We start from the raw sequence: 72089 nt of genomic DNA on the forward strand, positions 1-72089 counted from the left end.
AATAAAAACACAACATTGCATTGCCACCTTTGTAAAAAATCAATTGACCAGGTATGGGTGGTTCTGTTTCTGACCTCTCTGTCTTCTTTCATGGATATACCTTTACGTATCCTTGTACAAACTTATACTGTCTTAATTACTATTGCTTCATAACAAGTCATGATATCTGATAGTATGATTTCTCTGGCATTTGTTTTTCTTCAAGATTATCTTGGCTGTTCTTGTTCTTTGCATGTTCATATAAAATTTAGGATAAATTTGTCCATTTACATAAATATACAAACAAATCTATTGTAATTTTGATTGTGGTTTTATTGAATTTATATGTCAATGTGGGGAAAATTGATATGTTTATCTTATTGAATTTTCTAAATCCATAGACATGGTACAGCACCTCCCACCCCACCCCTCACCCCCGACCTTTTCTAACTCTTGCAGTGTTTTGCAATTTTCAATGTGCGTGTTTCACGTATCTTCCCTTAGACTTAGTCTTAGGAACTTGATGGTACTCGTAAGACATACTATTTATAAAATTACATTTTCTCCTTGAGCAGAAAACCCTTAATAAATGCTTGCTTTCATCGTCAGCATCAGTGTGAATGAATAACTGCAGAAGTGCAGGCTGCAGAGTCATTTAAACAACGCAGCTCTTGAACACAACATCTTTAACTCCTAGAATTAAGATCTTAGTCAAGTTCGCTAACTCATGAAAGCCTCTATCTCCTCATCTGAAATGGAGTTAAGTAGATGCTGTGCACTCAGGACTGCCGTGTAGACTAAAACCTGCTTAGTCATGGAGAGTATCCAGTAGGGTACCTGGTCATAGTAGGTGGTCAACAAATTGTAGCTGTCATTATTATTTACTGGGTGTTTAAGTTTGTCAAAATATGACACGCCAGAAATGGTTTGGCTGTTACAATGGGGATTTACTAATTTACAAGTCTATGGTTTTACAGTTCCTGAGGCCATGAAAATGTCCAAATCAAGCCATCAACAGGCGATGCTGTTACCTGTAGACTGGCTCCCGGAGATCCTCAAGGCTCATGTTACGTCTACCGGTTTCTCCCTCCTCTCCCTGGTTTCCTTTCTTCCAGCTTCTGGCTTTAGTAGCTTCCTCTCTTCCCTTCTCTCTCATCTTCTCTGGCTTTTCTCTCTCAGCTTCTCTGTGTTCTTTCCTGAATTTCTTCACTTATAAAGGATTCCAGTAAGAGGATTAAAACCCACCCAGGGCAGCCTCAGCTGAAATAATCTAACCAAAAGGCCCCACCCACAGCAGCTCTACACCCACTGGAGTGCATTGGGTTTCAGAATATGATCCTTTCTAGGGTGCATACAGCTTCAAACCGTCACTCTAGGACTGTCATAAGTCTCTATGCTCCTTTCATATCAGCTTGTTCTGTCTCTCCTTTATCCCAAATTCTGTCCCGCTTCAAAGCCTTTGAACTGCCATCCCCCTGGAAAGCCTGTTTGCCACATAGCTGCTGGCTTCTCATCAGTTTTCAATTCAAATGTCATACATTCCGAGAAGCCTCTCCTGACCACACCACATAAAGCAGCCCCATCCCCATCTACTCTACTGCATCATTTGATGCGAATGTAGTATTATCAAACATGTTTGTTAAGGCACAAGGAAATAGATGATTGTAGGGCAAATATTAGGAAATGTTTTTTTCCATAGATAAATCCCTTCTGCAGACAATTTTGATGGCTAGGTGACTTCTTAGTATATTGCTTTAGCTTCTTAGAAACTCATATCTACCTTATCATTGACAATGCCATCCACTTCTGAAAGTTTCCCAGAAAACATTAGCTGGAATTTAGTTTTTTTAATGTACTTTAATTTTTAGAGAATTTTAGCTTTACAGAAAAATTTTGGAGAGAATACAGAAATTTCCCACACATATTTTCTCCCCTCCCTGCAGTTTTTATCTGAGCAAGTCTTTATTTCTCTCTTTCTTCTGTAGGTTAAATTCTTTGGATATGGAATTCTAGGTTGGTGGGTTGTTTTGTTTGTTTGTTCTTTTCTTTCATCACCTTAGATGTCCCTCTCTTCTGGCTTGCAGAGCTTCCGAAGAGAATTCTGATGTAATTCTATAGTTCCTCTGCAGGTAAGATTTCCTCCCCTCTGGATTCTTGCAAGGTTTTCTCTTTGTTTTTGGTATTCTTCAAAGACATGATATGCCAAAGACTCCCCCACCCTATGGAGTTTTTATCTCTTAAACCAGTCCATGCTGAGCCTCCAGCAACTAGTCAATGACTGTTTAAATATCCCCACCAGTACTGGCTCGGGTGGCATGTGCCCGCTTCGGGGCTTCACAGGTAAGCTGGCATGCTCCATTGTCACCTCGGACCCCTGATTTGGGGGAAGCAGCTTGCACTGTGACCTCAATTCTCTGATGTATCTAAAAATACTTGTTTTTATTTCTTCTTCATTTGTTCATCTTTTTTTTTTCTTCTTGTTAGAGTATGCTCTTTACATGTTGGAGTGAAACAGGAAGCCTCCTTTTCTTTTATTCCAACAGAACATTCATGCCTCATTGTGTGCCTCTGTTTGTCCTTTCTTCGGGGGATTGTCCCACGAGACATTGCGTTCCCATGGCCTCCTCCACCCTGGCACTTATCACCAAGTGTGGCGGAGCAAGTTCTCATGGAGGCCTCTGGAACTGAAATAGTAGCACAGCCACGGCCATTTAAGGCGCAGAGTGAAGTAACATGGAAACCATTTACTGACCCTTACTGTCTATAAGAAGTTCCTCATAAAAATCATATTAGGTAGTGATCATTTTCCTCCTCGCATAGTTGAGGAAACTGAGCCCAAAGGATTTGAGAAAACACATTAGAAGTAGTGCAATTCAACGTAGTATTGTGAGATGTGAACTCAGGTTTGGGTGACTCTAAAGCTTCCATGCCTTTCTATGTGACATTGATACAGTCTCTTGGTGATGGGAAAGTAATTACTCATAAACTATATTTTTAAATAACTTTGGAAGAATTGCATTCCAGTATGTTAAATAATAAATAACAGGTTGATGAATATATTATACTGGAGTAGGAAATGAGTGCTATTTTATTACTAATACTTATTATTTAAACTGTCTAATTTAATAAGCACATATCACATTTGTTCCTTATTGCTTTATATAATATTTTATATTATAACCATAACTTTATCATAACTCAGCCTTGCTAAATCCTGACAAGCTCTAGCTGCTCTAGTTAGTTTTTCCAGTACTTATTTGAGTATTCCATCTTTTTCTCAATTTATAACAATTTATAATAACCTTCCACAGGGAGAAACAGTGCCTTTTTTAGCACCTGGGCAAGACCTTACAATTGTTCAATCAATACAGTGTTTCTTAATTAATACAGGAAGTGAAAGTCTCCAACCACAAGTTTGGGGGAAGTAGGAAGTGTCTGTTCTCTGTAGATGAGATTTTATGAACTAAAGTGCAACACCTGGTGCAGGAATCAGGAATCGGACAGCAGTGACCTCAATTGCTTTATTCTAGTGCAGCTCTCCCTTCATCTGAAGCTGAAGGTGTTGCTTTCTGGTGCTGTCTTCCCTTTTTGCCTTCCATTATCCTTACATGTGTGTCCTGAAGAGCACAGCACGGAGGAGGTTGACTTATGTGGAATAACTTCAGCTCTTCGAACTGCTGAGGCTCTGATCTCAGGCAGAAGAGGTCAATGCTGAGCCTCAGTAGCCTCATGACATAGACTGGAGTTTCTATGTGAACCGAAAAGTTAAATGTGTTTTTGTGTATTTCTGGAAAATTATAATAATTCCCATATTCTCCACTAATTTGTACATCAATTGATGGTGAAAACTGTGACTTATCCATCCTTTACCTTTGTGCCATCCACAATGACTATTGTGGCAAAAGAAAATAAATATGTTTAGAAAGAGAAGTTTAATCAAAATGAGTTAACTGTAATAGATTGATTTGCGCCACACATCGCATCCCCAAGAGCACCTTAAATAAATTGTAGCCATTCTTCAAAATGCAAAGATGAAGCTATCTGCATCCATAGACTCCAATTACACAAAGGGATACAATGCTGATAAAAGTAACATATCTCTTTACTGCTCTGCTGGGATAGATTTATTTCCCAAGCATTTTACTATACATTTCAGTGTATCATTTATTTTCCTGCTTCATTTAAACTCTTTGAATTTAGGATCATATGCTACAGTCTTAGCCTCGGTCCCCTACTGGTTGAGGGCAGCCCCTGGTACGTTAATCCTGTTAGACTTTCAGTGGAGCCTTGTGACCTTACAGACAGTTCCCGTGGATGGTTCATGGCATAACTTCAAAGAGGTCCTGGAGCGAAAGAGCAAGGTCAGGGCTCTCGGCAATCGAATCTGTGGGTCGATGGCTTTCATTGTCTCAGAAAATTCCAGTCAGTATCTCATCACATATAATTCAAACACCAAAATCGTCCTCCTCAGCCTCCGGAGGCTCTCTGTATTAGCCCCTTGGAGTGGGACTTGACTCTACTACCGATTTTGTTTTCACTTTTTTCCTTGGTTCCTCCATGTAATATATTCTCCTGAACTATCTTCAAGTTTATGCAGTCCAACTATGTCCAATCTACTGATAAATCCATTCAATATTTTAATTTCAGATCTTAATATTTTCAAGTCTAGAATGCCTTTTTCTTTAAGCGATTCATTTTTCTATTGGAATTATCCATCTTTTGGTCCATTTTCCTTCTCCTTTTTTTTACAGTCAAATATTTTAAAGTCCTTATCCAAGTCCTTCCCTTTTGGAAGGCAAAAAGGGAAGACAGCACCAGAAAGCAACACCTTCAGCTTCAGATGAAGGGAGAGCTGCACTAGAATAAAGCAATGAGGTCACTGCTGTCCGATTCCTGATTCCTGCACCAGGATTTTCTCTTGGTTTGATTCTGTGGTTTATTTGTCTTTTCGGGGGGACATCTTTCACATATTCCTGCCTCCTCACCTATTCAGTAATTTTTGTTGTCTGTGAGACAATTTGTCTAAAAGAACCACAAGGCAACTAAATGGGATTTTCCAATCTATAGGGTTTCTCTTTCTTCTGTTAGTTGATACAATAAGAGGCAGATCTCCTCAATACTATTAGGAATTGATCTGGGGTAGTGGTTTTACATTTTCAGTAAGATTCGGTCTACTTCTGATTCACTTTTCCTCCTCAAGTGATGCCTCCTTGAATTTTTTACTGTGAGTCTGGCTGATCTCTGTGTCCTGAGCCCTGAAAGTTCTGCCTTAAGGAGGTTTAACCTGTCTGTTTAAGATACTGCCCCACATCTTCAAAATCTAGCAAATGTCTTGAGCAGGGCACCACGAGAGTTAAGGAAACATCAATCTACCTCTCTGGCTCAGTCTCTTGGCTTCCTGTAACACTCCAGAATTCAGCAAATGTCCTAAAGAGGGAAAGTAGACTCGGGTTTAAGGATGCAGTAGCATCGTCTGCTTGGACCAAGCCAGATTCTCAGTCTGAACTCAGCATACACGAGTGCCTCTAGAGGAAATGCCGATGCCTGGAGATAACCAGATATCTAGGAAGGGTGTTTCCTTCGCTTGGATTTATTTATTTATTTATTTTTAATTTGGGGCTTACAAAAGAGATGCAAAATTAGTGTAGAGAATTCCCACATACCCATCATATACACACACATAGAATATTCATCAAAACTAAGAAAGTAACAGTAGCCTTGGTGTGATACTTTTCACTAAAACAGAGAATGTTGAGGCTTTTTCTACTCTTCCTCTAATGTCTTTTTTTTTCTTTCAGGATCCAATCCAGGATCACAGTCCATTCAGTGGTCGTGATGGCTTAAAATTCTTAGTCTTTTTTGTCTTTCATTGCTTTGACATTTTGAAGAGTACTGGTCTGGAATTTTGTAGCATGTTTGTCTGTTCTGTTGTTTTCTCATGATTCTTCTGGCTTTATGGGCTTGGGGAAGAATACCTCAGTGGGGCAGTTCTCTTCTCATCACATCATAGCAGGGTTGGAGGGGCACATGGTATCGACATGAGTTTTCACTGGTGAGGCTAGCCTTGTTCATGTGGTTGGGATTGTGTCAGCTAGGACATAGTTGGGGAATATTAGGATGTGCACCAGCTCACACACACACACACACACACACACACACACATTCTTATCTATCTACTCACTTACATATAAAAAGAAACAAGTCCACATTGATACTCGGATTTAAATCCAGCACCTCAAGCTTCTTTTAGTTTTCTCCCTTGTGTATTTCTAACTTGTTATTCTGACAACAGAAATCTTGACTTCTATTACTTAAAATTTATTTGCTTATTTGTTTAAACCTTGCATGCCTGTTCCATAGTTTCAGAATCCCTGATACATATCTCTGTGACAAATTTACTAACTAAGGTACAATGTTTACAAAAAATTATTATTGCCTCTAACCTTACAATTTCCAGGGAAAATATTATTTTCCAAAGTGATAAGTCAGCTTGTGTCTTTCCATACCTTTCAGTGTGGTTATGAGATTCATTTGCAATATAGATAGATTCAGTTGTTACAGCCTACATCCCGTCCATAACCCTGTGAACTGGTGGCATTTTGTTTTGATTTAGAATAAAATTCAATTTTATTGGGTTGTACATGCCACTAAGATGGGTGCTAATGCTGCCTGCCTCCTGGTATCCAGTCCCTTTGGCAAGCTCTTCTCCTTGAATGTGGGTTGGACTTACTGGCACTCTTCTGAAGAATATCCCAGGAAAGTCATGGAATGCCACTTCAGAGATTGGGTTACCAGAAAGCTGTGGCTTCCACCTTGGGTGACCCCTCTCATCCTCTTTCAGAGCCTCTCTTGGGGAAACTGAGCCCTCCCTATGGAGAACCCATAGAACAAACACTTCTGTCTCCAGTCAATAGCCCATGAGGTCCTGAGGCTCATCCAGGGCCACGTGAGAGAGCCGAGGAGTTGCGTCCTTTGAGACACTCCATCCCACGACCATCACCTCTCCTTGTAGAAAATAGATGCTGGAGACCAGGAAATAGTGAGCATGATGATCTGGCATCACACCATCCTAAAAGCAGGTACCTGGACATGCTCTCAAAGTGCTGCCTGTGGCATATTGTGATCTCAGTGGTGACTTGCCACCTGAAGCAAGATGGGCAGGCTATTAAGAGCAACAAACAGCAAAGTCCGTTCACTCCCCACCAATTTGTTCAATCTCCAAGTAATCGCACAACAGCTTTCAACCTCAGTCATTTCCATTAACTGGACACAACAAGACCACTTCATATTACCTTTAGATAACATGTGATTGCTGTGAGGATCAAATGGGGTGAAGGTATGTATGTGAAATACTTAACATGTGTTCAGAGCACATGGAGACTTGATAAATATCAGATATCATGATTCACATTTTTATGAACTCAACAGCTAGGTACCAGGTGCTAAGATAAGTCTGTTGATACATGGAGAGATCTATATGGTGGGTTGAATTATGTACTCAGGAAAAAATGTTTGTAATCTTAATCCCAATCTTGCGGTGTGAATCCATTATAAACAGGAGCTCTTAGGGATGCTGGTTTTAGCCGGGGCGTGGCTATTTGATCAGGCTGGGCCTTAACCCTACTGCAGGCATCTTACAAAGAGAAAGTCCTGGAAGCCAAGCCAGGAGTCAACCGAGCCAGGAGGACAAACGAAGGTCACACCTTATGACTTGAGGCAAGGAAACAAGCCTAGGGACCTCAAGGAATCTGGCAACCGGCACGAGCATGTTACAGATGTTGAGGAGAAAGTGCACCTTGCTTTTCCTACCCTCAAAACCATGAACCAAGAAATTCCCATTATTTAAGCCAAACCAATGTGGGATGTTTATCATAGAGGCCTGAAAATTAAGATAAACTGGAAGTGGATTGATAATTCTGCTGTTATGTCCTAAATGTCTAGTTTGGGAGCTAGAAATTAAACAAGTAATCACCCCCAAATTGTGGTGATTTGATAAATGAAATACAGGCTGTTATCAAAAGATGCCTTGCATTAAGTGGTTATTTGCCAACCATTTGTACATTTCAAGAAAAGCAGCACTCATCTGGTGACGGATAGTGAACAGGGGCCAAGTTGTCCCTGTTAGTGGTCCTTGTGTCCGAGCTGTGCTCTAAGAAGAAGGTGCTCTCTACCCTCTGAGATGGTGAGAATCCACGTGCTGTGTGCACACAGATGGCTGAGACGAGGCCCGCACTGGTGCGGAGCCCAGAATTTGCAGGGAGAGATGAAAGAGCACCGTGCAACTAGGAAGTTGGACAGCATGCTTATCATAAATAATATGAGATCAAAATGAGGAGAACTTTAGTCCAGTAAGTTTGGGAATGATTCCTATTCAAGTAAAGGAATCACAGGACATCCCTTTTTAATGTTCAACTTGCAACTTAAAGGAAATGCTTATTGTATCCTCTTTAATAAGGAATGGAGATTTCTGAATATTTACTTAAAATACTTAAAGTTACAAAAAGAAACTTTGCTACTTAAGGTGGGAAAACTTCAGCTGTTCCACTTCAGGAACTACATATTCTCTGAAAAATAAATTGCTCCACAATTACGGTAAGCAGCTCATCCCGATTTGCCCAGGTCTGTCCTGGTTTTAAACTGAAAGTCCTGCATTCTGTGAACCGCCTCCATCTCAAGCAAACCAGAGCTATTGCTTGCTCCACTTCATAGCACTTTTAGGTGTATTTGGAAAGTCTGAAGTAAGGAATTCTATATATTTGAAAATGACATGTATGGAGAGATTCTTTCTAGTTGGAAAAAAAAAGACTCCCATAAGTATTTCTGTAGTTCAAGACCTCTGGGGCTAGATAAACTCACCCACCAGAACAAAATCTCATTGTCCAGAGATTACCAAATCATTCTGAAAATTGACAAATTCCCTCGAGAAAATCTCTGCAGTGGAGAAATGCATAGCCTCTAACAACTTCCCCTCTGAAACATAGAGCAAAATTTCTTATTTCTAAGACAGCATGCATTCCATCATTCTCTAACATAAAAATTATCTATTTAAAAGAGAATGCTTTAAAATTTGCTTGGCTAATGATTTTATCTTTCCCCCTCATTTGTCTTTCTGTGACTGTGATTTAATTCAGTATCTGCCCAATAATAAATACACAATAAACAAGGAAACAATTTTTTTTTTAAATATAAATGATTGAATAAGTAAATGCATTCTATGAGCTGCTAGGTTTACTATGACAGTTTCCAGCTTGACAAGAATGGATTTGTAAACTGGCAGAGAAACTGATATATGCAGGCTATTTGGCTTATTCTGAACAAAATTTTCCATACATTTGCAAGTCATGTGAAAATTCTTTGACGTTAAAATTGCGTCTCTATAGGATGGAAATCTTTGCACATATTAGGAAGAACAGTTTTTAGGAATGAGAGCTTATCAATGTTTTGACTGCAGTTATGCCAGTTGGTTAAAAAGTTCTGTTGATTAGGCCAAGATCAGGACATTATCTGAAGGACTGAACAGTTTCCTTGTTCTGTGTGACAGCTAGAAATTCTATCCTTGCCCCGGACATAATGCAAATATGTACCACACCTTCTCACCCCTCATTTGATTTACAATGCCTCTTTATTGTGATCCTGTGAAAAGGGAATTCTGTTACTATGTATTAGCTGAGTGATCTTAGGGAAGTTAGCCTTCTCTCTGAGTCTCAGTACGCTGAAGGGAAAAGAGGATAATAATATGCATTTCTCAGGCTTGCTCGAGGTTTAACAAAATATTGTCCATTTATAAATACTAAACCCTGTGATTTTAGTTTTTAAGTATGCAACAAAAATAAGCAAATTAATGGTTGAAGATTTTAATTGTTGCAACTGTCATTCCTAATTTCCAGTTTTTTTCTTTTAACTCTGAAGATCCTCATTATATTATATTTAAAAAAATAAATGTTAAAATTTTGAGTTACAAAATAAATGTGCATTAATGTGTAATATATGTGAAACCACCTTAGTTTCTGCACATATTAAGAAGTTCTTAACAGTGACTTTATTATTTTCCCCTTACAGCTCTTCTTTCTTGCTTCTGCTCCTCCAGTCTTTCTCCTGTGTCTCCCCTTCTCTTTATGTCCCGCTATCATCCTATCTTAGTTTTCCATGCTGCTATGACAGATAGCACACAGTGGGTTGTCTTAAACTACAAATTTTGATTGTCCAAAGTTTTAGAGGCTTGAAGCCAAAATCAAGGTCTTGGCAAGAACTTGATTTCTCTCCAAAGTCCGTAGGTGTCTGGGGCTGTCTTCCCTCCATCCTGGGGTTCCCTAGCTCCCCTCTGCCTCTGGGGCCTGCCATCTCTAGCCCCTCGTGTCTCCTCTCTGGCTTCTGATGACCTCTGGCTCCTTCCTGTGCCCTTCTTGGACTTCTGGCTTTGATTTCTTCTGCTTACATCAGACCCCAGTCAGGCCCTGTCTTCTTCAGTCAGCCACAGCTTAACTAAAATTAATGTCTCCACAAGGTCCTGTTCACACATGAGCTCACACCTGCAGGAATGCAGATTAAGATGAAGAAGATGCCTTATGTTGGGGCACATAATCCAACCTAGCACAGATCCTTCCTCTTTTCTCTTGTGTTCACTGTGCACTTTGTGCCACAGTAGATTTAAAGATGATAAGAAATGTATTTTACTTTCAAGGAGGTGACAATTTAATATCTGTGCATAAACATGTACATATCAGGCTTTATTTCTCAGGAGAAGTGACATACAGCACATGCGGATATAGTACTGTAGGAATTCAGAGGAAGGAGGGGCTTCTCCAGCCACAGAAATAAGAAAAATGTTATTGGGATGGAAATATCTAAAAGGCAGTTAAAAACGGATTGTAGAGTGTTGAGAGAGAATATTCCACACAAAATGAAAACAATGAACAAATTTATAAGTGAGAAAACCTGGACCAATTTTGAAAAATAATAGACAGCTAAATGTGATTGAGAATAAACACACTGAAACCTAGCCATGCTCCCTGGTGGCAGGCAGAGAAAGGACTGACCCCCCCAGTGGTCTTGGAAGGACAGTTGGCTTGGTTGGTTTCATTTGATAAGGTCACTGCAGATGGGATCCTGTCTCTCTCCTCCCGTCTTGCAAGCATGAAGACAACGGCATTGTGGTCCTGGCTTCCCAAAGACAGAGAGCTCAAAGGAAGCTAATCCCCTGGCCAAAGGGATGGCTGGTGAATAGGTGCTGCTAACGATACCAGCCATGAGGATTGGCTCTTACCTTACTATGAGTGAGCATCAGAACGAAGTTCAGTGTGAACTAGCTGGAGTGAGGGGAGGACGCGTAATCTAGGAAAACTACCCAACAACAAAATAAAATACAACCGGGGCAGGATGAATGTCCACAAGAGGCTACTGCTCATGCCCAAGTGTGCCACCCACTCTTGAACCACCAGACTAAGGGGCGGGGGCGGGAGGCGGTTTTTGAAAAGGGTCATAAGGGATGGTATCTTACTGCTGTGATGTTTGTGGTCTCCTTCTATTGCCATTTGAAAGTTGAAGAGGTCATTGAGAATGTGTGCAGGCCAAGGCGATATTTTAAATAAGATGTCTCAAATTCCTAGGGGAAGAATTGGGAAAGATAGAGTAGGTGAACAAGAGATGAAGTGTCAAGAGCTTTTAGATCTCGGGGGTTGGGTAGCCTTTTTGACTTAGTACTGCCTATTCTGTAGGTCAGACCAAGCCAATGATGCAAACAATGTTGGCCAAGTAAAGACATAAACATCTTAATTCCCAAGCCCTCCCAAGACTGCACAAATGTGTCATCTAGAGAGGGCCCTGGCATCAACAGATACAATAGTACAGTTACCTGGCTATTTTGAATAATTTATTTCATTTGTACCTCACAATAACTCATTGAGAGTAAACACATTAATACTTTTTTTTAATGCCTAGAAAACTGTATTCCTCAATCCTGTGCTTTCTTCTAAGTTCACTTCTGTGAACTAACTTCCCTTACAATGCAACTTAAGTTGACTGCGACCTCTCAAGATGGAAAGAGATGCCCTTGTCACATGTTTTTAGAACACATCAAATTTCTCACTTATTGCCCTCATTCCAATTTAAATAACCTGCAGTTTGCAATTTTTAAATTAAGAATATGTCTCTTACTAGACCATCAGCTATAACAAAAGCAGGGACTGCATTTGTTTTGTTCGTTTTTGCATATTTAGTGCCTATGGCAGGGCTTGCACTCTAAAATATTATTCTAGAATAAATAAATGAATCACAAATGAATTAAATTTACAATAAAAGAATATTGATTACTTATCTAAAAGGACAGTCAGAAGAAAGAGAAGCAACACTCGCACACAACTGGACACTGATTATAGTGCATTACCTAATACCCTATTTGCTTTTTAAAAATAAAGTAGAAACGAATGGGAAAAAAGAAATATAGGTAACATATATTAAGATTTCAGAGGACTGAATAAAGTTTCAAGTCATGTAGGCCTATGACTATCTAAAATTTTGAAACTCCCAAGTTCAATTTCCTCTAATTCTTGAACCAAGATTCACAAAAGTAATTATCACATAATTTGTTGATCTCTTCCCAAGTGAATGTTTGCCAAATATTCCCCATCTAAAATTTCATATGCATTAAATATTTATGCTCAAGCTGTTCCCTAGAAAACTTGAGTATAGACTCTGCTTTTAGAATTAATTTATTTCTAATTTTTTAATGCAATGTAATTAGCTGAATTGCTCTTAGAATATAATCCCTTGTTATATATTTGAATAAGTTAATCATGGCTTTGTACAAATGTGACTGGTTTATAATCATCTAGGAGCCTGTGACGACCTCCTTAGCTAAAAAAAACTATGATCAGACTCAGTGGCCACCTAAATGGTATCCCATTAAGTGTGGCTTTTTGCAAAGAGTCACTCCTGAAAAATCTGCTTTTATTCCTGTTTTCTTCAATCAAAAAGGAAAAGGAAAAGGTGCACTGGTGGTTCAATGGTAGAGAGCCCGCCTTCCATGCAAGACACCTGTATTTGATTCCTGGACCATGCACACACACACACACACACACACACACACACACACAAAGTGGGGGAGAGTTTTGAAGGCAGTGCCTCAGTGCTGGCCACATGTGTGATGGATGCAGTGTGACTGTGAATTGCACACTGACTGTGAGACAAACGTGTGGGTCAACCTGCTCAAGGTCGCTGCATGGTCCAGTCAAGGTCTCCGCAGGCTGCAAGTGCCTGCATTGGATGAGGAGCCCCCAAAGGACCTCCTGAGGGTGCCACACATCCTGTGACCTTTAAAAAGTAGACCAGGTACTTCAGGCAGGCTAGTGTTGGATCTGTTCATATTTGTGCAAAGTTGGATAGTTTTCGAACTAGATACACATAGTGCTTTCTTACTAGATTTTCAGAAGTCCAAAAGGAATAATGTCAAAATTCTAAATTCATAGGTTAGGAAAAAATTGAGGCTTAAAAAAAATCAGTGTCCTGATGGTTGACATTTCCAAACAGCCCTCTACATGGCCATTGCCACATGTCTACTCCCATCGTCTCATCTCTCTACTCCCATCATCTTTCTACTCCTATCGCCTTGCTGATAGCATTCAAGGTCGGACTTTATCTTTATTAAACTAGATGGTTTGTGACATATTTTCCCTTCAAGTTCTGTCCACTGAGCGATCCTTTATACTCTCAAGTTCAGCCAGGAGTTTGGGCTGGGTTGACCGGCATGCCATCACTGGCCTTCTTGAGATTCAAGATGTGCAGAGCGGGGAAGGGGCCAAGGACACTGAATTTTGGTTCTGGGGATGCCTTTAACCTGGAGTCAGCCGTGTGTCCACTTACACTGGACCGCTCAGTCAAACTGAGAATGAGTGAAGGAGCCCAGGGTGGAAAAGTTTCACTAACAACATAGTATTTGCTGCCCCATTCATAGTGGAGCTAATACTAAATAAAGCAATGGAATTGTTGATGTGGCCTCAAATCTGTCACTGTTCAGTTATTATGTCCTAGAGAATTTATCTGTTCAATCATCAAATAAATTACCACACATAATGATGAAAGGACTTATAAAAATACCTACTACTTATAATCGGCTATGTATAAAACAATGTTTAGTTTTATGTCCACCATCCCATTTAAGTCTTCAGAAAGGATCTTCTATCAAAAAGGATCATGTATCAATGTCATGGATGGAAACACAGTCCAAGACTAAGACAAGTTTCTGTAACTGGTCAGCTTTCGTGCCAGAGGGCAGTGTTGTATATTTGACTGCTCATTAGAATCACTTCGGAAACTTGAACATAAATGCAAGATTCTCATTGTAAGAGCTTCTGACTGGATTAGCTGGGCTGTAGGCCACACCTTGCACACATCACACACATCAACACTCATTTATTTTTTACTTGGACACACACTGAGAATCAAACCTGGGTCTCTGGCCTGGCAGGCGAAAACTCTGCTACTGTGCCCCCATCGCACCCCTGACATTCATTTTTAACACACCTTCCATCACACAGTTGATGGAAGAACAAGTACATCTTTGCTGGCTGGGCAAAGATGAAAGGGACCAGCTTCAAAGTGTCATCAGACTTACAGAGGCAAACACCATTTAAACCACAAGAATTCCAGTAGAATATGAAAAACTCGATAATAACAACATAAATGTAGATCACTGGAGGCAGAGTGAGTTTTTATTTCACTCACCTGTGAATAGGGATGATGCTTTCTGCCTCTCAAGATGGTAGGAAGATTAAAGGGGAGGCTCTATGCTGAAGGTTCTCGACACTGCACTTGACACAAGAATCCATAAAAATGGGTTCTCCCTTTTCCATATGGACACCATGGGGTCTCCCAGCTCTCTACTTGCAAAGCAGTGATGACCGTACCCACTTCAGTTTTTTCTGAGCATAAAACAAGACTGTACATATGAAGTCTTTTGCAAAATTCACCAAACAAACCCAAACTATTCTAAACATTCTAAATACTTAGGCTGACAGGCGTACGGTAGCCTTCTCCATGAGTCAAGTTCTCTCTCTGCATGGCTTGTCTTGAGGTGCATTGCTGGATTTATTTTTTAAAAAATATTCTCTTTGAGCTCTCCAAAACCATGTGCATGCACTTGGCTTTTGGTCCTGAAATATCTGTCCACAGCCGAGGTAAAGAACGGCTAGCAGGGCCTGCTGACCATCTCTTAGAGATGAATTCATTCTGAACCTGGGGAATTCTCCCTCATATTTGTCTCAGCAGCTTTCTTGTCACATTCAATTATCTTTCCTTTTCCACTTGAGGAAAAGGCAACTGAAGGCCAGGGGTCTGCTGACTTTCTCTTTTAATTCTGTAGAGCTGCAGCTCTATATTCTGGGGGAGCTGACATGAGCCAATGACCCACTGAGGTTTCATTCCATCATCTTTTCTGAACTTTCCCTGACTGTGGGGAGGAAGAAAAAAACTACCATCCACAAAGAAAGCTGGCATGATTCTTCAGAAAAGCTTTTGTAACTTGGTGGCTGGCATCTAAATTGCATGGTGGAGTGGTGGGAGCTGGGTCTGCACAAGGGGCCTTGAGTGTCGTTCTTGCTTCTGGTCCTTGGGAGGGCGGTCCTGATGAAAGCAGCTGTGTGGAGGCCTGTGGAAAGCAGGAATATGGAGGCCCAATGAAAGCAGAAACATGGAGGCCCAATGAAAGCAGAAGCATGGAGGCCCGATGGAAGCAGGAGCATGGAGGCCCCATGAAAGCAGGAATATGGCAGCTTGATGGAAGCAGGAGCATGGAGGCCCAATGAAAGCAGGAACATGGAGGTCTGATGAAAGCAGGTCACAGGACACGAGATGCCAGAGGAGCCAGCGAGGGCAGACACTGCCCTTTGGCCATGCCTGCAGCAGGCCTGGCCCTGGGCCTGACCACAGATCGCTCAGGGGCAATTTCCTTAACTAGGCAATGGACTGGACAGGTTTAGACCAGGAGAGGAGGGTCATGAGGCTTCTCTGGCTCTGATGATCTAATCCTGCCCTGAAGAGCCGGCAGGGTTCTGCCATTCCCTCTGGGAAAGCGCTCAGAGGTATTTCGATAAAAAATGTGTCCTAGTCTGTTTCCTAGACACACAACTAGTCAAACTTGGAGTTTGCTTGCCTTTGTAAAAGTAGTCATGAAACTGGGTAGCCTGGTTTCCTACTCTTTGAAACCTGAATCCTTTCATAGTTACATATTTTATTACTATTTCGAAGTCTTCTCTGTTACTTGTTACACAATCACTTACACAGCTGAGGAGGAAGCGAAGTATAAACAGTCCCAAACCCAAGAGTTACTTCTACATAGCAGGACATATTAATTTAAAGGACACATTTCTAAATGTCTCTTGTCTCTCCGTGCCTTTCTCTCCTAAATAATCCTCTTTCGCCCACACCTGAGGGTGCAGCCCTGGGCATCCTCCTCACGGTCCCACCCCTCTCTCCTTCTACCCTCTCTGGGTCTGCACAGACTGCACCATTCCTGGGGTATTTTGCATATGTGAGTCAGTGAAAGGGAGGAAATTTCATAAATCTCATCCTAACCAGGGATTTTTCCAGTTTATTAACTAGTTTTCAGAAAAGTGGGTTGGGGTAGGAATCATTCAGGAACCCACTATTCACTTTGAGAAAGGTGAGCACGATGGTCTCCAATGGCCTCAGCTGCAAGCCACAACTAAACAGACAAAAACAACAAATAAATGAATGGGCATTTTTCATCCGTAGAGCCTAGCTCAGCTATTTCAGAAGGTGCTTTGCCACTGATCTTTCTAGAAGAACCAGATTAAATCCTAAATACATTTTCTGTTGGCACTTGAAGCCAGTTCCAGACGGTGGAGGTGGTCCCAGCGTTGTCCATCATGCCTCCACCAGTGTCCAGCTCATCCCCCACGCAGGGGACGGGAACCTGTCCCCAGGCTGCCCAGTGCCTACCTGGATGCTCTGAGTGACCGCTGAGAAAATGGGGATGGATGGGCACCAACAATACAGCTGCATGAGTGACTGAGAGACAGAGACAGAAGCTACCTGTGGGAGGGCCAAAAGGTGCTGCTCACCTTTATTGGTGACACCAGTGACACGCTCCTGACTTCCAAAATCAGCCCCAAGGTGCAGCGCGAACCAGAAGGCAATGACCTAGAGTTCCCACCCTCTTGAGGCACTTGGAGGGTCCCAGAACTCAGTGAGATGGGCGCCTCACCTCGAGCTCATTTATCGCATTTCTCTCTGGGGAAAAGGTCCCCTGATCAAATGGGAAATAGGGGCAGGTGGGTCCTTCAGGTAAATTAATCCAGGGTAAATCAAAGAGGCTAGCAGCAATTTAATAATTGCAATGTACTTATTGAATGATATAACATAAATAATGTAATTACAAATTAATAATTCCATCTTTGAATTGTACTTTCCAAGGCTATGAATTCCTTGAATATTACACATCCCAAAATGGAGATGTCAGTGGAAAGCATGGTCAGAAAACAAAGATATTACACTATCACGCCTTTGTCATTTTTGAGTCAGGTCTCCTTCCATGGATGCAGAAAAAAGTTAGTAAGCTTATTGATGGTAATAATTTTTATTATAAACATTATAGTAGCTTCCATTTGTTTATTATGTATGATGTAGTTTTCCATATATTTCATGTCAAATATGTCCATTCATTTTTTGCTAAGTAGTTTTCCATCTATTATTTTATATAGTCTCCAACACAATCCTGCTTATTTTGAAAGTGAGGAAGCCATTCAAACTGTCCAGAGTCACCCACTCAACAGTGTAAACTAGGGATTTGGGATGCAGCTTTCTCATTGTCAGAGCATTTTCTACACTCAGAAGTAACCAGAGACAAATATACAACACTGCCCCTTCCCTATGAAGGCCTTCTGTGACAGTAGCAGGTGCCATTTGTTGGGGCACAGCTCACAAGTTCCCATGCCCTCGCCTCTCCTCACCATTTACCTTTATCTGGGGAAGAACACATATTGCCTAAGCTGCTGTTGCTTGTCTTTGTTTGGAAAGTCCTGGCTGGAGAGCCTGTTGGGCTTATGCACAAGGCTGGCTGTACGTGCCAGAGTTAGAGTAAAGCCCCCTGTGAAGTAGAGCCCTCATCCAAGGGCACGTGGGGACCTGTAGATGGATAGGCCAGCGTCCTATTCTGAGTGAGGAATGCCCTGAGCTGTGCTGTGCAGTCTCTGGGCTCCTCAGTGGAGCAGTGGACGGACAGGCCAGCGACCCCCTGAGCTGCGCTGTGCAGTGTCTCCGGGCTCCTTGGTAGCATTCTGCTTCAGTCGCCCGCAGTAGCTACTGGCTGACACCACAGACCTGATCGGTCACCTTTCCTTCCTTGTTTCAGTTTCCCACAGCCCTGCTGCAGATTCTTGAGATAAGCTCTCAAATAAAAGACTGCCCCTGAAATACATGTCTCATGGCCTGCTCCTGGAATTCCCAAACTGAGAACTCTCGATATTTATTTTTTGAAATTTTAAAAAATTTCCATATGCTTTTAATGATGACAGATTGATTCAACTCACCAATGCTTCTGCATTGTCCATTTAAACACTTTCTACCATTGTCGTTTCTGTTCTTGAAGCTGGGACAGGAAGGAAGGTCCACCAGTAATTGATACATATTACTACTACACCTGGGGAAGTGTGGTCTGAGGCAATATTTGCTTATTTATCTACTCTGCAGACTTGTAAAACCATGCCCTTTCATTAAACAGCCTCAGGGTGCATGTACAACAAAGGATTCTGTTAATTAAAATGCATCAGCCACATTAATAAAACATTGGATGAAGACTGCAGAAAACACAGCTGTTTGACAATCCCTCTCCTTTGTTAGGTCAGGATTTTGCTTTACGTTTTTTCTCCTTCTGCCTTTAATAGGCCTTTAGCACTCTGAGGTATTTAAAACAGACTGAGGATTGTGAGTGCCTGAACCCCAAGTGAGGATTGTGAGTGCCCGAACCCCAAGTGAGGATTGTGAGTGCCTGAACCCCGAGTGAGGACTGTGAGTGCCCGAACCCCAAGTGAGGATTGTGACTGCCTGAACCCCGAGTGAGGACTGTGAGTGCCCGAACCCCAAGTGAGGATTGTGACTGCCTGAACCCCGAGTGAGGACTGTGAGTGCCCGAACCCCAAGTGAGGATTGTGACTGCCTGAACCCCGAGTGAGGACTGTGAGTGCCCGAACCCCAAGTGAGGATTGTGACTGCCTGAACCCCGAGTGAGGACTGTGAGTGCCCGAACCCCAAGTGAGAATTGTGACTGCCTGAACCCTGAGTGAGGTCACTGACTCAGAGGCGCTAAAGAAAGCTCTTACAGAAACATCCTGATGGAATTTCGGGGTGTGAAAAGGAGACCCCAAAGAAAATCAGTTGGAAGCATTTCTTGTTTGGTTCTTCTCACTTTGCCAGGCCACTCCCTTCTTCAACCTTTATTTTGTCTCTCCGCCATGCAAAAGCAGCACCTTTATATTTCATTAAAACAAGCAGCTCTTTTCTGCTTTCCTAATCCATGAATGCAGACCTTATGTTCCTGTCACCTTGAATTACCCTGCCTGGGTCTCCACTCTCCCATCTCCAGAATGAGGATTGTGCTGGGTTGTTGTACTCTTTCCACTCTTTGCTTTTTTCTCTTCTGTACGTGTGGAAGTCGCTCTGTGACTATCTTAAAATGCGAATAACCAAATCCTAGAATCACAGCTATGCAGAGGGCAGGCCACGTTCCAAGCCAGCTCCCATTACACTCCTGCTTCCCTGCGTGGGGACGCTGCTGTCTCACCTACTTGGGACAATAATACTCGTAATCACAGATGAATAACTAGGACTCTTTCAGAAATGATTAATATTTCCTAGACATTTCCTAAGTTGTCTTGGCTGCATGCATTTTCATTTACTCTCCACAATATATCAATAAGGCCATTCTGTTATTAGTTCTATTTTATCGTTAAACAGATGTATGTTTCTTAAGTTCTTTCTCCACATAAATGTTGGAAAAAATCTCGCATTCTTAAAAAATACTCTATACCTCAATTGTATACTCTATGCCCTAGCTACTGGCTACGTGTGAATATGCAAAACTACATTTGAATTAATTAAAATTCAACAAAATTAAAATTCAGTTCCTGAGTCATATTAGCTACATCTCACTGCTCAGTGGCCACATGTGACTAGAAGTTATAATTTGGACAGCATTGATTTCTCATCATCACCCAAAGCCTTATTGAATAGCGCTCCTCTTTACTGCTGGTATTTGAATTGTTTACTCCTGCCTTTTGTTGTTTTAATTTAATTTTGTTTGTTCTATTTTATAGTTTTGACATTACTTATTCTAATTTGAATCATGTTTTCCATTTATTAAAAAAATGTAAGCTTTTTAACCTGACCTTAAATCCTCATCCTATTTTGTCTGATTCAGTAAAAAATATATTCTAATACCTAATATAATCTAGCTATCCAGGTTATACTTTTTCTTATAACTTTACTGTAAAGAGGGTCTCTGTAGTAAAGTGTTTTCACTGGGACTGCTTGAGGACATGTCTGTTCAAGACACCTGCCACCCCCCCCCGATGGGGCACATCTGAGGGGCTTCCACACGATTGTGTGTGTCTCGTGTCGTTTTGTTTCTTCTTTTAACCCAAGAGAAGGTTGGTCACAGAAGGAACGTGGGGAAGTGTATTTGCCAGGAGCATTGCTTTGGTGGCACAGCCTCCCTGAAACAGACCTCTCTGCCCTGCTCTTTCCTGCTTTCCTTATCCATGGAATGCAGACCTTGTGCTCCTGTCTGCCACTGCATATTTTTAGCATGCGTTTTGTTGTTGCTGTTCTCATAATTCAGTCTCACTCTGCAGCCTTGGGCAAGATGCTTTCCCTCCTTTAACACAATTCTTGGAACAGACAAGGAGTCCAATACTATAATTTGTTTCTTTTGAAACACAACATGCCCTGCTTTCTTTCCAGCTTTGTACTATTTGGAAACTGTCTCACACCCTTCCCTCTCCAGAAACACCCTAAACGTGAGCCAGCCCTAGAGGAGGATGCCTCTGAGTGCCTTGCTCTAATTAGGCAGCACCCTGAGACACTTTGTTCCATCAGACAATCTCTCCATTTACTGCATGTTCCTGGACTTTCAGACTCCCGTCTTCTGTGATGTTTGCCACCGGAAGCTTCACACTGGCTCCCTGGGTCCCATGACTTTCTCGTTGTCCTGGCTGGGCTCCCTTTCCCCGGCCGGTGGGGTCTGTACACTGCCACTCTAAGTCACAGACTCAGCTTGGGTCCTGTACACCAACCCCAGTCCACACCACAAGCCCTATTAGCCCCATGAATTTATATGGCACCTACCCAAGAGAATTTCCCAAGGTCTTCTCCCACCATTTTCATGTCCATTTATTGAGATACTTTTATAAGTCATTAATTTTATTTCCATAGAAAATATAACAGTAGGATTCCATCTGTAGACAAGAAGTTTGCTCTGCACAGAAATATGTTTTTTTTAGAAAAAGGGAATATTCACTATAAATCTGTCCCATAAAAGTGATTTCATATTTCTGTCTTAACTTGGATGCATCTGAAGAAGAAATATTATCTTTCTACTATGTATGGTGTTCTCTAAATATCCTGTTTGTATGTTTAATGAATATGTTCAATGGCAAAGCTAAGAAAGGAATGTCATGTGGGTGAACAGAAGGCTGTATAAACTATACTATATACTAGTATAAAAAGAATATATATTTATCATATTATATATAATATAATAAACCTTAATATTCATACATGCACGCTTATCATATATATACAGAGGAAGATGATGTCATTCTCTATATATGTACATACATGTATGTCTAGTATATATGTGCATCTATATAAAGATATATATATATATATATATATATATATATAGAGAGAGAGAGAGAGAGAGAGAGAGAGAGAGAGAGTAAATCCCAGGGTTTTGAATATTTAACAGTATCTTCAGATCGTCAGAATCCAACCACTGTTTTGCTTTCTACTCTGCCATCAGATGCATCACATACACTACCAAAAATATCTTTGCCTCAACCTCTCTCATTTCTCCTAACTTTCCTTCTACTGGGGATGCAAATTAATTTTTTCTCAAATATGGCTGTAGTCTGGCACTTCTTCTGCTTTAGTATCTACTAAAATCCTGTTTCTCCTTCCATACAGCTGTACTTAAATAGCTTCAGCCTAATAGAATTCTGGAGAAAGTCAAAGAAGACAAAATCTAGCCTGGTTGCCAGAGGCTTAAGATTATCATACAATCAAAAAATATTTTATATTTTGTGGTCAAGGGGTTATTGACTAAATATTCCCTGGTATCCTCCCCTCAAACACAAAGTACTGAATATTTAAATCATAAGGATCCCTCATGTTTTTTTTTAATAGCATTGACTTCTCTATGGCCCTCTTCCCCAGTTGCCTGGCAATCACTAATCTGCCTTTCAATTCTACAATTTCATCATTTCAAAAATGTTGAAAAAATGGAAACATACCTGTTAAGATCAGCTTTCTTCACTGAAAATAATTCCTTGGAAATTCATCAAATGCATCAACTGGGCCTTTTAATTGCTGAGTAGTATTCCATGTTATTGCTTACCACAGTTTGTCTAAGCATTCATGGGCTGAAAATATTTAGACTGATTACAGATTTTTGGCTATTACAAATAATGATACTATGGATGTCTGTGTGTGGGTTTTCTGTGAACATGTTTTCATTTCTCTGAAATAAATGCTGCGCAACTGCTGGATCATATTTTAGTTGTGCATTTAGTTTTTAAGGAAACTGTCAAATTGTTTTCCATCATGCTTCTACCATTTTATATTCTTACCAGCAATGTAAGAGCAATCCAATCCAGTTTCTTTCCATCCTTGTCAGCAATTGCTTTTGTCACCATGTTTCCTCTTAGCCATTCTGATTAGCATGTAGTGAGATCTCACTGTAGGTTTAACATTCATTTTTCCAGTGGGTTATGATATTGAACTCATTTTCAACTCCTTCCTTATCTTCCACCTTAAATTCCCATTGGTGAAAATATCTGTTGACGTCTTTTTCTCACTTTCTAATTATGTTGCTTGTTTTCGAATTGTTGATATTTGAGAGCAATTTATACATTCTAGAATGTGATTAGCAAGTTTTTTTCCCAGCCTGTAGCTTGTCTTTTCATATTTACATGAGCTTTCATAGAGAAAAACTTTTTTTCTTTTTTTTCATTTTGATGAGATCCAATTTGTCAGTTTTTCCTTTTATGGATTGTGATTTTGGTGCCAGTCTAATGATTCTTTATCTAGATCTTGATCCTTAAGATTTCATCTTGTGTCTATTGTTAAAAGTTGTATGTTATTTTTTTCATTTTACATATAAGTCCATCATCAATTTTGACTTAATTCTTGGGTGAGGTTTGTGTTTTGGTTGAGGATTTTTTCTCCTAAGACAGTCCAGTTGTTTCAGGTTACTCTTCTCCATTGAATTGGGATATGCGCCTTTCTCAAAAATCAACTGAATATATTTGTGTGGATCTGTTAGTAGGCCTTATTTTCTGTTCCATTCAACTGTGAGTCAATCTGCCAATACCACATTTGAGTATTGAGTACTCAGTAAGTCTTAATATTAAATAGAGTAATTCCTCCCACTTTATGTTTCTTTGTCAAGGTTGTTTTAGTAATTCTAGGTCTTGTGCCTTTTGTTCCATATAAATTCTAGAATAGTTTTATCTAGGTCTGAAATTTTGTTAGGTATTCCATTAAATCTGTAGATAATTTAGTAGAGAACAGCAATATTTTTATGCTGTTTTTCAACTGATGAATGGATTATGTATCTCCATTTATTTATTTAATCAGTGTTTTGCAGTTTTCACCATACATGTTTTGTTAATTATATGTTTATGTACTTAATTTTTTTGAGTGATTGTGGATATTATTGTATTATTAATTTTGGTTTCTGCATGTTCATTGCCAGAATATAAAAATGTGATTGAATTTTTGTGATGCATTTTGTATTCAGTGGCCTTGACAAACTTACTAATTAGTTCCAGGAGTGTTTTGTAGATTTCTTAGAATTTTCTCCATACTTAATCATGCCATCTACAAATAAGGACACTCTTACTTCTTCTTTTTCAATCTGTGTGTTCTTATTTCCTTTTCGTTCCTTATTGCACTGGCTAGAAATATTTTCCTGCACTGTTTTGGTGAAGACAGGTGAGAATGAACATCCTCGCCTTGTTCCCAATTATCAGAGAACATAATCCCCAACCGGATTCATTAAATATAATGTTAGATATAGGCTTTCTGTGCAGAGGTTCTTTATCATTCTTCATCAAGTTGAAGCAATTCCACTCTATTCTTAACTTCCTGATATATACATATTCCTAAATACGTGTGTGTGCATATGTGTGTGTGTGTATATATATATGTATATACAGTATTGAATCTATATATATAAAGTCAGGAATAGGTACTGGATTTTGTTAAATGATTTTGACATCAGTTATTACAATCCTATGACTTTTCATATGATGTATCACATTGATCAATATTCCAGTGCTGAGCCATCTTTTTGGTTTCTGGCATAAATCCCACTGGATTATGATGTGTAATTCTCTGAATATATTGTTGCATTCACTTTATTAATATTTTGTGGAGGATTTTCATATCTAAATTCATGAGAAATATAGGTAATAGTGTATGGTTTTGTTTTGTACTGTTTGCCTGATTTTGGCATCAGAGTCATACTAGCCTCATAAAATTATTGGGGAAGTATTACAACCTCTTGTATTTTCTGGAAGAGATCATGTAAAACTGGTGATAATTTTTCTTAAAATACAGTTGGTACAATTCGTCAGGGAAAATATCAGATTCTGGAGGTTTTTGTTTTTGGAGATATTTAAATTACAAATTCAATTCCTTCGATACATATAGGACAAGTCAAATTATGTGTTTCATGTTGGTTGAGTTTAAGTAGCTTATAGATTTTGAAAACTTGTTCTGTAACTTCTAAGTTCAGGGTGTTTCTATACATTAATTAATGGCTTTAAGAGGTATGGTGATATCCATTATTTTGTTCCTATAATTGGTGATTTGTGTCTTCTCTCTTATTTTATTAATCTTGCTGGTGGATTATCATATTTTTTAAAACTGTTTCCCCCAAAACCAGCTTTTTGATTCATTAGTATCTCAATTATTTCCCTACTTTCAATTTCATTACTTTTTGTTCCTATCATTTTTATTTCCCTCCTTCTGATTGTTTGAATTTATTTTTCTATTTTTAATCAAGTTGATTGAGGTAGGCACTTAGGTTACTGATTTGAGACCTTTCCTTATCTCCAGCATAAGCTTTGCATGCTATAAATTTCCCTCTAAGCACTGCTTTATCTGTGTCCCACTCATTTTGATATGTTACATTTTTATTTCATTCAATTATATTTTTTAAAAAATAAATTTCTTTTGAGACTTGTTCTTTGACCAATGGGCTATTTAGAACTGGGGTGTTTAAGACTCAAGTGTTTACAGATGCTCCTGCGGTCTTTCTGTCACACAGTCTAATTGGATTCAGTTATTGTGAGAAACATACATTGTATCATTTCAGTTACTTCAAATTTGCTGAAGCTTGTTTTATGGCTGAGAGTATGGTCTGTTCTGGTTAATCTCCCATATTTGGAAAAAGATGCACATTCTGCTCTTATTGGGTGGTGCATTCTATATGTGTTAAAAGATACTGTCGGTTGACGGTGTTGTTCAGATTTGTATCTTTGCTGAGTTTCCATCTAGTAGTTTTGTCAGTGGTTGAGAGAGGATGTTAAAGCCCCAACTATAATTTCAGATTTATCTATTTCTCCTACCAGTTCTATTAGTCTTTATTTCACATATATTTATCCCTTGTTTTCTATGCACACAATTAAGATTATGGACTTCTCTGAGTTTATGCTGTCTGTGGTTTCTTCACCTTCTTGGATCTGGATACTTGTCCATTTCACCAAATTTGTGAAGTTTTCACTCATTAGCTTTTCAAATACACTCCTGCACCCTTTCCCTTTCACTTCTCCTTCTACGACTCTGATGATATAAACGTTGGGTTTTGTCTTATAGTCCTAAAGATTTCTAAGATTTTGTTCTTTTTGTTTGATTGTTTCAGTATATACTCTCTGTGATGTTTAGATTGATTTAATTGCATTGCGTTTCTTCAGGATTATTGGCCAATTCCTTTCTCAACTTCACTCTATAATTGAGCACATATGGAGATGTTTAGTTTTCCTTTTTTTAAATTGTTTTCTTTGTTTTAATTATTTTATTTTCAATTCAATAATTTCTATTATTTTTTTTGTATGCTGTATGGCAAAATCACATTTCATTATTTATTTCCATGTGAGTATTCTGTTATTGCAGCAACATATTGTTGAATTTTTTAATTTGTTTTTGTTTTTCGGGAAATACATAGACTGGGAATCGAACCTGGGTTTCCCCCATGGCAGGAGAGAATTCTACCACTGAGCTACCCTTACACCCCCTCAATTATTTCTTAAACTTCTACTTCTTTCCTGATAATTGTCGTTTTTTAAAATTTCTTTCTAGAGAATTTATAATCAATTACTGAAATAATTTTATGGTGGCTCCTTTAAACACTTTGTTAAATAACTCCAACATCTGATTCATCTAAATTTTGACATCGGTTGATTGGCTTTTTTCATTCAAGTTGAGACTGAGTATCCTGGTTCTTAGGGTAATTAGTTATTTTTTATTGCATGGTGGACATTTTGTCTATCATATCAGGAGAATCTGTGTCTATTTATATATTTATTTTAGCAGGGAGGCACTCCTGTTAAGTTTCTTTTTTGTTTGTTTTTGTTTTTGTTTTTGTTTTGTTTTGTGTGCATGTGCAGGTTTCAGGAATCAAACCCGGATCTCTGGCATGGCAGGAGAGAACTCTGCCACTATGCCACCACTGCCCGCCCCGCTCTTGCTAAATTTTAAGATTAAGGTTCAACTTGTGGGGCTTGGCCAAATTTTGTGGGCTGCTGTTCCAACAGCCCTTTAATTTTCAGACTTTGTGGTGATATTTTGGTCTGCTTGGTTCATCTGGTGCTACTATTGGGATGGCCAATGACCCCCGCTCATGCTGCCCAGGCCAGGCCCCCAGCCTCCCTCAGTGAGAGACGGTCAGTGGGATGCCCCTCCTGGTGGCAGCTACCCTGTGACTCTGGGTGGTAGAGAAGTATCCCAGGCTTGGGGGGAGAGAAGCCTGGCCCCACCGAGATGGGGCCCCATATTCCTGTTCCATCTGTCAGACTTCGGGTCTCTTGGCAGAAAAGGGAAATCTCAGACTGACCAAGGAAAGTGAGTGTCTCCTTTGCCCACTTTTTCCTGATCAGGTTCTCAACCATTCACCCGACCCATGGCGCCAGACTCACCTGCTGCTGTCAGAGGGACCTGGGTTCCATTTGGTACAGCCCCTTCTGTTTCTAGGCTGTGGGTCCAGAAACAATGGGCCTGGGGCTGTCCTTTTTGGAGGCAGGGGATGGAAGATACCCTCTATTGTGCTGCTCTTTCAGTCCTGGGGTCTCAGGTAAGTTCACCTTCTTCCTTCTACCTTTCAGAAATCTCCTGTACTTTCCATACGTGTCATTTCCAGGTTTTACATATGTGCTTAGCATGGAGGAGGAAGGAAAAACTGGTCTGTGCTAAGAAGTCCAGACCAGAAGATTGGAGTCAGGTTTTAATATGGTTCTAATCTCTAAAAAAATTTTATCTCTGGGGGGAAGAATGAAATTTACAGCCTAATATTATGTGCTAATTTCTATTGGTTATGTTTGGCAAACCGTTACAGGAAAAACATGAATTGACAAAATAATTAACCTATCATGAACCATGAAAAAATGAAAAGAGAATGGAAATAGACCAGGAAGCCAGGGACTTGCAGGATTGAAGTGGTAACTGCATCTCTACAAGAACAGTAAAATAGAAATCTGAGAAAAGGCTTTGCTGAGAATTACAACAGTACACAGCTCTCGCGCCTACTGATTAAATACCTGAAGGGAGCGACAAGGAACAGAATCATGTTTTCATTTTGCTTTCCTTTTCCTCCCACTTTTTTCTTGGAACATTTAAAACCGTTAGCGTTGTTTGTTACTTTAGTATGAATCAACTTATTTTGATTGATATGCCATTGATGAAATGATGGCTTGGAAAAATATACCATGGAAACTAGAATTCGAAAATCTTCACTTCATTAAAGGTTTTGATCATTTCACACTCTACCTTTATCCTGCCCTTATGTGGTGTAAAACCCATCATGTACACTCAGTTTGGGGGAACAAATGCTTTCCAGAGACACGCAAGGAATGATTTCAAAGAAATGAACTTTGTCTTCAATTCAGGTACTTATGTTTCTCTAGGCTTTCTTTGTGATCTTTTTATATTCCTTGGATTCCAGGTTAACTTATTGATAACTTCATCATCCTTTCTCCATGATCAGCATTAATTTATCAGATGATTATTCACATAGGTAGATTATATGTATACACTTAAAACCAAGAGTGAGTTCAGCTTTACTTTTCAAAAGAGATAAAAACATTTAGTTTTTTTAAATTAATGTCCAGGAGAACATTATTAACTTAGTTATGTTTACTCCAAACCTTCTGTAACAAATTCCTTCCCCAGTAGGTTCAATACGCTCATGGACCTTCATTCTCACTCACCAACCAATGCTCAGGCTCTCCTGGATCTCCATCCTTCTTTCTTAAGCCCAAGCTTAAAGTATGTCAGTTCCCCACACTTCAGTCTTGGAAGGAGTTTGGAATAAGAACCTCACGATTAGGACAGGACAGTCAGGCCACTGGTTCTGCCCCCAGTGAGAGATTCAGGTGGCAGCAAAGTCACTGTTCCCCCATGATAACGGCAAAGGGCACAGAGGGTGTCCCGTGGGCAGCCTCGGTGTAAGAGACCCCAAAGCTGGGACCAGTAGACTTCGGTTTGATACCATCCGTTTACTGATAGGTTTGTCTGTAATCATACATAAGTTACTCCAAATCGGTCATAAGCTGTGGGGAGTTTGACTTTGCAGTTAAGGATCCTGAACATGCAGTTAGTTAGGTAAAAATCCTAGCTATGCCACCTGAAAACGAGTAATTTGAATTAGATTGTCCTCTCAGGAATTCAAAACTTCATGAAATGAAATATTTATTTTGTCTTTTTTTATTTAAAAATATTTACCCTGTGACAGATTCTGTACTAGGATTAGGAGCAACTCTATGGACATAGAAACAATGATGGGCTTCTTTTCATAGATCTTCCATTTATTAAAGAGATGGATATTAATAAAAAACCACCAACACAGTTATTTAAATACAGAACATAGCTGACACTACAAGTCATGTGTTTTTCGTCATGTAGTCATAAATCATCCCTGCAGATTAGTAATTCAGTCTTTTTCAATCCTTGTTCAAAAATAATAATTAGATTATCCAGTTTAAGCATGTTAAATAACACTGATTTTAGGAAAAGCCATCAAAGTAATGACTTTCTACAAATTGACAAATAATAAAATTAAGGTATTGGATTTCAAAATGTACTTGGTTCACAGATTTTGACAAGGGTAGCTAGGATGTAATTATTTATTTTGTTTCTTCTTTCATTATTATGAGTTTTCAACCAGGGAATGAATCTTAATAAGGCAGCATAATGAGCCATTCGGTGTGCATCTGAGCTGCTTCCTTCCTGCCTGATGAGTCAGGCACTTGTCGGGGCTGTTTCAGACTTGGGAAGCTATAGGTAGTCAAGAGCATATGTTGAGAACAATGCAAAGATTCCTTCAAAATTCATTCCCCCCTGCTGGAATTCTCTCTCATCAAAGTCTACATGTAGACAAATGCACACTTTTCAGTTGTGAGCAGTTTTTTACTGATACTGATTTTCTCTCTTAGCCTTGGAAATACCCTTCATTATGTGATGCCCCTCAGACCTCCATCGTGCTGTCAGAACAAACTGACAACACCCCCAAGGCAGAACCATCTGCCCACCCCACCAGATCACCGCTGTTCCTCAGCTTAAGGCCAGTTTCCTCTCTCCTCCTCAGGTCTCAGTGTCATCAGAAAACTCATTTGAAAGTCTACATTTCATTGAAACATTTGTCACTCCAAAATAAGGAAGCAGGATGGTTTTGCACCAAGAACGCAAGACCAAGCAACTTGACAAGCGTGGCCTTAATTGTTTGTTCCATGTATCTAATTCCTTCTCATCTTTTAAGGTCCTTTTCCATACATGATGCAGCCATAAGTGGCACATGCACAGTCTTAGTGTTTTAAGGGTTCAAACCAGGAATTATGCTATTGGACATGTTTTCTAATTATAGTCAAACAAAAGCAGCTTTTGATTGAGTGATGGGCACAAGGAAAAAAAATTATCCAGAATTATGTGTCTTTATTTGTTCATTTATTTATCTTCTAATCATATAATCTTAGTATCCAGTGGGTTAAATATCTAGTGAAGTTCTATCTCAGGTCGTGATAAAGATTTTTTTTTGCATTAAAGTAAATTTTAATTTCTGTCATTAACATAAACCCTTTGTAATAAAATTTTAAAGTCACCAAATCTTAAAATAAAAACATTGCATTTTGCAATAATTACCCTTTCATCATCAATAAAGTTTTGACTTTCAATAGGACTAACCCAAGAAGATACTTCCAAAAGTTGGAATCGATGTTGCATTGGCTGAGCACTTTATAATAACATAAGTACATTTTATTGGGTGTGTACAATGTGCCAGATCCCCTTCTAAGCATTTACATGTATTAATTCATTCTCAAATACCCATGGACACGGTGTCATTATTAGTCATATTTTACAGATGAGAAAGCTAAGATAATGAAAGTTCAAATAACCTTCTCAAGGTCACTATGCCAAAGAGTGTTAGAGATGGGATTTGAATCTACAATCTTATTCAAGCTAAGATATGCCTCATTTCCCTGTATTGGTAACAAAGACACAGACAAATAAAACGATAGCCTTGGGAAATCAATCATTACCACTTATTGCTGGAACCAACCTGGCCTTGGGCCTAAACATTGGGAAACCTCTGGGAAATGGATCACATGTCTGACGACACATCACACATCTGAGAACGGATCACACATCTGAGAACGGATCACACTTCTGAGAACAGATCACATCTCTGGAGGATGGATCACATGTCTGAGGATGGATCACATGTCTGGAGGATGGATCACATGTCTGAGGACGGATCACATGTCTCAGGATGGATCACACTTCTGAGAACAGATCACATCTCTGGAGGATGGATCACATGTCTGAGGACAGATCACAGGTCTGAGGACAGATCACAGGTCTGAGGGCAGATCACACATCTGGAGGATGGATCACATGTCTGAGGATGGATCACACGTCTGATGACAGATCACATGTCTCAGGACATATCACATGTCTGAGGATGGATCACATGTCTGAGGACAGACCACACATCTGAGGAAGGATCACAGGTCTACATAGCATGCAGAAATCTTTCATCAAAACCTTCCTGTTACTTCCTCTCTCTGCTATGTTCTTCCCACACAGAATTTTCAACTGGGAACTGTTCCTTACATCTCTCCCAGGTTAAAAGAAGGGTAATAATTTTTATTTCAACTTCACATTTTGTTCCAAAAAACAGATTTCTTGAAAGATTCCTATTTTCATTCTTCAACTCAAATCTGACTCCTCTGTCACTTCCTCCATGAAGGCAGCTTCTGGTGGGGTGGGCAACGGTTCATTTAACTAGAGTCAAAGAGCACGTTTCAAACTTCATCTGTTTTGATTTCTCAGCAATATTTAACGCTTCATTATTGCCTGAATTTTGAAATACTTTAACCCTTGTTATACTACCAATTTTACCCACACCTAATTTACTTTATTGTTATAAAATTATAACATAAATTTTGTCATTTAAACCATTTTAAGTGTAGAATTCAGTTGCTATGCAACCATCACCATCTGTTTCCAAAGCTTCTTCATCATCCCACCAAAAACCTCTGTACCTGTTAAATGCTGACTTTCCATTCCCTCCTCACCCCAGCACCAGCCCTTGGCATTCTCTAATCTTCTTTCTGTCTCTACAAATCCGGTTATTCTAGATATTTCATATAAGTGTGCTCATGCAATATCTGTCCTCATCTGGCTCATTTTACTTAGCATTATGTTTTCAATGTTCATCCATGTTATACGTAAATCAGAACTTTATTCATATTTATAACTGAATAATATCCCACTGCATTTGTATGACTTATCTTTATAGGAAATATTTCATAGTAGACAGCTATTATGCTTTAACTATATGTTCACTTAGCCTTAGACAGATAAACTGCTACCATAAGCAATGACTCTGTGTATTTCTCATAAATGTTGTGTAACGGACTGATGTGGATTTTCAGTAATAGACATGCAGGAGTGAAAGTGCTGGTTTACAGAGCAAAGGCACACCTGATTTCACTAAATGTGCTTCATCCGTAGCCAGAAAAGCTGCATGTGATAATTTCCCTGGAAATTCCTGTCTCCCTATGGCTTCATCAACACTTAGTTTTATCTTTCTTTCTAGTGCTTACTTATGTTATAATTTTCCTTTTTTTTAATGACAAGGGATGTGAACATATTTGAACTTATCTCTTTCAGTATGTCCCAGTCACATTCATTGCTCATTATCCTATAGGCTTTTCTTTTTACTTTTTCCATCTCCTGGGTTGTCTCATCAGTGCCAACACTTTCAAGACCTCTCTCTTTTCTGACGACATTAAATTTATATCACTATCTCAGATCTGTTCTCTGAGCTCAGTTCCCAAATCCATACTTGACCACTTCACACGGACAACCCAATGGCATCACAGGCTCAGAATAACCAAGACTGACCCAGGTCCCCACACCCTCCTCTGCACTAATCTGCTGCTTTTGGTCTCTGAATGTCACCCAGTCCACCGACCTGTGTGACTCGGGAATTGTCTCCACCGTGCCCCTCTTCTTTCCTGCTCACATTCATTCTTTCACCAAGAGCTGTTGATTTTATTGTGTCTAATTATTTCTACCACAACCCCATTTGTTCTAGATAATGAGCTGTCTCTTTTGGACTAGTAAAATTTGGTCTCTTCATCCATTCTTCACCGCCTCCAGGATAATTTCCACACCAAATCCACATGGTACTGCATGTTTCTTCTCTCCCGAGAATGGTCCAGTGGCTGACTCTGCTCTGCGTCCGTAAGCTTGTGGCTTAACGTTGTTGGCAGAATCCGCCTCCCCAGCTCCTGCCTGCTGCCTGGCCCCATCCTGTACCACATTTCAGCTTTCACTGCCCTGCCCTTCCTATAGCATAAGCATCCTCTTCTTCAGATGCCACTTCAAAATTTCATTTCTCAGTAAAGATTTCTTGACACCCTGAGTCAAATTTCTTTGTTATATGTTATCAGAATAATGAGTGAATTCCCTGCATGTTGATCATCTTTTTTCAATTTGCATCTATTTGGGTAAATACTTACTTAATATTCACCTTCAGCTCCTATCTAAGGGCTCCCATAGTGTTGATCTCTGTGTTCCCAAGCACCGTGCCTGATACACAGTACATAATCAATAACCAATAATCATGATATACTTTTCCTTATAAATATGTGTGTGCTTTTGATTATGTTTTTATGGGTTTGGGTATATGCATATCTAAAGTTTAGAATAGGATATATTCAATTATTAATAGTGGTTATAAGTATTAAGATTCAGGATTTAAAAAAAATTACAGTTAATTTATTTTTCTAAGCCTGTATAATGTGAGTTAAAATAAGCGAAAAATGCTTCAAAAGACTAGTTCTCAGAATTCATTTGTTGAAGCCCTCTTTTCTGCATTTTCATTTACTTTAAAAATGTAAATTCCCTTGCCTTCTTCTCTTGTTGCTTCTGTAATTCATCAAAGGCTATAAATCCACATTTTCATGGAGCTCAAGGGAGCCACATCGGAGAAGCATTGGCTAGTGAGCTAATTAACTGGTTACGTGTTACTTGCACTGACTAATTGCTTAAAATCAATTAGCCAATTGTGAAAAAAGAATCAATGATTTCACTGAAAGAGCCATAAGGGAATAATAGCATACTCTTTTCTTCGATAAATTACTAGCTATTTTTTTAAGGGAGTTGTTAAAGAATCAAATTATTTTTAGGCAAAATTAATAAGGAATTTAACATTTTTGTTCAAAATAATATTAAGGACACATTTCAGATGAAAGAAGCTTTTCTTTTGATGCATTTAAGCCTTTTTTTTTTTTTTAGGAAAGGGAAGGCCAATTTTATTTTCCTTATATCTCTCAGGTTATCTGATTAACTTAGCCTCTCATGATAAAATTTAAGTACAGAAAGGATAATTATTCAGGTCTTCTGACTCCCAGACCAGTCTTTTATTGTACTTGTTATTTCAATATCTAGGAGGCCTTATTCCCTAGAAATCCAAACTCTTGCTTTAGGCTGATGCACCGGGTCCGGCATTCAGGGCTGATGTGGGCCTGGAGGCGTCAGGCAGGGAGTCGCCCGCCTCCCTAACAGCCGCACATCCAGCCCATCTCCACGGGAGGGTCTTGTCATACAGCCCTGCGACCCTCTCAGGCAGACAGCCTTGTTCTTCTCTCACCAGATGAGGAAACTGGCTCTCAAAGACCTCAGACACTTTAACCGAATTTTCACAGATAGTAAATGGAAAAAAATAGGACGCAAACAAATGCCTTTTACACTTTCGGCCCAACCAGAGAGGTTGGATGTTCCCCCCAGCATGAAAGTTGGGTAATGGACCAAGCTAGGGCCCTTAGCTCCAAAGATGAAGAGAAGTGTCCCAATTCAACAAATGCCTTTCAGCAAACATTGCTGACACCACGGAATGTCAGCCCTTCGTGAAGCAGCATTCAAAGGCAAGGTGGGTGACAGGGCAACCCGTAGAAGTGCAATAATGCAGTTTCTTAGAAAATGGGGAAAAAATGTAGTCTGTAGGAAAGGTTTACAGGGAGAGTAAAAGAAGGTCAGAATAAAGAGATATGTTGGGGCAGACTGTTAAGTCTACTTTCATTTTCTTTCCAGATCATCTAAACTCCTGGACGCCTGGTCTACTAGGGGCTGATGTGACTGTTTTAGTTTCCAGGCTGCTTAATGCAGATACACGAAATGGGTTGGCTTGAACAATGGATATTTATTACCTTACAGTGTGAGGCCAGAAAATGGCCACAGCAAAGCACCATCCAGGCGATGCTTTCTTCCTGAAGCCCGGCTGCCGGCTGTCCTGGCTCCTCTGCCACGTGGCAGGGCACACAGCGGTGCCTGCTGCTCCCCCCCTTCTCTTCTGACTTCCATGCTCTCAGCTGCTGTCCGTTGTGGCTTTCCCTCATTCTCTCTTTTTGAATCAAATCCTTTTCTACAGGATTCCAGTGAGAGGGCTAAGACCCCTCTTGACTGAGCTGGGCCACACCTTAACTGAAGTAGCCTCATCAGACGGCCCTACTTACAGTGGGCCCACACCACACAGGCGGACTAGGTTTAAGAACACCTAGTTCCTGGGGTCCATACGGCTGCACACTACCACGGTCACCCCTCCACAGAAGGTGATACTCGCCCGACATAGGCTGGTGTTTTCCCATGCAGAACGTTGTTGCTACTCATGGAGAATGTGGACCTTTGCCTGAAACCTATGCTCCTGAAAAGCAGCCACAGTCAAGAAAACCCTCCAAGCTTGTGTGTGAGAAACAATACAATGCATCCACCCTTCCCCATAGGACTAGGCAGACAGGCGGAGGGCGCTCAGTTTCTCCAGGTCAGGGCAGACTCAGACCCCAGGTTCCCATTCTTTGCTCTTAAATGATCAGCTAAACGGGATCACTGGATCAGTGTGGCCAAAGCATCTGTTCACTGGGCTTGACTGCACTCGAGTCCAGCTTTAATCCTTCCCCCAGGCCTCTGAGTGTTGACACACCTGGAGTGTAAGAAACCCTGGGGGGTGTTCTAGTTTGCTAGTTGCTGGAATGCAATATACCAGAAATGGAATGGCTTTTAACAAGGGGAATTTAATGAGTTGCTAGTTTACAGTTCTAAGGCTGAGAAAATGTCCCAATTAAAACAAGCCTATAGAAGTGTCCAATCTAAGGCATCCAGGGAAAGAACCTTGGTTCAAGGAGGCCGATGAAGTTCAGGGTTTCTTTCTCAACTAGAAAGGCACATGGCGAACATGGCTGCTGGCTTTCATGTGGCTCTACCGAAAAGGGACTCTCTCCAAAATGTTCTTCTCTTTCAAAGGACTCCAACAAGCAACTCCACCTTCAGTGGGTGGAGTCACAGCTCCACGGAAATCATCTAATCAAAAGTTACCACCCACAACTGGGTGGGTCACATCTTCATGGAAACGATCAAAATGCTCCCACCCAGCAAGATTGAGTGAGGATCAAAGGGCGTGGCTTTTCCCGGGTCCACCACAGATTCAGACCAGCACAGCAGGCATGAGCACTGGCGTGTGAACCCGCTCCCCTTCAAGGCCTTCCTCCTCAGCCTCAGCCCTTCCTCTCCTTCCAGTGTTGCTTTTGCTTCCATATAAAAGAAAAGTCCTTTCTGCCTGACTTCAAGATGCTTCTAGATCTTGTAGCTGCAGTGTCTTTTTTCCTTCTTGCAATAGTCTTTCCAAATGGTCTCTCTTTACCTCAGTTCAGATTTATTTTTTATTTGACATTACCCAGCAGGGACAATTGATACTTGTTTCCAGAAGGCTGTTTTTGTACTGAGCCATCTTGGCCTACTTTTCCTAGCATCTCACAGGCTTCAGTTATAACCCAAATATGTCAGAGTTAGACCAATGAGTTAAACTGATAAAGTGGCTTCTCCTGGTTTGTGTTTGTAAAATGTCATTCTTCCATAATCCCTTTGTCCCTCCACTAAACCAAGAAGCATTCTTAATTACCACAAATTATCTTCCCCAGCAGGCAAAATTGAGAAGGCCATATCCTTCATCAGAATGTACCTAAACCTACTTGAGCTACCTAAAAGAATATTTAATATTGGGAATTAGTGATGCTCCATTGAAGGAGTATTTCCAGGGGATGCTACAATTTGTGAATATTTGCATTAACTTTAAAAAGATAGTTTCATCTTCAAACGGAGAAATTACATGAAAATCCCCACCAAGGATCCCGTATTCTTCATGAAATTGGATTACCATTATTTCTGAGAGTAGAATTTGACTGTTGTGATAAAAGGAGAGAAATCATTAAATCTAGCAGCTGGTAAATCTGAGAATTAATCCCCAGTTGGCATACTACCAGCTATGTAACCTTGGGAAAATAATTTCAATTGTTTGAGTCTTTGTTGTCTCCACTAATAAAGTATGTCACTATAATTAGATGATGTTGGAAAATTCTCTGGGGAGCTGAAGATTCCAAGGAACAACTCAAAAACTGAATTTACATCCCTCTCGACTTTAGCATGCTAACTTGGCTCTCTGTGAAGGGGTGCTCGCTGACAGGGGGTTCTGACCTCTTCACACACTTTCTCACTCCATGGTGTTTGTAAACATCTAGAGGGCTGGAGTGATATTTTCATCCACTTTTGCCTCTAATAACAGAGTAACTGGTCCAGGGTAGGGACTCATTATAAGTCTATTCATTTGGTGATTGATTAGACATGACATACCAAAAATGAGCTACAGAAAGTTTAAGTTTATCATTTGGGAATTTTTCCTAGATTGGAAACTGTCTTGACTGCTTAATAATCTCATTATGTGTAGAGAGAAACATTACCAAGGATTTAGCTATTTAAGTTCCCCCAGGGCAACCGAAGATATGCCAGCCTTTTACAGCATGCATTTCTGTTTGAATTGAAACAAAGATCAATTTGAGGTGCTCTGGTAATTGTGCACTGAAAAAATGTGTGTCCATTTCTTTTCCCAGCTGTTGTCTTAATAGGGACAGCAACAACGGTGCCTCTCATTTACAATGCATATTAGGGGGGGAAACACTGTGAGCAGGGAAGCCAGGTGTATAAGCCATGGTTCTCAAGACAAGCAGGAGGCGTTTCTTCATGTGTGTTCTAGTTTGCTAGCTGCCGGATTGCAATATATCAGGAAGAGAGCAGCTTTAAAAAAGGGGAATTTAATAAGTTGCTAGTTTACAGTTCTAAGGCTGAGATAATTTCCCAATCAAAGCAAGTCTATAGAAATGTCCAATCAAAGGCATCCAGGGAATGATAACCTCATTCAAGAAGGCTGATGAAGTTCAGGGTTTCTCTCTCACATGGAAGGGTACATGGTGAACACAGCGTCATCTGCTAGCTTCTTCTTCTGGCTTCCTGTTTCAGGAAGCTCCCTGAGAGACAATTTCCTTCTTCATCTTGGCTGGTGGACTCTGCTTCTCGTGCCTATGTCATTCTGCTCTGCTCTCTCTGAATCTCCATTCTCCAAAATGTTTCTTCTTTTGTAGGATTCCAGAAACTTATCAAGACCCACCCAAATGGGTGGAGACATGTCATCACCTAATCTAGCCGAACAAGCACTCTTGATTTAATCAGTTCTCCAGGGAGATGATCTGATTACAGTTTCAAACATACAGTATTGAATAGGGATTATTCTGTGTTTACAGAATGGGATTTAGATTTAAACATGGCTTTTCTAGGGTCCATACATCCTTTCAGACCAGCACAATGTGTGTGTGTGTAAAGAGATTTACAACAAGGAATTGGCTTGTAGGACCTTGAGGACTGACAAGTCAGCACTCTTCAGGGCAGGCACAAGCTGGAAACCCCAAAAGAGGTGATGCTGAGAGTCCCTTAGTTTGAAGATCCCAGGGAACATGGCTGGCTGGAAACCCCATTAAGAGCCAAGGATATTAGTTCATAATCCATTATTAGTGTACCCCCAAAACAACACTAAAGGTCTAGTCATTGCTTACACATTATATTTAGTTGCTACAGTTTTTGAGGTTTTTGTTAATTCAGAATAGTTCCATCACTTTTTGTTTCCTTGCTTTTTTTTATGTTTTTGACTTTTTGATCATCTCCATCTGTCTTTGTCCCTCTGGCTGTATCTCTCTTTCCCTTTACAATACATTTTCATTTAATTCTGGTACAATTCTCACACGTTAACATAAACACACTGTAGATGTAGCTTAAAATTTGCTGTGTTTTGATGTGTCTTGCAACCATTTAACAACCATCCAACAATTTATAGCGTATGTAGGACACCTCCATCTCTGCAGAATGTCTGTTTGTGCTCCCTTCCAACCAGGGCAACTGCTGTTGTAATTTCTTTAACCAAGCACTTGTTTTGCCTGATGCAGAACTTCACATTGGTTTAATTTATCATAAGCATTCATGCTTCTTTAACCCAACAAAATATGTTTTAGGCTTACCCATTTTATTTTATATTTGAGATTTTTCTCTTTTCTTGCTGAGTTGTATTTCTTTGTATAAATATACCACATTCTGTTTACCATTTACCTGCGGATGGAAATTTGTATTTATTCCAACTTTGGCCTATCCTAAATAAAGGTACTATAAGCATTCCCATTTTGCAGTGTTTCTACCATGAATGTGTTCAATTATAGCACATGATTTTTTTCGTCTTTTGAGATAATCATATTATCTTTTCATCTCTAAATATGGTAAATAACACTGATCAATTTTTGAGTGTTGTACTGAATTGTTACCCCTGGGCTGAGCTCACTTGATCATCATTGGTGGTGTTGATTTAATATTGCTAGACTGATTAACAGCCTATGGTTTCCTTAAGGTCCTTTTTTACTGTATTTGACATTAACATCATGCTGGCACCATAAAATAATTTGGGGCATGTATCCTCATCCGCTGATTCTTAAAATCGTGCAGGTAGGATTGATGTTATTTCTTCTTTTAATGTTTGATAGCCGCAACCAGTGAAGCCATCTGGCTTTGTGGGATGGTTTTCAGCTACCTTTATAGTAAATATAAGGCTGTTTTTTATGTAAGTGTCATAATATGTGTCTTTCAAGAAAATTTTCTATTTTGTACATTGTATCAAATGCAAAAGTTGTTGCAGCTTCTCTAGTGATAACCAACTTTCATTCCTGATATTAACAATCTGAGTCTTTTGTTTGTGTGTTTTGTCTGTTTAGATAATTTATCAGTCTTATTGAATTTTTTACTGAACGTGCTTTTGCTTTCATTGGTTTTCTGTTTTGTTCTCCCATTGGTATCCTTTTATTATTTCCTTCTTACATTTTTCTTGCTTGAGATAATTTTTCTTCTATTTTTTTATCTGTTTGAAGCATATGTAACTCACTTTAGTTTTATTTCATTTCTAATATAAACATTCAAAATTAAAAATTTCATTTGAAGTAGAGTATTGGTCAGGTCACACAAATTTTGGTGTATTTGCTTCCATAATAATTTAGTTTAAAACATTTTCTAATTTCCTATGCAATTTCCTCTTTAGCCCACGTGTTATTTACAGGTAGAAAGTTTAATTTCCCAATACTTGAACAATTTCCAAATGTATTTCTGGTATTCATTTTTTATTTTGATTCTGTTTTAATCAAGATCATACTCAATATGATTCCAATTCTTTTAACTATATTATGACTTAGTTTAGGGCCCGTTCTATGGTCTAACTTCCTGAGTCTACCTTGCTGAATGACGAATATTCATATCTCTTTTTGATTTGAATACTCTAAATATGTCTGGTTTATCTGCGTGGCAGTATTTTTCAAGAGTCTATATTCATATGAATAATTTAATTTAATTATTCCAGCAATGATTGCAATATTAGCATATAAATATTCATATTTATTAAGTGAATTTTTTTCCTTTTCAGTTCTATATTTTGGAGTTTTCTTTTTAGGTACATAGAGACGTAGGGTTGTTTTTCTTTTTAGATGAATTAACAACTGTATCATTATGAAATGTCGCGCTTCATTATTTATGCCAGTTAGCATTTCTTGTTTGAAGCCTCTCTTTTTTGATGTTGTTTTCTTTTTATTGCTATTTTCTTGGTATTGGTCTTCCCATACTTGCACTTTTGAGCTGATAATATTTTTATATTTAACATGGGTCTACTATAAGCAATATTCACAGTATGTAGTTGAATTTTTCATTTTCATTCAATTGGACAAACTGTCTTTTAATTAGAATGTTTAGACCATAATTAATATAATTATTTATATGGCTGAGTTTAAATCTACCTTCATATTTTCTTTCTATCTGATTTTTATTGTTTTCTTTCTGATTGAGTATGTTTTTTGTATTCTATTTTATTTCTACTATTTGTATATCAGCTACAACTTTTTGTTCTATTTTTAATGATTACTCTGATATGTATAATACACATCTTTAAATTACTACAAACCACATCAAAGAACATTCTAACACTCATGTATATATAGAAACTTACAACAGTATATTTCTATTGCCTCTGTGCTTTTGTATTCATACATTTCACTTTGACATGTTATATGCACCAAAATAAATTGCTGAGTTTGTTTTGTATAAACGATTTTCATTTTAAAATTTATAAGTAACAAAAATTATCCCTTATTTATGCATTTTATATATTTATATATTTTATTATATTTACCATTTCCTATTCTTTGGGGGGGATCCAAATTTCTTCCTGGTATCATTTCCTTTAGATGGAAAATTTTTAAAAAGATTTCTAGTGGTACATATCTACTGGTGGTAGATTCTCTCCACATTAATTTTTCTGAAATGGTTTTATTTCACCGTCATTTTCAGAAAGTAACCTTATTCGATTTTTTCCCTTTAGAGTTGCTTTTCTTTGTTCATCCTGTATATTCACACTTTCTTAATTTATCAAGCCAGATCCAGAACTGAATGCTAATTTGTTCTGGGATGATCTTATTTCCTTCAAACTTCTCTTGCCTCCATTATGTCATGTGCTCCTCTGGTCAACCCTGTAAGTCATCGGCTGCCCCTGCTTTCTGGAGAAGACACTGACATGAAAGAACTCTGAGACACAGAGCTGGATGGAGAAGCTCAATCCTGAAGAACACGTTTCGCACTCCAAGCCTCAACTTTCCCCATGAGCCCAAGGCTCCCTTAGCTGTCCGTTTGTAAAGGGACAACTGCAGGCCTGTCTGATGGCTTCTCTTCCCACTGGTGGGAGTGGGGGCGGCTGGCAGCTTGGCATTGGGCACAACGGTTGTGCTCTGTTTCGGCTCCCCACTTAAGGCCTCCCACTCCCTGGGACCTGACTCATGAACTCTTTCCTCAGGAAGCTGGCCTGGCCCCCGCCTACTGCCTTTGTCTGTTCTCTCCTGCAGCATCTTGTAAATGCCAAGGCTACCGCCACCACACGCAGCAAGGCCCACTGCCAAGACACCAGCGGACATGGATGGAAAATGAAAATTGAGCCGACATCTTCGGCAATAGCTCAGCCCAAGGGGAAACAAGCTTTCATCAAATGTCCCCTTCTGACGGGTACAGATGAGTGCCTGCTCTATCAAAACTCGTAGCCAAAATGCCTGAAAATCATCATTGCTATCATTTTCTTTTACCTTTCGGAAAGGAGAGAATAAATGTTGATTGCTTCCTAAGTATGAGCTTCTTTAAATATGTTGATTGACAACGCTTGAACCACATGAAGCAGGCATGAGTCATTGCCACATTTCACATGTGAAAACTCGATACCAGCGGCCCCAGATGGTCTCCAGTGTCACAGCTCAGCAGAGCCACAGCTCTTCACTGCCCTTGCAAGGCCGGTTCTTGGTTTTGATGAGTTTTCTCACATACCCCTGCCCGTTTTTCCAGGGTGCTAAAGTTATTGTAGTGGTTAGAGATTTTTGGTTATATACAAAAGGAACCTAAGCTGGCTAAATTCAGTAAATTATGGGAATTTCTAAAAACATGTAAAAAATAATTCAAAGGAAAATCTAAGGAATCAGTCTCAGGGATATTGGCAGAAAGGACCAATCTGGGACTTGTAAAAAAAGAATAGAAAACAACAAAAATATGAACTGTCATCAAGACTCAGCAGCCCCAGTCCTGTCACCATTGTTTTTGTTTTTTATTACAAAAGTTTCCGAAGTAGCAGAAAGGTATAGTAAATAGGTATTCACATTGTGTTAGTTTGGAAGCTGCCAGAATGCAATATACCAGAAAAGAATGGCTTTATAAGCAGAATTTAATAAACTACAGCTTTAATGTTTTAAAACTATAAAATTGTCCAAACTAAGGCATCCAGGGAAAGCTACCTTAATTAAAGGAAGGCTGATGGGTCTGGACACACACAAGCCTTCTGTCAGCTGGGCAGTCAGGTGCCTGGCGTCTGCTGGTCACTTGCTCCTGGGCTCTGTGGCTTTCCGTCTGCTCCTGTGGGGGCTCCTCACTTGGCTTCTCTGGGGCTGGGCTTCATCTCCTGGTTCTCCGGGGCTCCCTCCAGGTCCCATCTTGCTTAACATCTCATGGCAGCATCTGCTGCGCCCCAAGCATCTCCAAACATCTGTGTCTCAGTTCTCTGCCTGTCAGCTCTGTGCTGAAGTTTCTGACTCTCTCCAAAATGATTCCTCTTTTAAAGGATTCCAATAAACTAATCAAGACCCACCTAGAATGGTTAGAGCCACATCTCCAACTAATCCAAAGATCACACCCACAATTGGGTGTGTCACATCTCCATGGAGATAATCCAATCAAAATATCCAACCTACAGTATTGAATCAGGATTAAAAGAAATTGCTGCTCCCACAAGATTGGATCAGGATTAAAACAGCTTTTCAGGGGTACATAATACTTTCAAACCGACACACATGTATTTACCTGGTTTAATAAACTTCAATAGTTTGACCATTTTTACTACAAATATATTTTGTAACAAAAATAAAATATTTTAGATACAACTAAAACCTCACCCTGTCATCTTTTGTAAAGATAACCACTGTCCTGAAGTTGGTCAGCAGCATCTCCAAGCATGATTTTTAATTTTATGCATCAATGTATCACACGGTGTGGTGGTTTGGGGCTGTATGTGCCCCCCCCAAATCATGTTCTTGAAGCTAATGCATTCCTCTGGGGATGGCCCATTGTAGGTAGGTGTTTTTTAAGAGGCTACTTCAGTTAAGGTATGACTGACATCTTTCAGGATAGAGTCTTCATTCTCTAACTGGATTCCTTTATAAGCAGGTGAATACAGAGAGAGAAAGAAGAAGTCACAGAAATGAGAAGCGAAATGAATGAAACCCAGGAGAGAAGGGGGAGACCAGCAGACACTGCCATGTGCTTGGTGTCTGAGAGGAAACCAGGATCACTGGCAGCCATACTTCAGCAAGAAAATATCACCTTGGTGATGCCAGATTTGCACATGTTTTTGGCCTCAAACTAAAAGCTACTAAATTCTCACTGTTTACCCTGACCCATTTCATGGTATCTCCTTTAAGTCACTTAAGAAACTAGAACAGATTTTGTTATGAGGGAAGTGGGGTGATTCTAATGCAAATAACAAAAATATGGAGCTAGCTTTCAAGTTGGGTAAGGGGCAGAGGCTAGAAGAATTGTGCCGTCTTGATAATAAAGGATTGAGTTGGTTTGAATAGATTGTCTATATAAATATGGATGCTGAAGGTATTTCTGTTGAGGACTTAGAAGAAAATGGTGAACGGATGGAAACAAAGACAGACAATCCATGTTCTAAGGTGGCAGAGTACTTGGCAAAGTTGAATTCTGATGTTGGATGGAAGTGAGAAGTGGAAAGTGATGAGGTTGGAATTTGACTTAGGAGAATTACAAGGTAAATGTGGAAAGTACAACCTGGTTTCTCCTTGAAACTTATAGGAAAATTCAAGAGAAAAGGGATGAGTGGAGAACTGAGCTCCTGGGCACAAACTAACTGGAAATCAATTGTTTGGAAAGTTCTGAACTTTGGGAAATCTATTCCCCAGAAAATAGTGCTTCCTGTGAGGGTTTCACTAAACATATTAAATAGTTAGCCATTTTAGTGCAAGTCAGAATTGGAAATGCAATTAACCAAAAAAGAGTTTTAGAAAGTTCTTTTGTCTAATGGTTTGGACCCCTGTGTACCACATGCAGAACTGACAAGTTTTTTGCAAAGTTTGTATGGACTGAACCATTGCCAGCTTGGGCTACAGAGACAAATTGAAGGAAAATCTCTTTGAGGGCATGCCCGTGGAAGCTGACATCTGCACCGCAGGCACCTTCTCAGGAAAAGAGTGGGCCCACCCGAGTGTGTTCAAAGGGTGAGTGCCCTGGAGCCAGGAGAGGGTAAACCTTCCACCCTGTGTTCAGAAAGAGTATTCTCACCCCGTATTCTCAGAGGATGGAGCCCATTCTCTGGGAATTCTGGAGAGTCTGGCCAAAACTTCATGTTTTTAATAGTTTGGAGACTTCAACTCAGTGTGTAGGGAGTACATGGGAACAAGTGGGGCTGTGCAAGCACTTGGAAGGGTTGGGGTTGCCACTGCCTCAGGCCCAGGGGAAAGTAAATACTCTATAGAGACTCTCAGACCTTGAAATTTAATGGAGTATTCCTGCAGGGCTTCAGAATTGTTTAGGACCCTTAATCCCTCTTTTACTTCCAATTTCTCTCTATGGGGATGGGAATCTTGATTATGCCTGTCCCTCCTTTGTATTTTGGAAGCTGATAACTTGGTTCTCTAGATTCCAAAGGTCCACAGAAGAGGGGGAATTGTATCCAAGGTAAGACCACATTTATAACCGATTTTGATGAGACTTTAACTTGTAGCATTGTTTCTGAAATGATTTAAGGTATTTGGCATATTGTGATGGAATGAATGTATTTTGTGTATGGAAATAAAATCTCTTTTTGGGGTTCAAAGGGTTGTGGATGGTGTTTTGGAACTGTATGCACCCAGAAAATCATGTGTTTAAAGCTAATCCGCTCCCAAGATTGTGGACTCATTGTAAGTAGGGTCTTTTTTGAGATTGTCAGTTACAGTGTGACCTACCTCATTCAGGAATGGGTCTTAATCCTTTTATGGAGTCTTTTATAAATTACATGAAGAGAGAGAGGCTGAGAAAAAGAGAAACAGACAGAGATTGAGAGAAAGAGAGAGAGAGAGAGAGAGAGTCTATGGGAAGCAAGAAGCTGAAATCGATGAAACAGAAGAGAAGAGAGAGGCCGGTGGATGCCTCAGTGGGCCTTGTCATGTGATACGGAGCCCTGGATCTCCAGCAGCCAGTCTTTGGGGAAAAAGCATCTTCTCCTCAGTGATGTCTTGATTTGGACATTTTCTCAGTGTCGAATGGTAAAGTAATATATCCTGACTGTTTGAGCCAACCCATTTCATGGTATTTGTTTTAACCAGACTAGGAAGCTAAAATACTAGAGGACATATTTTTATCATATCTTAAAATTTATATAAATGTTAGCATACTGTATGTACGCTTTATCAGATAATTTTCTCCATTTAACATTGCTTTTTAAACTTACATATGCTGATTTTTCTGATCTAGTTTGTTTCCTATTTCCTTAGTGTTTATTTAAATAAATCAATTTAATTCTACAACCCCTTTATTGAAAAAAAAAAGCTAAGTAATCTCTACTATTTTCTCTCTACAATGATGTCCTTATTGTCTTCAGACATAGATTTCCCCTAGAAGAGAAATGCTGAACCATCACACAGACCCACAGTCAACTGGACCAGATTTTGATACCAATCAGCAATTCAACTATATTCCCACTTTTCAATATTCCTATTAATACCTGATATTATAATTCAGCAAATATTTATTGGACACAGACTCTATGCCAAGGACCCTTCAGCATTTTTAGAAAAGTAGTAACCAAAATAGATCAAAATATGTGCCTTTACGGAACTTATAGTTTAATGCAATTCATAGACAATATAGACAAATAAATGTCTAGTGTTTTAGAAGACAGTGTCAGAGGAAGGTGAGATTGCAGCTTTAACTGCTAAGGGCATGTCACTGAGAAGGTCACATGCCAGCAAGACTTGTTGAGTTGATGGGGCTTTGGGAAAACACGCTTTACACCTCTAGGAGAAAAGCATGCTCTACATGGGGAAGAGTAAATTAACACATTTGGGGGTGTTCCTGGGGCTTCTGAGGTAGTAGGGAAACAAGTGTGTGTGGCTGTGAATGGGGCAGGGGTAGCTGGCAGAAGGCGGTAAAGTGGATAACGAGGTGGGGTCTCTGGGTCCTGCCCATATTGCAGGCCATCTTCAGGATTTTAGGGGCTTTTATCTCCTTGGCACTGGGGACGCAGCGCAGGCTATAACACAGGTGACATGGTATTATTAGAAGAATGCCTCCTGCTGCTCTGCTGAGAATAGATTCTAGGAGGGGCAGATGGAAGGAAGGAAAATGCCAACCAGGAGGGCTAGATAAGAACAAATAAGGTCTTGGACTAATGCGGCATCTGTGAAGCGGATGAAAAACAGTAATAGATGGATGTTAATGGACCTTTCAATTTTGCCATCCGATGGATGTTAACTGGTTCCTCATTGTTTCTCTAATTATAAATAAGCCTGAAATTATCTTATCTGTGACTTCCTTTCATAGTCTCTGTAATCTCTCAACAGGGTTACCTATTGATTTGTAGATATACTTTCTATATACTTAATTTTTTAATAAGCAGCTTTATTCACACACCATGAAATCCACCCAAATTGTACAATCAGTGGCTCCTGGTATAATCACATAGTTATACATTCGCCACTACAATCACTGAGGGGGTGGGCCACGGTGGCTCAGCAGGCAAGAATGATTGCCTGCCATGCCAGAGGACCTGGGTTCGATTCCTGGTGCCTGCCCATGTTAAAAAAAAAAAAGCAATCAATGAGGGCCACTTTCTGTATTCTTTATCCAAACATTTTGTTAATTGTATTTATCTCAAATATTAATTCTCAGAAGTATGTTCTTTTTTTTTGACATGGACGGGCTCCGGGAATCGAACCCGGGTCTCCAGCATGGCAGATGAGAACTCTGCCACTGAGCCACTGCTGCCCACCCGGTACTTTTTAAATTTCTTTGTCATAAATTTTGTATTTTTGTTACTTTTAATATATTATTTAGCAATTTTTTCATTTGTAATTTATGACTTGTGATCAAATACTTTATTCTTTCCTTCCTTCCCCTTCTCCTCTCATTCCTCATATTTCTCTTTCTCATTCTTCTTTTTAAAAATCCTCCCTGACATTGGGGCTAATCTTGTAAGAACTCACATCACCCAAGACCTGGCACCTGTTTATTGGTAAAGTGGCAGGTGGTGAGAGATCAAATTCCACAGTCTAAAGAGCTGGAAGCCCACGCTGTTGGGACCATGTCACCTGTGAAAACAGGAATGACAAAGCTAGGGTCCACTAAAACTGGCCAGGGGGAAATGATTGGATAGGACTAGAACGTTAGCAGATGTGGGCTATCATTTGGCTGATTTGGGCAAGACATTAAGAAAAAATAGGTGAGAAAGAGAAAACTTGCTAGATTTTAGGGAAAAATGAAGAAAGAGAGAGACACAGAGAGAGACAGAGAGAGAGACTCAGTCAGTCCATAGACTGTTTTATCAAAGGATTGGAACAGGTGCCTAGATGGGGACTTCTAGATCTCAGAGGCCGGTGGGACGTGATGTTTAGTGCCTGGTGGGACGTGACGTTTAGTGCAGTGTAGACCTGAAGGGCTGGTGGGACGTGACGTTTAGTGCCTGGTGGGACGTGACGTTTAGTGCAGTGTAGACCTGAAGGGCTGGTGGGACGTGACGTTTAGTGCCTGGTGGGACGTGACGTTTAGTGCAGTGTAGACCTGAAGGGCTGGTGGGACGTGACGTTTAGTGCCTGGTGGGACGTGACTTTTAGTGCAGTGTAGACCTGAAGGGCTGGTGGGACGTGACGTTTAGTGCCTGGTGGGACGTGACTTTTAGTGCAGTGTAGACCTGAAGGGCCGGTGGGACGTGACGTTTAGTGCCTGGTGGGACGTGACGTTTAGTGCCTGGTGGGACGTGACTTTTAGTGCAGTGTGGACCTGAAGGGCTGGTGGGATGTGACTTTTAGTGCCTGGTGGGACGTGACTTTTAGTGCAGTGTAGACCTGAAGGGCTGGTGGGACGTGATGTTTAGTGCCTGGTGGGACGTGACTTTTAGTGCAGTGTGGACCTGAAGGGCTGGTGGGACGTGACATTTAGTGCCTGGTGGGACGTGACTTTTAGTGCAGTGTAGACCTGAAGGGCCGGTGGGACGTGACGTTTAGTGCCTGGTGGGACGTGACTTTTAGTGCAGTGTAGACCTGAAGGGCTGGTGGGACGTGACGTTTAGTGCCTGGTGGGACGTGACTTTTAGTGCAGTGTGGACCTGAAGGCCTGGTGGGACGTGACTTTTAGTGCAGTGTAGACCTGAAGGGCTGGTGGGACGTGACGTTTAGTGCCTGGTGGGACGTGACGTTTAGTGCAGTGTAGACCTGAAGGGCTGGTGGGACGTGACGTTTAGTGCCTGGTGGGACGTGACTTTTAGTGCAGTGTAGACCTGAAGGGCCAGTGGGATGTGACGTTTAGTGCCTGGTGGGACATGACTTTTAGTGCAGTGTAGACCTGAAGGGCCAGTGGGATATGACGTTTAGTGCCTGGTGGGACGTGACGTTTAGTGCAGTGTAGACCTGAAGGGCTGGTGGGACGTGACGTTTAGTGCCTGGTGGGATGTGACGTTTAGTGCCTGGTGGGACGTGACTTTTAGTGCAGTGTGGACCTGAAGGGCTGGTGGGATGTGACTTTTAGTGCCTGGTGGGACGTGACTTTTAGTGCAGTGTAGACCTGAAGGGCTGGTGGGACGTGATGTTTAGTGCCTGGTGGGACGTAACTTTTAGTGCAGTGTGGACCTGAAGGGCTGGTGGGACGTGACATTTAGTGCCTGGTGGGACGTGACTTTTAGTGCGGTGTAGACCTGAAGGGCCGGTGGGACGTGACGTTTAGTGCCTGGTGGGACGTGACTTTTAGTGCAGTGTGGACCTGAAGGGCTGGTGGGATGTGACTTTTAGTGCCTGGTGGGACGTGACTTTTAGTGCAGTGTAGACCTGAAGGGCTGGTGGGACGTGATGTTTAGTGCCTGGTGGGACGTGACTTTTAGTGCAGTGTGGACCTGAAGGGCTGGTGGGACGTGACATTTAGTGCCTGGTGGGACGTGACTTTTAGTGCAGTGTAGACCTGAAGGGCCAGTGGGATGTGACGTTTAGTGCCTGGTGGGACGTGACTTTTAGTGCAGTGTGGACCTGAAGGGCCGGTGGGACGTGACTTTTAGTGCAGTGTGGACCTGAAGGCCTGGTGGGACGTGACTTTTAGTGCAGTGTGGACCTGAAGGGCTGGTGGGATGTGACTTTTAGTGCCTGGTGGGCCGTGACTTTTAGTGCAGTGTAGACCTGAAGGGCTGGTGGGACGTGACGTTTAGTGCCTGGTGGGACGTGACTTTTAGTGCAGTGTAGACCTGAAGGGCTGGTGGGACGTGACGTTTAGTGCCTGGTGGGACGTGACTTTTAGTGCAGTGTAGACCTGAAGGGCTGGTGGGACGTGACGTTTAGTGCCTGGTGGGACGTGACTTTTAGTGCAGTGTGGACCTGAAGGGCTGGTGGGACGTGACGTTTAGTGCAGTGTGGACCTGAAGGGCCGGTGGGACGTGACGTTTAGTGCCTGGTGGGACGTGACTTTTAGTGCAGTGTGGACCTGAAGGGCCGATGGGACGTGACTTTTAGTGCCTGGTGGGACGTGACTTTTAGTGCAGTGTAGACCTGAAGGGCTGGTGGGACGTGACGTTTAGTGCAGTGTAGACCTGAAGGGCCGGTGGGACGTGATGTTTAGTGCCTGGTGGGACGTGACGTTTAGTGCCTGGTGGGACGTGACTTTTAGTGCGGTGTGGACCTGAAGGGCTGGTGGGACTTGACTTTTAGTGCAGTGTAGACCTGAAGGGCTGGTGGGACTTGACTTTTAGTGCAGTGTAGACCTGAAGGGCTGGTGGGACTTGACTTTTAGTGCAGTGTAGACCTGAAGGGCTGGTGGGACGTGACGTTTAGTGCAGTGTAGACCTGAAGGGCTGGTGGACCTGTTGTGAGCACAGCGACTCAGCTCTGAACCAGAAATCAAAGCAGGGCCCAACTGTCCACCTGTCGTTTCAGGTGGTCTGAAGGCTCAGTGTCTGTGTGCGTCTGCTTTGCTCAGATCATCGTTTTTATAACTATTTCCTCAGTGAAACTATAAATACTGCCCATTTGACTCAGTACTGTCTTGGTTTGGATGAACAATGATGCAGATATCCAAACTTGTCCTATCCCCTGAGACACACAGAGACAGTGATAAAGTGTCAAGTCAAGGAAGCACAGAAATTGGAAAGTTTGGGTATTGCTGCAGGCACATGAACAGGGAGGAAGGAAATAGATTGGAAGTTGTTGATTACCCTGCATCTATTCCACTATTTCATATTGGCTGAGGTTGGGAAGAGGAGATTCAGAAACTTCTCTTTTGAGTTTGTATTTTACTGGAGTGCAACGACTTCCATCCAAGCCTGATGAAGATGATGTGCATCCAAGGATGTTCCAGAGTTTGAACTGATTGTGTTCTGTCTTGTGAAGTGAGTATGGTCTGTGGAAGGGAGGAGCGGTACTGTTATTTAACCTCTTTGTCCCTGACAGTAGTATTTTTGCCTAGCTAAATGGTCACACTCTCTTGGCTATTATTTTTTTTTTTTACTTTATTTGAAAAGTCCTCATGTTTTTATTTACCTACACGGTGATGGCTATTCATGGCCATCGATTTAGTAAGTTTCAGAATGAAAAAACAGAAATATTAGCATTTTCACTACATTTATATTTATTGATTTATTTGGGATAAATGGCCTTTCTTTTGTTATTGAATCTATTTGTTGAGATCTCAGTATTTTTTCCACAAAACACTTTAAAGTATTTTGATAAATATATTACTGCTGAGAATGGAAAATTCTGAAATGTTGAATTTTTAAGCTATTTTCTGCTTGATTTCCACTTCCCTACATCTTCTTCTACGTTGGTTATTGCCTGTCTTCGGTGGTCTCATTGGCCATTTGTGTATCTTCTTTGTAGGAATGTCTGTGTGAACATTTCAACTGTTGAACCCTTTATCTTTAGGTTGTTTGTCTTGATATTGAGTTGTAAGAATTCTTTACATATTCTAGATATGTATTTATTTCATAAATATTCTCTTGGCCTCCAGTTTGCCTTTTCATCTTTATAACAGCATCTTTCATGGAGCCAAGTTTTAGTTTGCTTGAAATCCATTTATTCATTTTTTATTGTTTTTGCATTTGGTCCATATCTAAGAAACTATGGCCTAACGATATCATGAAGATTTACTCCTGTGTCTTCTTTTAAGAGTTGTATAGATTTAGATTAATGATCCGCTTAAGTTTGTTTTTGTGTATGATGTAAAAGCAAGGTTCAAATTAATATTTTGCATGTGGATATTCATTTATGCAATCATCATTTATTGAAAAGACTATTTTTTCCATCTTGGTGTCTTTGCTGAAAATCAGTTGACCATGAACATGAGAGCTTATTTCCAGACTATTAATTCTATGCCAGTGATTGCTAGATCTAACCCTATGCTAGTACCACCCTGTTGTGGTGACTGTTGCTTTGTAATAAGCTTTGAAATAGAGAAGTGTAAGTCCTTCTACTTTGTCCCTCCTTTTCAACATCATTTTAGCTCTTTTGGTTGCTTTGTGTTTTGTATTGGTCAAGGTTCTCTAGCCAAACAGAATTGACAGGAAATACCTATAATTATGAGACTTTGTAAAATTGTCTCACGCAGCTGTGGAGATGCACGGTTTCAAATTCCATAGGGCAGGCTGCAAGCCTGATAACCTGTAATGGAAGCGAAGGTTTTCAATGAATTCCCCAGAAGAAGCTGGTAGTCTGAAGCAGAGATGAAAATTCATTCTTCTTTCTACTGAAGTCATCATTTCTCCTTTTAAAGCCTTCAACTGCTCAGATGAAACATGTCCCTTGCTGAAGACAAACTCTGCCGTTGATTGTAGATGCAATTAACCATAGATGTAATCAACTTACTGATGATTTAAGGCCATAAAATGCCCTCACAGTAACCATTTGACCTATACTTGCTGAACCAAACAATTGGGCATCATTACCTGGCAAGGCTGACACATGCATTTCCATGTATTTTAGAGTCAGCTTATCAATTTCTGCAAAATTGGAATTTTAATAGGGATTGTGTTGAATATGTTAATCAATTTGATAAGTATTGTCATCTTAGCATTAAGTCTTCAGAGCTGTGAACACAGGATGTCTTTCCATTTGTTTGCTTAGTTATTTTGTTTACTTCAGTATGGATGTACTGATATTTATGTCATTCAGTGGAATAAAATCCATATTTTTATTTTGCTGCTCCAATTGTTCTAGGTTTGGCTCTCAGGTTCTCCTTGTTCTTTTCACAATCCCCTCCTTTCTTTGAGTACTTCCTCGCTTTCAGGTACTATAAGATGTTCTAGGCTTACCTATTTTCCCTCCACAGTCAAGGAACCCACCATTTCTCTGAGGATCCCTGGCTCAGTTTATCAGATAATGGTGTTCAGAAGCCAAGATCTGGGGACAGGATTTCTCAGAGCTCCTGGATGTTGTGGCTTCTGTGCCCTGCGGGGGGGCACCTAAGAGATATGTGTATACACTAGCTCTTGCGTGCACACACACACACACACACACACACACACTTCCTCTGTCTGCATGTGAATTAAGAACCATGACTTTATCTGATCCTGCTGATTCAAATCCAGCATCACAGGGTTCCCCACCTCATTCCTTATTTAAAACATCTCTCTCAGAAAAGTAGTTTCCGAATTGCTGATCTGTACAACTGTGAGAAACATCTGAGAACTAGGTGACAGCATTTACACACGGTTCTTATCTGGTTGGGATACCATTTCCCCATTTCCTTGGCTCCCTCTTCTCTCCCTTGCTGCTCCAGTGTGGCCAGTGTACCTGGGTTTTTGTCTAACAAGTCATTTATCAGGGACCTTACACCACCACATGCCCTCCACGTCTTGGTGTGATTCAGCTGCTTCCTTCTGGGATAGGCGGAGACAATGCAGAACACCCCTGTGGTTATTAGAGTAGAGCTGTGCAAGAAGATGCTCAGGGAAGACCCCCCCATATCTATGCCACCCTGCACCCTGCCGATTGCTCCTGCCCCTTCCCCACCCACCCCTCTGGGTGACCCACCTTTGTAGATTCTGGCTTATCCTCCCTCTGTTAATTTTGAATAAGTGAGCAGATGATAGCTGTGTGTTTTCATATTTCCTCTTCTTTTTCTCATATATAGTAACGTCCTATAGACAATCTTTAGGGCTTCTCTTTCATTTATAGAAATCAGCCCACATTGGTTCATGGGACCTTCCTCTATCTTTTAATAGCTGCATAATGCTTTATGTGGATATTTATTTGGTGATATTTTGCCCTTTAAAAAGCCTTTTCCTAAACCAAGATTACAAAGGAATTCACCCAGTTTTCTTCCAGTACTTGTGTGGTTTCATTTTTACATGTAGACCCTAATTGAACAGTCCATGTCTGTTCTGAGTTTTCAGATTTCTGATTCAAGTGATCTTTCCTCAAAGGTTCATTTAGGTATATTTAGTTTTGGGTGGAGTGTAGACCTAGATTCATCATCAAGGTAGATTAGGAGGGTAGGAATCTCCTCAGTGGATTTTGCAAGCCTGAAGCTCCCAAGGCTCTGCGGTAGTACCCGCTGGATTTCTCTGGCCTTGTGTTTGGCGTCGTGACAGCCCGTCTGACAGCGTTTGTCTGAGGACTTTCACGCTCTTAGCATTACTGCTGCTGCTTCCTTGTTTCTCCATTTATTTTCATCTTTAATTTATCTCATAATGTTTTTGTATTTTCTAGCATACAATTCTCAAACTTCATTTGTTCAATTTATTTCTACGTATTTTATTCATTTTAATGCCATTGTGAATGTAATTATTTTCTTAATCACCCATTTCTTTTGATTAGTGTTTATTTGGGGTAGGTTTGGTATTGCCTTTTCTCATGGAGGATCCTTTCCTTACTCCTTCCAAGAGCACCAAGCAAATTCAAACTCCTTGTTACTTCCCTGGGAAAGTGGGTAGAATTTCTCCAAACTCTTTTTATTTCGTACTCTGGCTTAATGTAGTGGTTTCAGCTTCTACTTTGATAGACTCAATCCTTTGACTCCTGAGGCTATTTCCAAGAGAGAATCCACTCAGGCTCTAACTATTATGGATAGAATGCCCTTCCATAATTAGCTCTGCAGGACTGCTTCAGCATTCATTGCAATGCTCAATGTTCTGGCTGTCAATTCTCTATTCATTTCTTATAGCTGACCTTCATATTTTTCTTGCACTTCTGTCTATACATTCAAAGCATTTTGATATATGTATACAGAAATTGAAGATTTTTTAGAGGGATGGTTTGCATCATAGGGCAGTCATATAGATGAACATAAAATCTCCAGTGATTTTTATTGTTCCTTGCTTCTTAACTTCACCCAGTGATTCAAGTCTTACAAGAGAGAGTTCAACAAGCATACTCTATATCACTTTGTTCCCTTTCTTTGGGGGAAGACAGAACAGCCTATTTGGCCCAGCTTGACAGCCCATAATGGAAGTGAGGTTATTTCCCCAAAGCGAGCAGTGATGCTCTTAATAGATTTTACATGAGCACGAAAGGGTAGTACAGGCTATGAGATAAAAAAAACATGCTTCCTCTCCCATCCCAGAAATGGGAAGCATGTGGCTAGCTTTAGCAGTAAGGGAGAACTTGAATACAGCAGGAGATGGCTTCACTCAACAGAAAGGGAGTTCTAGGAGTGAAGCAGAGGAGAAGGATTGGAATCGACAGGGTTGTTCTAAAATCCACTTTTCTGCCCCACTTATCGCAGGCTCCAGGACTTACACGGCCCATGGACTATGACCAAAGTGGTATGTAGTCATTCCAGGGGGGGAGCTTGAACAGACTTGAGCTTTGCCATCTTCTCTTTTCACCCTACTCTTTCCCACTGCCCCAGGTAATCATCATTTCCTGGGATGCACAATGATGGTGCTGCTCACCACCTCCAATGGATGCTGCACGAGTGAGAGGTAAGGTCTCTGCTGATTTATGCCCCGAGATGTGGCAGTTGCTTACTCTGCCAGCATCAGGAAGCCAACAGGGACTACCTCAGGGAGAGAGGATTTTATGTGGACCATTAGCATTCTCTGCCAAAGACAGGTACTAAATAGTATATAATGTATTATTTAACATCTCTCGGCCTAAATTATATTATACATACTATATATTATTACTGCGTTTTATAGATGATGACAATTAGGCACAGAGAGGTTAAATAATCTGCATGATTATATATAGTTAATTAATGGCTGAGCAATAGTCCTCCAGAAACTATGTAAATCTATGCCATTCCGAATGGGTTAGAAGTTAATATTTTATGGTACAAATGACTTAAACTACTAGGTACAATTTTCACATGTTTAAAAAGTCCTCCTCTAGGTAATAATATTCTCCCTACTTCCCCATAGCATTGAACATCGAACAGCCCTATTTTTAGTACAAATTGCATCTCTTGGAATGTTATCTGGTACACTTCATTTAACAGCAATTAAATTTTTCATAGGTTTGCATTAAATAATGCATTAATGAACAGTTTTATAAATGTTCTGTCATTATGATCTGCAATTAAAATGTCCCATGGAGTCTTGTGCTAATGATAATAACTAAATTACTGACACCTTTAGTTTCACAGTGGCTTTCAAATACTTGGGTCTGGTACGGAAATTCAGCTTGGTCAATGCTAACTTCAGCTGTTAACAAGATGCTAAACTCCTCATGAATAAGGATTGTTCAATTCGTTTCAAAATATATGCAAAACACCTGTTTCTAAATCAAAATAGAAATCTATTTTCAAAGGCATCAGTAAAATGTGCACGCATATTAATAAAGGCTAAGCTTTATTTTTATCAGCTGATCTACACCTGAAGCATTTATTACACTGGATTTGGACAGCAACAGCAAAGCAGCCCCTTTGGAATCGTGGATGCTGAAACAGCCTCTTGATGTAGCTAACCTATCATCAAGGTATGTATGCTTTTAACAACAATATTAATAACTGAAATTTGTATAGCACTTTTCACCTTTAAAAGCAATTTCATATCAATTAACATATTTGAGGCTTTCCAAAACATTTAGGTGTAGATAAGCTTAATAACATTTTAGAAATTGAGTAATTGAGGCTCAGAAGCATTGAGGTTGCAGTAAAGCTGACTGCCTCTACGTGCAATATTCCTCCTGTAACCCAGCAGAATGAAGGGGGCTAATGACTCAGAAAGGAATCAATCAGAGCCACAGACATATTAGGAAGGTGTGAGACCTGACCACTGTTATTGCAGAGCAACCACCACAGACCCAAGTGTACATACACAGGTGGAAATATTAAAGCAAATTTGGGAATGGACTCTACTGTAGATGGAGCACGGATACTAATAAAGCAAAGTACAGACCAAAGGAAAGAAATAATAATAAAATATTGTGGATGCCCCAATTATCCATCACTGTGTAACGAACCACCATAAAACTTGGTGGATTAAAGCTTTTTTTAGCTTATGGGCCAGTAGTTAGGGCAGATCTTTTTGGGGATGGCTTGTTTCTGCTGCAAGGGACACCAGCTGGGGCTTCTACAAGGGTGAGGTTTGGAGTCATCTGAAAGCTCATTCGCTCATCTGCTGGTTGAGCTGTCTGCTGGCTTGGACCTTAATTATGGTGGTCAACCAGAATACCTTTAAGTGGCCTCTCCTGGTGGCTGTTTGGCTTCCTCCCAGCATGGCGACTGGGTTTGGAGAAACAAGCCTGACGAAGAGAGCCATGTAAGAGCTGTGTTAACTTTAGGACCTAGCCTCAGAAGTTATATGATGTCACTTCCACAACATGCTGTGTGTTACCTGTGAGTCCCTCAGACCTGCCCATTCTTGTGGAGGTAACCAGGCTCTCCTCTTGAAGGCAGAAGGCAGTACTGGCAGACACGTTTTACAGATGTTATAATGGATGTGAGAGCTCTTTAAGTACAGTCTTGCTTATATTACACAGACAAAATTATGGGAACCAATCATGGTACAGAAACAGCATATATAATTTTCTATCTGAGAGCACATATTAGTTGTGTATGTTAAATTGTTTCCTGCAGAACATTACCTTATGCTCAGTAAATAGTTGATAAGTGAATGAACAACTGAATGAACCCAAGGGATGTATAGGAAATCAAAGGCAAACAAATTCTTCCACCCATGACCTTCCTGTTAAATGGTCTGAGAGACAGGCCTTTTGAGAAGAGGGGAAAGGCTTTGAAAGAGGTCCATGAGGAAGAGTGAATAGAGAGAGGTTGGGTCATCTACACCCCAGGGCTTTGCAGTGTAACAGTTTCTTAAAGGAATAAAGAGAAAGGACATAGAGACATGGGTGTTATGCACTGATTTGAGCTCCCCAAAAACCTATGTCAAAATTCCAATCCACAGGACCTCAGAATGTGAGTTTATTTGGAAATAGGGTCACTGTAGATGGAATGAGGCAGCTTAAAGCAAGGTCATACTGGAGTTGGGTGGGTGCCAATCCAATATGACTGTATCTTTCCTTATAACAAGAGGACATGTGAACACAGTCAGACAGAGAGGAGAACTCACGTGACAATCGAGACAGAGAATGCCATGGGTTGCCTGCAGCTCCCAGAGCCCAGAGAGAAGCAGGGGCCTATTCTTCTCTAGACCTGGAGGAAGCATGGCCCTGAAAGCATGTTGATTCAAACTTCTAGTCCCCAGAACATAAGGTGATGCATTGCTGTTGTTTCAATGATATTTTCTTATGCCAACCTTCTGAAACTAAGAGAATGAGTATTAAAGAGAGAAGGCGGTAAAGTGTGTGCAAACGAAGGATCGAAAAGAGTGAGCTCCACGAAACAGTGAAGTGGAAAGAGGTTCAGCTATTTTTTAATGAAAAATAAAAAGAATTAAATGAATACATTCAAGAGAAATTTTGTCTGATATCCAAAAAGAGCATGTAGAAAAATAGGCTGAGCTGTGGAATGCTTTGCATTTGCTTCAGTAGGAGGGTAGGGCTGGCAAAGAGCCCGCGTTGAAGCAGAGAGAGGCACATGCAAGCATGCATCACGTTGCAGGTGACTTCCTTCGGTGTTGGTAATGATGCCCAGCCTGGAGCCCGTATGATCATCATGAGAAAAAGCACTTGCCTTCTGGAGCTTACACATTTTACTTAACAAGCACTCACAAACACCATGTATTAAATGTCAGCCTCAGTTCTGATGTTCGACAAATATTATTTCATCTAAGCCTCATAACAGTGCTAAGAGGAAGGCGCCATTGACATCATGCCCATGTGACCTGCAGAGACCCAGGCTAAGACACCCAGGGCGGCGGGAGGCTGAGCAGGCATCCACTCCTGGGTGGGCCCTGGACTTCATCATCCGTCAGGACCACCCACAGAGGAAAAGTCATCTCAGGAAAGCTGCTGAAGCCACTGTTTGACCACCGCTACATACTCTCTCCTGCGCATTGAATTCATTCAGTGCATCATCAGGATAATTTGAAACCTTAAAATTTATGGAAGATTATAAAGAACAGGGCCCCAGTAGCAAAAATATTGTCAGCTTCTAAACCAGTACATCTTCTGTTCTAGAAATGATAAACTCAAGCTAGAAAGAACTCAAGAGGCCTATAAATGCCCATTCGATTAATTCAATGCAGACCTTCAGTTAGAAAGCAGCTTTTAATACAGTCCTTATTTTAGTGAAATTCCAACCGCACTGACTTTCTTTTCCCTTCTAACTGACGAGCTTTGGGGTGAAATCTGGACGTACCCAATTCTGAGCATCCATCTTCTCTTTCAGGGAGTTGGTATCCGGAATCATTCTCCCTGAATCCAGCTGGCACGTTTACCATACCCTGGTATGGGGACTAATTGTCAATTTGCCCTTATTTTTGCCTGTAATGTAGGGATGATTTTTTCCTTTTTTTTCCTTTCCAAATGATTCACAGAGCCTTATAATTAGGCCTGGTGATTAGAGTATCTTTAACAGCCAGCCTCCTGTGTGGGAGAAAGATGGAGGCAGGGGACAGCTTGCAGGTTTCTCTTGGAAGGAGCTGACATGGAAACTCCCAGAGGGAGTTGGGAAGCGCTGTGGGAAGCACCTCCCTTTGTAAATGGACCCCTACTTCCCTTTCACTCTGGTCCTTTCTCAAGCTTGACCAGCCCCACCTGGTCAAACAGCAAGACAGTTACTAGAGGTAAGGAAGAAAACAGCAGGAACCCATTCCAAGGTAAATAATTCTAACACACTGCTGGCTTACAATACAGGTTAGCCATTCCACCAACACCTCCAGGGAAATGTCTACCAATGGGAAGCTGATCCTTTCCAATAGAGAAAGGATTAATTGCTTGGTTTATCGTTGTTATTGGCCAGGCTAAATTTTTCGCTTACAATAGAGAGGCTCTCAGGGACGCAGGAAAAACATGGAATGGAAAACAGTGGAATGGATTGATGACAACTCTGCTCTTGTTTATTTGCTTCTTCTTCAGACTTTTTAGTGAAGCACTCTCCTCTTTGGTTTTCATTTTCCCTGTTCTCCTATGTTTCCTCCACTTCTGGCCGCACTGGCTCCCCTTTTCTTTCTCACCCCTCTGCTGTGTGCCTCCAGGGATGTGTCCTTCAATCTCTGCTTTAATCTCTGCATCTCCTGAGCAACCTCTTTGCACATGATTCCAGCTGCCCCCACGCAGCTGTCACCCCCAATCCCTGTTTCTGGCACCCACCTGACAGATGCCACACAGCGTGCCACCAGGGGCTTCCGGATAATCATGACACACAACCTCCACCACCACAATCACTGCCGCATCTCTTAGCTTTATCTTGGTTCTGGTCTCATCCTAGAAGCAGCTCTCTTTTTGGGGTGCTTATTATATGCCTGGAACTGTGCTGAACACTTGACATAGATAAAATGAGGCTTTCAGAGGCTAAGTCATTCAGTCAAGACCAGATGACAAGCAAATGCTCGAGCATGAATTTGAATAGAGTTCATCTGACGTGAAGCCCTTACTGAGAACCACTGGTATAGCTGCTCACCACCCTGGGTTGCTGCCATCAGACTGAGCCAGTTTATCCGCTGAGACCTGCGAGTTCCCTCGACTCTTATGTGCTCTTCTCTGCTACTCCTTCTCTCAGACTAATAAGGGATTGTCCAAATTCCAATTCCCAAGCTCCTCCCCACTCAGACCAACTGCTACTCCCTTTAAGAGATCATTCACAGCAAAGATGAGAATCTTATCATCTGCAAACAAAATAAATTGTGGCTTTCAAAACAAAATGTTGACTACTAAAATAGGAAGTCCACACACCCAAGAACATATTAGCTTGCTACACAACTGTTTGTTGCCAAACATTTTTCACCAAAAGTATAGCCAAGACAGTGAACTCTAAGGCTGATGCCCTGAGGGTGAAGCTGTGTTCAGATCTGGGGTTCCTGACCCCAGAAATTCTGACAGTTTACTAGGGTATGTTTTGTGATTTCTCCAGATCTTGTGAACTGCCACACCTGAAGCTGTACCTGTTTCCCTACCCGCATGGGTAACTGAGTTATCCATCGATCAGTAACAGGTAAGGGTGGATTCGGTCAACTCTTGGTGGGCAGTGGGTAGCAAGTATGAAAATAGGGACTGTGCCTAGTCCATGAGAACCTGGGAGGTAAAATCTTAAAGTAACTTCCAAGCACTTTAGAGGAGTCCTTTCTTCTCTCTTCTGCTAAGAGAACTAAACAGCAGCTGGTCCCTTGTTACAATGGGCCATGCTTTTCAGCACATAGTATAGGGTAAAAATACATCACATCATACCACAATTTTGCATATGCTTGCAGGTAAGTGATGAACACCTGAAATAGATATCAATCATAATAACATTATTCAATTTTCTGTTATTCCTCTCTTTTAGCCTAGAACATGTTTTCATTTGTACCAATCTCATTTACTAATACACATGAGAATGGTATTGGGAAGGGAGAATTAGTATTATTCAACCATGCAATTCCATAATACTATGCAATGTCCTTCTAACAGCTACCACAAGTCTCCAAAACATAGTGGCTTAGAAAGTTGGCAGCATGTGTTTTACACAGAGTTGTGTAAACTGGAGTGGGGAGGGTGGGGTACCTCATCTCTTCTTGTCTTGGAATCAGCTGGGGCTGAAAGGCTGGGGTCCCGTGATGGCCCCACTCACAGGTCCGCCGTCTCTCAGGTCTGCTCACTCTCAGATCCACCCATTAATGCCTTAACAGAGACGTAGCCAGGGCTGTTGACCAGAAGCCCCACATGTGGCCCCTCCGAGGGATTCAGCCTTCCTTGAATGTGGGCTGAATTGTAAGGGCTGGTGACTGACAGATAAGAGGTCAGGAGCAAGCTGTACCACTTTTTCTGGCCTAACCTCCAAAGGCACGCAGAGGCAGTTCCATCACATCACGCCCATCAGAACCAACCTCTTAGGGCTGGGCTGTGCCCATATGCAATGGAGGGCAGCACAGGCCTCATGGCAATGGAAGGTGTTATGTCACGTTGCAGGAGGAGCGCGTGGAATGACATCTACCCACACAGTAAACCAGAGTTCTGTGTTCACACAACTTCCTGTTCTAGTAGTCAACATTTTATTTTAAAAACAGCAATTTATTCTGTTTGCAGATGATAAGATTATTGTATTTGATGTGGATGATTCCTAAAAGGGAATACCAGTTTGTCTGGGTGGGGAGTACTTGGATTTTAGGATTATATAGGACAGTTTTCACAAATGCATATTAGGAAAAGTGAAAGAAGAAAGAAAAGAAGGGCAGGAGAGATAAAGAAAGAAGGATTGATGGTTTGTATCATGGTGATTGGGGCTGCTAGACACCCAGTCACCTAGAGACAAATCTAGTTATTGACTCCCATTCCCTTAATTTCTACACCAAGAAAAAATGACTATATTCTCTATATTCCTGTGTATTCCTGAGTGTCTTAAATACTCACTACCTCTATGTCCCAGACTTGGGCACTCTTTTAGTTATTAAAGCTTGTCTTGACAATCCCAGCAGTAGCATCTTGAATTCCAGGCTTCCAGCCTCCAGCCACATACTCTTTCTAAGTCCCATCCATAATAAGCCTATAGAGAATCTTAGCAAAAGGAACAATAATATGGGATCATGTCACATATATAACTTTTCTTCAGTCTGAGACCACCACTAATACATTAAAGCTCATACTCTGCAGCATGACATAAATGGTGTATAATAATCTGATTTCTGCTAAGTTTACAGCAAGCTTTCTTTCCCATGTAGACCATTGTTGATATGTTTAAGCCACCTCTACTTTGATTAAGTTCAAGGATCAAGTGGAACGGAATGAGCCCCAGGAGTGTTTGCTCACGTCAACCCATTGGTGACGGTAAAGACCCCCGTCATCCTTAGAGCAAGTCCTGTTCACAAACATCCCCGTGTTGCTTTGCTCTGTTTTGCTTGGCGTGGCCTCACCTGTCCTCTCCTCCCTTCTCTTTTCCATTTATTTTTCCTTCAAGTCAGTTGTTCCATCAAATGCAATTGTGCACAACATGGCAATGCTCGTCCACTTTAGGAAACCCCACTAAGGCCAGTGCATCCAGTGGTGGAGTCGTCACTGCAAAGGCCACTCACTGGACTCTCCACCTCCACAGCCTACTCACAGAACAGGGCTCACACCGCTTCCCTGACCTTCTCCAGTTGGGCTCCCCACCCCCAGTGTTTCAGCAGCGGTTCCCAAGCTTGCCTTGGCTTGGTTCAGGGGTGGACAGCAAGTCTGAGGTCTGAGGGAGTCTGCTGCCCCTCCCAGGAGTGCTGGTGCTGGGGTTGCCCTCCCCCCATCCTCTGTGCTTGCTCATTTGGCTGTGGCCAGAGGGAACAAGAGCATTTATAAAATTGATGAGATTTGGAAATAGTTTTGGAGAAAGAGCCTCTCTCTCTCACTCTTTGAATCAACATCATGCCCTGAGAGAACAAAAGCAACACTCAGTATATGAGTCTGCAAAATCAGCTTTCTGGAAATATTTGTTTTCAACATAATTTCTCTTATGTGTATTTGGCCTCAAGCATGGGTCACCCTAGTGATAGAAACAATTGCTTAGACACTGTGTGCTTTTCGGAAACTCTCAGCATGAATTCAAACGAGAAGCCCTCACAAGCTGTTCAGATCCTGGAAGATCAAAAGCAGATTTATTTAGGTAACGCCAACCTGCGCTGAAAGAGGGACCAGCAAGGCTAGTGTGAGGCTGAGTGGGCACACAACTATGCAAATTTGGAATCCAGATTTTCTGAGTCCTCTGATCCTCTGTATCTAGCATTCATTCATTCATTCACTGATTTATTGTCATACATTCAATATTCATTGAGTAGCTCCCATTCGCTGAGCATTTGGCTGGGCCCTGCTGAAATGACATTAGTGAACTCTGACTGATCCACTTTCCCTGTGCCAGGCTTCATTCCAGCTGTGAAAAATTCTCAGGCCCCCAGAATACACCTACAAACTGGATACTAATTCCTGCACCCCCAGCTTTCGCAGACTAGGAAAATGGGGTTGAGAGAACTTTGTTAACCTGTCAATGGCCACGTGGCCCCTGTGCTGTGGAATTCGAGCAGTCCCAGCTGTTTGGCCCCAATGCCTGACCTCCTACCCTAGGCATGGGAGCCCGTCCAGGATGTAACTGTTCATCCATGTGGCTCACATTATGGTGGAGGAAATGTAAAATACAGCAATCAAATGCTATGATAGGTAGGCGTATGTTGGAGGATAAGAAGCACAACTCATTTCACCTCCTTTAGTGAGTTAGAGGTTTGGAAGACATATGCATCAATACAGCTGCTTTCAATCCACCAATTTAATATTGGTAAATACACACCCAAGCTCTTTTTTACTTATCCACACATGCACAGTCTAGTTATGTTTCCCCTTGCATCCACTTTTCTGCAATTGTGTTAATATCTTCATTGCTAAAACAAGAAATGTGTATCCTGAATGTCTAAAACAAACCCTAACTCAAATACATTTCTTTCATGGAAATGTAACATATTTCTGACTTAATGGAGAGAAAGCTGCATGATGAAGAGTTGCTTTTGGATGGATCATAAACCTTCGTATAAGCATAACAGCTGTGTACTGAGTACCAGCTATATCCTAGGTGCTCTACTTATATTTTCTGTTTTGACACTTGTGACATCATAAGGTATGTAATTTGCTCCACTTCTAACCAAAGAGGTCAGGGATTCAGAAATGATGAGCCCTGTGCCTGAAGGAGGTGGCAAACCCACACCCTAATCCCAGTCTTCTGGCCTAGACCCACTTCTTTTTGTTCTTGCTACGTCCTGCTGCTTCCTTTTACAAATGCCTGAGAACCTGTTGTCTGTTCCAACTGTACTGTATCCCGCTGCCTCTGTCCACTCACCCCAGAGTGGAATCCTACCGGGTAAATCATCAAATGAGATTAGGATCCCAACGCATTTAAAAGTAATAAGCCTTAGGTGATCAGATCAAGGCAGACGTATGCAAAGTTCACATTTTAAAATCTCATTTGGTTCTTTGAAAATGATAGCAGAAAGATAAATTAATCAGCCTGGGTGGTCTGAGCTGTCAGGATGTTTGAGGCATTATTCCCTTCTGGAATACGGTGAGCCTGTGGTGGGGAGCTCACTTTTATTGCCAGTCTAAAGCCTGCCACGCCTTCTGCTTGGCACTGACATGAATCATGTGCTCCAATATTTAAAATATGTGAATTTCCATCATACTTTTGCAAGTGAGGAAGAAATGTTTCTTTTTGCCACGATGGGAAGAAACAATGTCACTTGCCACCGTCGCACAATTCTGAAGTCCAGGCTCAGATATTAGAGCTCAATCCATCTGCCCACACGTTGTACAATCACAGCCTTCGGGGACAAATGGCTCAGGGGTGGGCAGGGATTCCTCAGTGAAGGGTTTATGATTTTTTTGGTGTTATTTATTCATTAGAGACTTTGGCCAAGGCCAGTATAGTGAACATTTAGGTAGCTGTGGTGATATAGTGGACTATAACCTATGGCCACAGATGTCAAACGTGCTTCCAAGTACTTGGCAAGGGCAGCTTGAGAAGTGCATACATTTGGCTAATATTAGACAATATTTATGCTTGGGATCTTTGACCAAAGTCCCCTAGATTCAATTATAAATAAACGGTTCAGTATTTATGCCTTCTTTTATTTTAGGGCTTTCAGCAAGTGAGGCTGCCCTTCCTTCACCACCCCAAGTCTTGAGAGGAGCTAACTGCAGCTCTACTTTTCTGCTTTCTTTCTCCGCAGAAGGATGCATCCCAACTGGAGAGAAATCATAGCACTTGCTCAGTGCCAAGGTCACAGCCAACACAGTAGCAAGGAGAGGTCAATTTGGCTGGAACCCCTCACGTTCACATGGCTGAACATGACCTCGGCACAGAGGACAGCTGCAATGAAGCAGGGAGCTGGTTAGGAGGGGACAGCTCAAAGGTGGGGAGTGACACAGGCCCAGGTCACATGGACGTGGCTTGACTGGTCTGTTCAATGAGGAAGTGTTTGATGAGTACTTTTCCTGAATACCCAGCTCATACTGCATCAGCTGCCTTTGAGTGTTGATCACTTGACAAAAGGCTGTCTCCCTACCAGACTCTAACGTCTTTGATGAGAAGGATCACTTCCTTTTATAATTTTGATGTTTTTAATTAGAAAAGTTGTAGGCTTACAGGAGGATCATGTAGAAAATGCACAATTCCTCATACATCCAACCCATTTTTAACATTTTGCATTAATGTGGGACCTCTGTTACAATTGATAAGAAGATATTATTAAAATTGTATTATTAATTACAGCCCATAGTTTACATTAGTCTTCGCTGTTTGCATTGTGCAGTCCTAGGGTTGCATTTATTTTAATTTTCTTTTTCTAGCAACATATATACTACCTAAAATTTCCCCATTTTATTCACATTCAGATATATAACTGATTGGGATTAAATATATTCACAATGCTGTGGTCACTTCCTTTTATTTGTATGCTATCTCCAGTGACTATCACATTGTCTAGCACACAATAGGCTTTGGATAGGATGTGCCCACAGGTAAAAATGCATGAACAGATGGATGGATGGGTGGGTGGGTGGACGGATGATGGTTGGATGGATGGGTGGGTGGAATGGATGAAAGATGGATGGATGGACAGATGGATGGATGTATTTCATAAACCTACCCCTGATAACAGAATCTAGGTAATCACGTGCTACAGATCTTCTGAACAGGATTATGTGGTCATGATGACTTTAGCTTTGATTTAGGCAAGCTCTGTGCCCCAGTTTACTAATCTGTCAGTGTTGGGTAATAAAGCATCTTGTGGCCATTTTAAAATTCGTTTTATCAGATCCAAAAAATATCTATGCATTTATTTTGTAGCAAATTTATGATTTTCTATTTATAATTAAGTATATCATTATTTATAATGATAAATTCAGCATTTCTCAAGTGACTTCTACATTGTAGATGATATCAAAATAAATAGAATATTGATTACTGACACCAAGACACATTCTAGTCAATGTCTAGAGAAAGAGATACTAGAGAAAGAGGAGCTTGAATAAATAATAATGCAAGACAAACAAATAAAGATATAGCCATGATCCTGCCTATTTGGGAGGTGAGATTTGAGCTTACTGATATGTAGAGTCAATTGACCACATAACACTGCTCCTTCTCTTTGGAGTGAAATCACTGAGGCTCCCTCTCCCATTTTTATAAATATCTTAGCTCTTTCATGTAAGCTATTGTTCTTTAACAGTAAAATTGGAAGTTAGGCCCTGCACCCTGCCATCTTGAAGAAGAAAGACATATTCCCCATAATTTTCATTTTCCTTGGGCTGCCAGATCTCCTCATCCCAATCCAACAGCACTCACCTCATCTCCTTCTTTCCACAGCATCCAGGAGAAGCGTGGGGAAGGAAGTGCATCCTCACCACAGCATCCAGGAGAAGCGTGGGGAAGGAAGTGCATCGTCACCACAGCATCCAGGAGAAGCGTGGGGAAGGAAGTGCATCCTCACCACAGCATCCAGGAGAAGCGTGGGGAAGGAAGTGCATCGTCACCACAGCATCCAGGAGAAGCGTGGGGAAGGAAGTGCATCCTCACCACTAATATTCAGAGTTGTACATACCTGAGTGAAAGTTAGGGTGGAAAAGGCAAGTGAAAACAAAACACAGAGAGACAGCATGTTCATGAGAGAAAAGACACCAGAAACGAGTTAAGGTTTAGGCACAAAAAGTCCTGTGAGAAGTATCTGATGCGGGATGGAGAGCATGAGCTCAGAGGAGGCTGGACAGTACCTACCCAGTCCCTGCCCCTTTTGCCAAAGCCCCTGTGGGGCCCAAGCCTGGACACAGGGAGCCTCGTCTGGTCTACCTGGTCCAGGTATTCATCAGTAAGGACTGAAGCACCTCTCCTTTGTCTCCACCCCTGCACATCTGCCTTCCTCCCTGCCTGCCTCCATGACAGAGTGGGAAATATAAAGAGAAGACAACTCGTTCACCCATTCCCAAGAGGAGATAGGAGAACTTGGGGGAGAGAGACAGATGGTGGGTTTGTTTTGAAGGAGGGTGGGTTGGCTAGCATTAGCTTCAGCATGTGGGCAGAGGGGAAATGGGCAGGTCAGACCTAGTCTGACTCTACCTCACAGAACTCCAGTAGAATGGCAGCAGGCTGAGCTCCAGGAGGATGGAGGCTGAGCCATCAGGAGATGGGGAGTCACCACAGTACAGGAAGTTGTAATGTTCAAGTTATTTGTGAAATGGTTTCCCATCATCACTTTGGGCCTCCAGGTAGGGAAATACTGTTTAGATGAATCTCATCAGCATACACATTTTCGTGGCACTGAGGAGGCATTAGAGATGCAAGACTGATATACCAGGAAGGGCGCTCAAGTAGAGGCATGCAGGGAGTGTTCTGTGAGCCATTAGCTCTGCTTCCCGTGGCCGGGGAGGAGGGATGTTTGAGGGGGCCTGGAAGGACATGAGCAGCCTCTCCCTTCCAAACTCCTCTGCTCATCCCTGAGACCTCTGAACTCATCCACTTTACTCAGAAATGTTAGTGATGGTTGGCTAGTTTGACAAATAGCAGTTCTTTGCACAAACCCTTTGACTCGTCTTCCTCATTTTTGCCAGGGCGGGATGAGACACTGTGGACTAATCTGACTATCCGTCTGCATCAAGCATTGCATTCTCAAAGAAATCATTTCTTCAATTGGACACAAGAAGTTCAAGGTTGATTGCAGACACAATCCATCTATGAAAGCACTTCTCTTTGCTTGCCCTGATGATTGAACAGTGCATGAAACTTCACAATACACAGTTTCTAGGTTACATCTTTCAGGCTGAAATCTGAAAGAAAGGGAAAAAATGGTAATACAGTCTTTTTTGTTACATCCTTTTCATGAGTTTTCCAAGTAATTTGTTTCAAGGAAGTATCCCTTTGTGTGATGTTACCCATGCCACCCACAGATAGAAATTAGAAATAGATCAAATAGTGGCATTCTGGCCGCAACCTTCACCACTGGCCCTTGTGAGGCAGCAGAGGCTGTACTGCCCGGTGCTTAATGCGTCCATTCTGGAGCCAGTGCTGCCCAGTGCTTAAGTGTGTCCATTCTGGAGCTAGTGCTGCCCGGTGCTTAAGTGTGCCCATTCTAGAGCCATTGTGTTGGAGTTCAAATTCCAGCTCCTCTATTTACCCACTGTGTACTTTCCGGGAAATTACTTGATCCCTTAATTTCTCATTTTCCTCATCAGTAAGAAAGGAATTATAGAAATACACATCTCTTGTGATTATTTTGACAACTAAGTATGTTAAGATCCTAATGTTCACTAAAGTTGGCTGTGGAAGATTTCTTTCTCAAGTGCTGGGTCTTCCTTGATTTTTCTCCATATCCCCCTCTTCAAATCCTCTATCTTCTCTGAGATCTTCTCTTACCCTGACCTATTTCTCAGTTGTCCCCGAAATGGGAACTGTTTAACATTTGGCTAAACCAAGGAATTAAAACTCTCAAAACGATGGTGGATACAATGATGTCAATAGTGTCACAATGACAGCTATAGCAACGGAAATTACCTGAAAAAATAGTCTTGCCTAATATTGGTGATTATCTGCCTCAGGCACCTTGCTAAGTGCATCATAACCGGCATCATATCTCGAATCCTTCCTGAAACCCTGCATGTCGGGAGCTATGGCTATTCACATTTCACGGATGCCCAAAGTGAGTGGGGTTCTCAGGACTAGGCAACTGGGTGCAAAGCAAATCCCTGGTACATGCCAGAGCCTGGATTTGAATTAGATTGGCTGACCCCAGCCTGTCCCATCTTAATCTAATTGCTGCAGGTGCTCATCCCTCAGCCTGTGCTGAGCCTCCCGTCGGACTATGGCATCTCCTCATGCACCATGGAGCAGACTGCACTCACCCCGTTCTCTACCCTCCTGCAAAACCCAGTCTCTGTCACATTTGGCCAATGCCCTGACCTCTCACATCTTCTCATCTCTATCCTCACAGTCCTTGACACTTGGCATTTCATGTCTACTTCTTCCTCATCAACCTAATTCTTCCCTTTAACTCAGATCTGATCATTTAATAATTCGGGTACAGCTTATTAGTGGCCCCTCATTGGCATGGCTCACAAGTCCTGCACGGTCCAGCCCTGTCCTCCTTGTTCTCCACGGTCACAGCCCTGGTTTTTTTGTTGGTTGGTTGGTTCTCTGTTCCTTAAAGAGACCATCAGGCACAAAGACTCTGAGATGCTGCCTCCTTTGCCTGAGTGTCCCTTCTTTCTCCTCTTGTCCAGGTCACCCATTCTTCCTCAAAGCAGTCACCCCTTCTCGGGGAAGACCTCCAGGAACTCCTGACCTGGGGTCCTCCACTTTGCACGATTTCACGCATTAGATCCTAAGCACTGTGAGGATGAGGGCCCAGCCTTTGAATATCCACTCACCATATCTAAATACAAAAGAAATTCATTTTGGCTACAAATATTATTGTACATAGAAGGGATCCCCGATTCATTCTTACTGAAAAACTCCTTGATTATATTTTCACCACAATGGAAAAGATGGCCTTTCATGATCCCAGAAAAACAGAACAAAGCAATGCTAAACTAAGCTAAATAAAAGCAAAAACAAACAAACAAAAATACACAGTTATTTCCAAACTAATTGAAAAATGTTTCTTAGCAATTTTCAGTTAAACACATGCAAAATTATAGTCTGATACAACTGGGACCAGAGCTGAGGGATACTACTCACCGCATCCTCCTTGGTGGTACACCCTTTCTCTAAAAGTCATCAGTGGCCCTATAGGTTCATTCCATCTCCTCTTGCTGCACTTTCAACTGCAGCACCTGCCCGCCCACCCCCACAGCACCTGGACCTGCCCGCCCACCCCTGTGGCACCTGCATCCGCCCGCCCGCCTCGCAGCACCTGGACCTGCCCGCCCACCCCTGTGGCACCTGCATCCGCCCGCCCGCCTCGCAGCACCTGGCCTTTGCACTGCCTGGCTCCAGGCCCCCAGCACATGCTGACTGGGCCCTTTGATTCTCAGCTGCATGCCTCAGCAGCCTCCTGCCCTTTCTGGTTGGCCCATTAGCAATGTCACCTAAAGCACATGGATCAGGAGAAGGGCTAGTCCCATTGCTCAAATGGGAATGTCACTGCTGGGTCCCTTGGGTGTCCAGGAAGGTGACCGGAGATGAGAAATGTAAAGCATCCAGTGTGTGAATATGAATCCACTGCCATGCTCCAATCTTCAGTCTCACTCCTCCAGGAAGCCTTCTTTGAGTGCACCAATCCATACTGGCCATCCACCTCCACTGTCCATCACGACTTACTGCCCGCCTCTACATTCTTATTCCAATTCCCTGGGACGATTCTACAACTGCCTCCTCTCGGTATGCCTGCCCCTCAGATTGCGCACACGAATGGGTCTTGTTGACGGTCATTCTTATACACAGAACCTGTT

The 72089-nt window shown here is 41.2% G+C and overlaps 1 long non-coding RNA gene across 1 annotated transcript; it reads left to right on the forward strand.

Moving 5' to 3' along the window:
* Nucleotides 1-7158: 7158 nt before the first annotated feature.
* Nucleotides 7159-44363, forward strand: LOC143686530 (uncharacterized). Its single transcript, XR_013177248.1, has 3 exons — nt 7159-7315; nt 27369-27562; nt 44143-44363. It is a non-coding gene; the product is annotated as an uncharacterized LOC143686530 (long non-coding RNA).
* The last annotated feature ends 27726 nt before the right edge of the window (nt 44364-72089 follow it).

The sequence above is a fragment of the Tamandua tetradactyla genome, chromosome 6 (assembly GCF_023851605.1).
Source record: "Tamandua tetradactyla isolate mTamTet1 chromosome 6, mTamTet1.pri, whole genome shotgun sequence".
Classification (NCBI taxonomy): Eukaryota; Metazoa; Chordata; class Mammalia; order Pilosa; family Myrmecophagidae; genus Tamandua; species Tamandua tetradactyla.